This window comes from Polyodon spathula, chromosome 12 (genome assembly GCF_017654505.1).
Source record: "Polyodon spathula isolate WHYD16114869_AA chromosome 12, ASM1765450v1, whole genome shotgun sequence".
NCBI lineage: Eukaryota > Metazoa > Chordata > Actinopteri > Acipenseriformes > Polyodontidae > Polyodon > Polyodon spathula.
In genome coordinates, this window is record NC_054545.1 from 27,314,495 (window position 1) to 27,367,513 (window position 53,019).

At 37.2% G+C, this 53,019-nt stretch overlaps 1 protein-coding gene and 1 pseudogene across 2 annotated transcripts; both read left to right on the forward strand.

Moving 5' to 3' along the window:
• Positions 1-2,008: 2,008 nt before the first annotated feature.
• On the forward strand, positions 2,009-31,841 carry LOC121323967 (amyloid-beta A4 precursor protein-binding family B member 3-like). 2 transcript variants are annotated; one of them, XM_041265321.1, is made up of 13 exons: positions 2,009-2,301; positions 13,838-14,025; positions 14,458-14,513; positions 19,281-19,341; positions 19,774-19,920; positions 21,084-21,211; positions 22,644-22,649; positions 24,767-24,881; positions 25,922-26,009; positions 26,627-26,710; positions 27,784-27,899; positions 29,906-30,085; positions 30,506-31,841. In XM_041265321.1, exons 1-13 carry the CDS (start codon positions 2,253-2,255, stop codon positions 30,728-30,730), a joined length of 1,443 nt encoding a protein of 480 aa, XP_041121255.1. In that variant the 5' UTR covers positions 2,009-2,252; the 3' UTR covers positions 30,731-31,841. The 2 variants fall into 2 exon arrangements, with proteins under 2 accessions (XP_041121255.1, XP_041121256.1); XM_041265322.1 differs by lacking the exon at positions 22,644-22,649.
• Positions 31,842-44,043: 12,202 nt separating this feature from the next.
• Positions 44,044-48,199, forward strand: LOC121324853 (annotated as a pseudogene).
• The last annotated feature ends 4,820 nt before the right edge of the window (positions 48,200-53,019 follow it).

A 53,019-nucleotide genomic window follows, 5' to 3' on the forward strand; every position in this document is an offset into this window, starting at 1 on the left:
ACGCTGTCCAAAATGCACAAATAAGTACGGTAATGAATGATTACAATATTCAAAACTGTGATCACAGCCAAAGGATGTGTACCAGTGTGCAGTAAATGAAAACACGTTCCACTACAGTACAGTTGATTGGAATATGGAGACTATACATTTCCTGCCCCAGTTTCACATCAAATCCAACAAACAGGTCTTTTCTCAGGTCTCTCATCTGCTGGCTTCTGGGTCTAGTGCCACTGGCCACCCGTTAATGAGATGTCTCCCATACTTGTCACATTTATTTATTTATTTGTTTGTTTAAGCTTGAATGCTACCGCCCTTTCCCAGCTTCTGCTCCCTTCCACTACATCTTCCTCAAAAAGATGTAGTGGAATTTAACATTTAGATATACATGCTATTTATCCAATTCTAATTTATTTATTTATTATTTTAACTTTTTCCTCCCCAGGACACCTGTACTTTTTTTCATTACAAAAATACTGCAACTCCTGTTTCTAATTCCCACTTAACTTGTGTCTCGCACATGCGCTCCTTTGAGCCACGGTTTACTCGCAACGCCTGGATGAACACAGCAAATTCATGATTCAAAGCAGGGAGGCAAAAAAAGATGTGTGCCTTTGCCGTTATCATTATTAACCTGGCATGTTAATAGTGTGAGTTGTGTATTTTGATTGATTCAGCAAGTTGGTCACTTCAAAAAAATATTTATTATATTAAAAAAAAGTAGATACACTGGTGTTTCAATGTAAAAAAATTAGAAATGGAAGTTTAATGCAATCTTTATAATGCACTGTATACTATTCATGTCAGCAATTTATATTTATGGCAACAATAGTCTACTTATTTAAATTGTAATCTAATCAATTATGGAGAGTTAGCAGAATACAGCAGTGGTTGTGGTTTTATTTTGTGATTGTGGGTTCTGAAATTAATAGCATTTAAACTCAGAAGTTTAAAGTACCCATGTTTTCTCAGTATAGCTGCTGGAATCATGTCGAAAGTCTAAGTAGTAAGTACTGGTACTCCATGTCTTAGACACACTCATATTAGTTCACTATTGGAATGGTATTTAAGTACACACTACTACAAAAAAATAAGAAATAAGATTTGTTTTTAGCAGTTTTTAATCCATCAACACATAATTGTAATTCTTACTCTTTACGAAAATAAATGAAAATATCCTATTGAAAAAGTGCATTATTATCTCTAAATCTATTTAACAGGAATATATACACTGACAAACTCTTTGGAAGTGGCCCCAGTGCGGTGTTGCTGCATCCGTTTTCCAAGGGAGTTCTTATACAGAAGACAAGCTCTTTTATTATTAATTTCTCAGCGCTGTTCTGAGTAGAGAATGGTTTTACAGTTCTCATTAATCCACTCTCATCCATATCACCCCTGGTACAGACTGGATGTAGGCCCTTGGTTGCCATGGGAACAGATGTAGGTAAGGGATAGAGGCTGGCAGCTGCAGCCTGTGATCAGCAGATGACGGAATGTGAGAGACATCAATTGCCAGCCTCTTGTTAAGGAGGACCTGGAAGAAAGAGTGAAGAAAAGCAGTACATTTCACACAGGCTGCTGATAGCAATGCCTTATTTAGTGCAGCTTATTGGATGGCTCATAAGTGCTCATTAGAGTACAAAGCTGTTGTATGCTACAAAGTGGAAGATACCAATGTTAACTTAGTTGGATCAGGTAACCTTGACTTTGCTTTAAAAAAACAAAACAAAACAAAAAAAGCACTTTCCTGGGAAAGTAGGGCTAGAGTGCCTGTGGAAATCAGGGCTCATCAACAATGGTCTTTTAGGCTTGCAAATACTAGCCTGTGTTTCTCAAGGATGAACATGGCTTCATAACACCACAGTAATTCCCAAGGTAACCAATAAATGTTTTCAGCTGCATTGAACACGATTTGCAAGCAACCTTAAGGGGAGTATTGGGGGGAGGAGTAGATGTAACAATGCAGGAGCTGCAGGGATATTAAATACAGGCTACTTGAGGAGGAGTTGCAAGCAGCTTTCTCAAAACAGAGACAGCAGCATCAATCCAGCAGCAGTGTCGGAGAGAGGGAAGAAGGCATTGAAGTTCCATTAATTACTGCTGCCGTTGGTGCACACATTGTAACCCCCTTGGCATGCTAGATTGTTGCACAGCGGTCTGTCAGAGCAGTATTAGCAACAGCTGGGCTCTCAGAGTGAGATGTACTGTGGCTAAACGAGGCAAGACTGGAAAACTACTCAGCTCTGGGTTCCGACATGCTAGGGAAAGACTACATGCTGGCTATCATCCTAGTCAACTGTGATGGTAAGTAGTTTTTAAAACCTTAGCTGTTCACAGATTACAATCCTGTTTCATTGTCTCTCTAGAAGTGGCTTAAGTTTCAAGCTTCTAACTACAACTGACATGCAGTAATAAACGCATTGCAGCTTTGGAACACCTAGTACATTTACAGTTGCTTGACTGTATAAACTACATCGGTCTATTGCAATATGTCTAATGTGTACATATAGTATAAGATTAGGGCTTCCCTTGATGAAACAAGTTGTTTTATGAATAACAATTACAAATAATATTTAAGTAATTGGCATCTGTGGTTTAGCTTGTTATTTACTGTGTGATTGTGAAGCAATGTGCAGGTGTGTTATTGATGCGTTAGTATAGCTTGTGTTTGGCACCAGATAAAGGTGTTGGGTTGACAGAAACTTGTTGTTATTTGTTTGTGTGTATTTAAACCCCTACCAGGGATTGTTTATTTAGGAACTGACAATAGTGCAAATTTGCTGTGTATTCACAGACCTGTGGGCCTTTTTGCAGTGGGAATTACTTGTTGAAACCAATGTGATACCTAGAGAGGATCCCTTTACCTACACGTAGGCACCCATAATGTTTGGAGAAAGCAAAGCCCAGCCCATTTCTGAAGCACCTGTCATTTTAATTGATAATTTCAGCATATATATTTTCAAGTAAAAGTACAGTTGGTTGAGACAGATATTGTTCTCATTGACATTAAAACTGCAAGACAGCGCTATAAACGCCAGTGTGGGTAAACTCAGAATTATACAGTAATAAATACACATGTACTGTGCAGCTCAGAATCTAGGTTTAAACTGTATCTCAACTGTGTGTTTTATATCTTTGTTTGATATACAGCATTATTCAACTACAGGTGAAAGATTTGATACAGCATAGGAGCAACACAGCTTGTTGGTTCATATGGACAAGTCCAGACAGATACATACTTGTGTCCCAAGAGGTTAAGAGCTACTGCTTAATCTAGAAGGGGGCGCTTTTGAGTAAATGAAGCATCTCCCAGAAAATATATTCTTTCCCAGAATTGTCATATTAGGTATTTCCTGAAGGAAAAATCCATGGTTTTACCTAACACTATTAATATATGATCTCAACATGCCTGTTTTGATATTCTTGTTCTCTTCAGATGCAATGCTCATCTTTTATTTGCTGTATTGGGCTACTTTTCCTTACAAGCATACGTTTTATTTCTTTATGCCCTGTGTTTGCTTCTTTCTGTTGAGGTTGTTGTTTATAGCTAGACTAGATGTTATCAGAAAAAAACCCTGCTTGCTACTCAGCTGTTTGCCAGTATTAGGGACCACCAGTACAAACCCAGGAGGGCTCTTGAAGCTTATGGAGGCATGTCTGATATGCATCAGGACTGCTCATAAATGTTGTTGCATGAACTACAGTAGATGTGAAACCGGGCAGTGTCAGTCAGTATGAACACAGAAACCAATGATGAAAGAGAGATTGTGTTGAATCAAGCCCTTCAGTATTTTTTGAAATCTCTAATATTTACTGTCCCTGCTGTTTATTGATTAGCATGAAAGAACCACACTACACTTCATAATATTTTACAGCTGATTGTTCAAAATACACATGAGTCTAGATTCTGAAGGCTCTTTGCACCAAATGTATATGAAAAACAAGTTTATTTATTTATTTATTACATTTATGTATTGTTTTCATACCAAAGTTCCCAGACATATTATCTGCCATAAATAAAAACATATTCAAAGATTCAGATTTTTTTTTTAAAAAGTAGGAAATAAGTTACATTAAAACCCAAAAGATAAAAATGCCATTTTATAAAAGTATGTTTTCAGTCTCGACTTAAATATTGTAACTGGCCAAACGAAGGTCCATAGTTTAGGATCTCTAAAAGAAAAAGCCCTATCTCCCGTGTTAGGTTTTTGACCCTAGGAATAACCAGCAGCCACTCTTCCTGTGATCTAAAGATTTTCTGTCAGTAGCTCCTGCAAATAGCTAGGTGCTAATGCATTCAGGGCTTTATAGGGTAATAGCACAATCTTAAAATCAATTATATGTTGTACAGGGAACCAGTATAAGGAGGCTAGGACAGGGGTAATATTCATCTTTCCTAGTTTTAGTCAGAATTCTAGCGGCGGTATTCTGAGCGAGCTGTAGTCTGGACACCACATGTTTTGGGATACCAGATAGGAGTGCATTACAGTAGTCAATTCTTGATGAAACGAAGGCATGCATTAGTCTCTCAGCGTTGGATAAGGAAATCATTGGTCTAAGTTTGGCTATATGTCTCAAATGATGAAAAGATACTTTAGTAACTTCACTAATATGAGTCTCAAATGGTAGATCAGGATCAAAGATGACTGGCAATTTCTTCATTTCAAAATTAAGTTTTGATGAAAGACTGCTAGGGTCAAACTCATGCAATCCCACAAGCATAACCGTTTTATCCAAATTCAGTATTAAAAGGCAGGTACAGCTGGGTATCATCCGCATAGCAGTAGAAGTTCACTCATAAGAACATAAGAAAGTTTACAAACGAGAGGAGGCCATTCGGCCCATCTTGCTTGTTTGGTTGTTAGTAGCTTATTGATCCCAGAATCTCATCAAGCAGCTTCTTGAAGGATCCCAGGGTGTCAGCTTCAACAATATTACTGGGGAGTTGATTCCAGACCCTCACAATTCTCTGTGTAAAAAAGTGCCTCCTATTTTCTGTTCGAATGCCCCTTTGTCTAATCTTCATTTGTGACCCCTGGTCCTTGTTTCTTTTTTCAGGCTGAAAAAGTCCCTTGGGTCAACACTGTCAATACCTTTTAGAATTTTGAATGCTTGAATTAGGTCACCACTTAGTCTTCTTTGTTCAAGACTGAACAGATTCAATTCTTTTAGCCTGTCTGCATATGACATGCCTTTTAAGCCCGAAATAATTCTGGTCGCTCTTCTTTGCACTCTTTCTAGAGCAGCAATATGGAGGTGACCAGAACTGCACACAATATTCAAGATGAGGTCTTACTAGTGCATTGTACAGTTTTAACATTACTTCCCTTGATTTAAATTCAACACTTTTCACAATGTATCCGAGCATCTTGTTAGCCTTTTTTATAGCTTCCCCACATAGTCTAGATGAAGACATTTCTGAGTCAACAAAAACTCCTAGGTCTTTTTCATAGATTCCTTCTCCAATTTCAGTATCTCCCATATGATATTTATAATGTACATTTTTATTTCCTGCGTGCAGTACCTTACACTTTTCTCTATTAAATGTCATTGCCATATGTCTGCCCAGTTCTGAATCTTGACTAGATCATTTTGAATGACCTTTGCTGCTGCAACAGTGTTTGCCACTCCACCTATTTGTGTCGTCTGCAAATTTAACAAGTTTGCTTACTATACCAGAATCTAAATCATTAATGTAGATTAGGAATAGCAGAGGGCCTAATACTGATCCCTGTGGTACACCGCTGGTTACCACACTCCATTCTGAGGTTTTTCCTCTAATCAGTACTTTCTGTTTTCTACATGTTAACCACTCCCTAATCCATGTACATGTGTTTCCTTGAATCCCAACTGCGTTCAGTTTGAGAATTAATCTTTTGTGCGGGACTTTGTCAAAAGCTTTCTGGAAATCTAAATAAACCATGTCATATGCTTTGCAATTGACCATTATCGATGTTGCATCCTCAAAAAAATCAAGCAAGTTAGTTAGACACGATCTCCCTTTCCTAAAAACATGTTGACTGTCTCCCAGGACCCTGTTACCATATAGGTAATTTTCCATTTTGGATCTCCATGTCTATGGATAATGTCACCCAACGGTAGCATACATATGTTGAAAATAGCAAGGGTCCTAGAATAGAGCTCTGTCGAACACCACAGTTAATTTCAGTCAATGCTGATTTCTCCTCCCTAATTGAGACAAATTGATACCTGTTGGATAGATAAGATTGAAACCAGTCACCAAAACAGAACGCTTGTTTATGGACTTCTAAGGAGGTCTTAAGTTATCATTATTAGTTTTAGAATGGCAGTTGGTGTTGTTTCCTTTCAGTTGTGCGAATGACAATTTGGAGTAAAGATCTTTGAGAATCTAGCTGATGATTTCCTTGAGAGTCACATAATCACGTGACTTGTAGGAGACACAGTGGTTGGACGGGAATTCCAAAGGCAGCTGCGAGATAAAGTCTTTGCTAGATTAGCAGTTTTTGTTGCCGTGCCCCTTTCAAATTGAGCTTCTCTACAGCCCACGTACTGCCAACAAAACTAATGGCTAGCAACATGCGGTCTTAGAAACTGCATTGCTGCTCAAATCAATGCCATGTCGTATTTACACAAAATTATGATGTGTACTGTGTTGTCTAGTAGTTCCTAATACAGAGTCCATACACCTTGTACAACTACAAAAAGATAGTAAGGCTCTCTAGTACCTGATTCTGGGCTCTATTGATCCATGAGAGCAGCTGTTCACAGAGCCTTAAGCTCACACAATCATAGTAATGCTTTGATCCAATCTATCTTAAATGTTCTGGTGCAGAGGGTTTGACCTTGTATCAATCATACTGCCCCTCCACCAGGATTATATTATTGGATCGATTCAAAGATCCCTCCCACAGTGCCAGAGGAAAACGAAGAGGGAGGGCCGAGTGTGTAACTGGGATGGAGATAAATCAGCCATCCAGTCTGCTTTCTTTGCTTTGTCTGCCTTTGTATATTTGCTGTCGAAGATCTGGAAAAGGAACACAATTATCAGTGAAGTGCACTGAAATGCACTTTATGCTTATATTAAATTGTCAATTTATCAACATATCATGAACTTTTCATGGACATTTAGTAATGTATCATATTAGTAGCAGTCATAGTAGTAATATAGATGTATAACTTGACTTTTTTAAATCAAACACATCTTTATAGCTGCTCATAGTTAATTCTCATTAAAATGCAATTTAGACTGTAAATGAATTCCTGTGATATAGAAATCATAGAGGTTGGATTACTGAGGAAAAATTGCATTTAGAATGAAAGTCAATTTCTTTAGCAAATAGATTAATTTACAGAGCTTTGCAGCAAACTGACCATGTGAAAACCCACACAACCTTGTGCTACAGCTACTATTGTGGTTTTTTTTAACAGGACACGCTGTCACAAATTCCAGTAAGACTAAATGCTGCTTATATATATATATATATATATATATATATATATATATATATATATATATATATATATATATATATATATATAGTACTGTGCAAAAGTTAGGCAGGTGTGAAAAAATGCTGTAAAGTAAGAATGCTTTCAAAAATAGACATGTTAATAGATTATATTTATCAATTAACTAAATGCAAAGTGAGTGAACAGAGGAAAAAATCTACACCAAATCAATATTTGGTGTGACCACCCTTTGCCTTCAAAACAGTACTATGCAAAAGTTTTAGGCAGGTGTGAAAAAATGCTGTAAAGTAAGAATGCTTTCAAAAATAGACATGTTAATAGATTATATTTATCAATTAACTAAATACAAAGTGAGTGAACAGAAGAAAAATCTAAATCAAATCCATATTTGGTGTGACCACACTTTGCCTTCAAAACAGTATCAATTCTTCTAGGTATACTTGCACAAAGTCAGGGATTTTGTAGGCATATAGTCAGGTGTATGATTAAACAATTATACCAAACAGGTGCTAATGATCATCAATTCAATATGTAGGTTGAAACACAATCATTAACTGAAACAGAAACAGCTGTGTAGGAGGAATAAAACTGGGTGAGGAACAGCCAAACTCAGCTAACAAAGTGAGGTTGCTGAAGACAGTTTACTGTCAAAAGTCATACACCATGGCAAGACTGAGCACAGCAACAAGACACAAGGTAGTTATACTGCATCAGCAAGGTCTCTCCCAGGCAGAAATTTCAAGGCAGACAGGGGTTTCCAGATGTGTTGTCCAAGTTCTTTTGAAGAAGCACAAAGAAACGGGCAACACTGAGGACCGTAGACGCAGTGGTCAGTCAAGGAAACTTACTGCAGCAGATGAAAGACACATCATGCTTACTTCCCTTCGCAATTGGAAGATGTCCAGCAGTGCCATCAGCTTAGAATTGGCAGAAAACAGTGGGTCCCTGGTACACCCATCTACTGTCCGGAGAAGTTTGGTCAGAAGTGGCCCTCATGGAAGATTTGCAGCCAAAAAGCCATACCTCCGACGTGGAAACAAGGCCAAGCGACTCAACTATGCACAAAAACACAGGAACTGGGGTGCAGAAAAATGGCAGTAGGTGCTCTGGACTGATGAGTCAAAATTTGAAATATTTGGTTGTAGCAGAAAGCAGTTTGTTTGCCGAAGGGCTGGAGAATGGTACACAAATGAATGTCTGCAGGCAACAGTGAAGCAAGGTGGAGGTTCCTTGCAAGTTTGGGGCTGCATTTCTGCAAATGGAGTTGGGTATTTGGTCAGAATTAAAGGTCTCCTCAGTGCTGAGAAGTATAGGCAGATACTTATCCATCATGCAATACCATCAGGGAGGCATCTGACTGGCCCCAAATTTATTCTGTAGCATGACAACGACCCCAAACATACAACGAAAGTCATTAAGAACTATCTTCAGTGTAAAGAAGAACAAGGAGTTGTGGAAATGATGGTATGGACCCCACAGAGCCCTGATCTCACATCATCGAGTCTGTCTGGGATTACATGAAGAGAGAGAAGCAAATGAGGCTGCCTAAATCCACAGAAGAATTGTGGTTAGTTCTCTAAGATGTTTGGGCCAACCTACCTACAGAGTTCCTTCAAAAACTATTAACATGTCTATTTTTGAAAGCATTCTTACTTTACAGCATTTTTTCACACCTGCCTAAAACTTTTGCACAGTACTCTCTCTCTCTCTCTCTCTCTCTCTCTCTCTCTATATATCTCCCTTTTATTAGAGTGAGTCTGTGCTGGAGAAGTCCAGTTTGTCAGACAGTAAGACTTCCTGACCACTGAAACCATGGATACAGTAGAGTAATGAGGAACAAATCAGTTATCCCAGTGATGTTCAGGTCACCTGACAGACCTTGTATTGCAGGGAAAGGGTTTGGAGGTGCTGATGGTGCTTGGCTCACCGCTCACCAACGACCCCTGTCGTCTGGCTGGGTGCCTGCCGGCTTGCCTGTTAACTTCCCGGGAACTGAGGTGTCCTCCAACGCTGTAGCTCCTGGTTGGCTGCATTGTGAATCCGCAGTGTGTAAAGAAGTGGTCAGCTGACGGCACATGCTTCAGAGGACAACATGTGTTCATCTCCGCCACTCCCGGGTCAGCGCAGGGGTGGTAGCATTTCAAATTGGGAGAAAGTAACAAAAAATAATTGGCAAGGACTAAATTTATATTAAAAAAAAACAAAAAAACATTGCATCTTAAACTTATTTGGAAGTATTTATAATACTTCTAACAATTAATGTATAATTAAATTAGAATTCAGGTGGTCAGGAGTCAGTCCCTGTGTTTATATGCATGGTAATGTTATGTTATTATTATTACGAATACATATTCTTGTCCTGCACTGCATGATAGGAATGCGATGTGCAGAATTAATCTTACCAAAACATTTCACTTGTACAAAAGAGCCAAAAAAACAAAAGTAATAAGTCACTAAACAATTTACTTTATACAGAAAGTCAAGTTTCTAACACAAGCTGGAACAGCATAGAATACAGAAAGAATGTAATGAAGATGAAAGACATAAAAAATACATAATTCAAGCATGTTGACTGCAGCTTGAGGTGAAAGTTGTATTCGTGACATTCTTACTCGTGACTGCAAGAGTATTTTAATATGGGAGACTGTGATTAAGTGGTTAATAGTATGCAGGCTCAGGTGATCAAAGAACAGACAGACAATTGTAGTCCAGGTGAAAAAGGTTTGTTTATTTTTATTCCTTAAGTCCATTGCCTGACGGTGAAACAAACAACAAATAATAATGCTGGTAATTAATACAGTGGCGTGTATTACTTACATTTATAATCCCTGGGCTGGTCCCAAAATAATAGTCCCGTTATTGTATCCCCACATTAAACACAAAACACATACACAAGTCCATTTAGTGCATGAATTAGTGATAGTGATACAATACAGTTTACAGTGGTACAAGTGAAGTGCTGTCCCGGGTTTGTGCTGGCTTCTGGCAACAGCTTCGGAACGAGTTAGCCGTCTAGTGATTACAAACAACAATAGACAGAACAAAACAAACACTCACGAATATTCACCTCACAAATACACGTCCTTCCAAGTCACTTATTAATAACCAAAAACGAAGGAACAGATACATCGTTTCACCCCCTTTTTATACCGTCACTCAGGACCCCTTGGTAAATGATTGCAGCTGCTTTTTATGATCTGCAGCTGCCACATCATTTGCCCTCCAGGTCAATAAGTTTGTGTACCGAAGCTCCGTGTCTTTTCTACATGACCGACTTCCTTTTAACCCTTGGAACGAAGTGTCAGGTCATGTACTCAGAGTATTCTGTTCCCAATACTTCGCACCCTCGCAGGTTGAGTGGGAGATTTACCACCAAGAATCATTGTCTTTCTGTCACTTATCCTACCACCCAGAGTGGATCCGGAGGAACACTCAGCTGAATCTACCTTTCCCATTATTCCCCCCTCCCGGGAAATATAATCCACATTTTGGTGGTCTTTCCCAAGAATCATTGTCTTTCCGTCACAGAGACATACTTACACCCTCAAAATATTGACCACTTATATTGTGCTTTTTGTAAAACTGCCCAGCAATACACAGAGATCACTTTTATTTCCCTTAAAGAAAACATGATAAGCAAGCACTACTAACTGGACCAACAGAATTAAATATGCATTCTAGCTGTGATGCACCATATTGCCAAACAAGCTTTTTTTTTTTCCAAGTGCCTATTACAATGCTGTTTCTTTTCATGGAAGCTGTGTGAGGTATGGAAGGCAGCAGGTATGAAGCCTGCAGTCCAATCTGCTGTGAAACTGAGGAAAAGGCTGTTATTTTTAGAAACAGACATGAAATGCCACCTTGTCTCCTTAATGCAGACTGACACAGGGTTGTTCGCAGACATTTACGTATAGATTATCATATGCACCCTAGGAAGCAACGTGTTTTCATCTGTCAGGAAGCAAACGCAGCAGCCTGGTATTGCAGGTTTCATCGGGTTTTTTTAAACCGTTTTTTCTGAAGAATGTATTTATTATTTAGGACCTTTGTACATTTGAAAAAAAAAAATCATGTTTTTAGAGTTTTATTCAACAAACAAGTGATTGAAAAACACCTTGGTCATCAGTATACACAAGAACACCTTTTTTGATAAAGAAATACATTAATCAGTAGTTTCTGTACTAGACAGTGACATTTTAAAGTTGGCAATGATTTATTTTACGAAGAGAAACATGCAGTCAGTGATACGACGGTCCACAGTTTTGCCTTTTCAGTACTGTACTTTTTTACTCTTTGTTTCATAATTTGTCACTGCAACTCACATACCCAATCCGAAGTACTGTAGATCAGCAGACGTCCTCCTACCCCTTGTCTAGCCCACCTAAGCAGCGAACATTGCCAAGCTACTTCAGCAAACTCAATCAGCCTCCAGGCCTGCAGTTACCAGGCCCTTGATCAATAGGGATAGCTATGGTGCGGTGAGGAGAACCAACCCCAGCTCTTTCTCCTTCCCTAACCCATGGGAGAGAAATAGACCTAGTTTTTACTGAATCATTTCTATGTTGCTTTTGAAAGAAAGTCTGTTTAATCTGTGTCTGAAATAGCAATCGATCAAGTACTCTGGGAAATGCAGCAGATTTGCCAGAACACGTACTGAACTTACCCCCCGTGAGACTACATTCTCTGGCATTACATTAAAGAGACAATCCTAGGCTGGCTGGTGGTGGTGCCGTCAGACCCGGAAGAACACACAGTACTGTGAGCTGAAATGTAAATAAGAGTTGAACAAAACAAAACACTGTTACAAACAAAAAGGCACGTTGACCAAACAAATAAACAATAAACAGTAACCAAAACCAGCACATATAGCAATTGTTATCTTTCTCTTTCTTATTAAATAACCTCCTCTCCAGACCCATTCTCCACTCCCGCACACACAACCCCGAGTGAGTACTTTGTGCTTCTATATATACACAATTGTGCCAGGATTCAATTACTAGTTAATTATTCACTTGAATCCCAGCATGTGAACTAATCTGTGCACACCCCGTGCTCACATATTAATACACATTTTATCTGCACGTGAAATCTGTGCCTAAATGCAACTATATATTTTAAATCTCTCTTGCTCCGCAGCATCATTATATCCTGTGCACCAATAGATCTATACACCAACAATAGCACACTGCATACAACATAAAACAAAATCTACTCACAGGGGTGGGTCACCCGCCACAGGCCCCTACTTGTAGTTCTTTGGAGAATATATAATTTATAGCTGGCTTAGAGTTATGAGTTAGTTGTTTTCTTGCTGCTCTGAAACAGCCTGTGCCAGTGAAGTCTCGTGACCCAGTTGTTGCAACTGATAACGAACAGCATTCTTGTCCTATTGAATAAGAGCTACAGTCATCATAGTGTTATTTAAATTGGCCTAGTTTTCTTTCCCCTTAAGCATATCATTTTGATTTGAAAATATTACCAATTATGTGTAGCTTTAGGCTGTAGCTATATACTGTTACAGATATGACATTGTCTTGTGAACACATATGTGAATTCTTAACGTATAATTTATAACTTGTTACATAAATCTTAACTGGAAAATGGAAAACAACATACTCTGAACTAAGAAAAAATTATAGTAATCTTCTTGCTACAATCTTTCCAGTGACATCAGTAAAGAACAGCTAGGCTAAACTGAAAAGCAAGCTAAAGCTTTTACACAGTTTCATTGGTTTTTTAAAAATGTTTTCTTTACATACAGTACAGCATTCTTTGGTAGCAGCATAACTTTAATATTGTTATGCTCATAGGGTCACCTTTTATCCACCTCATAGTTACGACACGTATACAGATATATTTCAATAAACATAACTTTAGTTGCACTTAAGTTCAATTATTCAAGTAATTATGCACAAAATATAAGTTACCAAACTTTGGTGACACCCACTGTAACTTTACTTAAATTTATTTGGCCAATACTGAATATAAATATGATAACCTAGCCCATGAAAATATGATTTTAACTAAACATTATTCATACAGTTTAGATGGAAAAACACATTTGCTCATGATAGTAATTAGTATCAATTGAAAGTTAGTTATTAGTCAAATTTTAGGGGTGTACTTGTACTGACCAATAATACTGATTCACTGTAGTATCACAGACTTTTCTGTAGATCAAATGGAAATGCATGACAGGTAAGATTTGTGCAATCATTTCAAGTGTACAGTTGAAGGTTTACTATTTAAAAAGCACTTGAGATATGCACATTTTGTAGTTTGAATTCTTACTTCAACATTTGTTTGTCCTGTGGTTCTTTGGGCAGTGATGTTACACATATGATCTGGTTGTCTAAACAGAATGAATTGACTCTGTTGCTTATCCAAGATAACATTTGGAATGACCAGAACCTGGAGCCGGACTCTGATCTCCCGCCTGGATGGAGGACTATCAGTGACAGCACAGGGACATATTACTGGCACATACCCACAGGCACCACCCAGTGGCAGCACCCTGCTTACAGCTCTGATGGGGACCAAGCTGCAGTGAGTGGGATCACCACCACTGACCAAAAGGTAGGGCTATCAACGTGTCTTATCAGGCTGGCACGGTGGGTTAATAGAGTTTGACCTCTGAGGACCTCTGCAGGGTCTTCATGGTAGAATCTGTTCGAAAAAACTATAACTGGCACTGGGCACCTTAAAAGCCAAGGACTGGAAAGGTATGGCCTGCCTATGCAGAAGTGTTTTTTCCACACAGTTATAAAACTGGCAACCAAGGCATAATAAGAAACCGTATCACACCTTTATAACAACTGGAACCTTTCAATTATCATTTTTTTGTTTGTTTGCAAATTAAATTTAAAACAAATGGTTTATTAAGATAACAATTAGGCTTCATCATATTGTAATAAACTATTTAATACACATTTAACAGTGTGTTTATAAATGCTGATCAGTGGATCATGAAACGGAAGTGTTCACCTCCACTGTCCTCTCTCTCTACAGAGGTGGAGTTCCAGAGGCAGGCAGATTGAGAGTCCACTGACCTCAATAAGTGACAGGTAGGAAACAGTCTAAAACTACTCACATTGCTATATACTGTAGAAGCATATGTGGCTTATATTTAGACACTTTGCAGACTGAATGAAATTCAGTAACACAGTGTCAAGTGGGTCTGACTTTTTAATTTAAGTAATGTTATACAATCTATAAGCATGTCATTAGTTAAGCTATTATATTAATAATATAAATCTTTGTTTTTATATAATGCCTTTCATAGTGAACTACCATCACAAAGCACTTTACAGAGGTAGACTATTGTAATATGCAGAGTCAATTACAATAGAACATGGATTTAACATCAAATCCACAGGATGGAGCACAAGGAGGTTAAGTGACTTGCTCAGGGTCACACAGTGAGTCAGTCAGTGGTAGTGGTGGGATTTGAACTGGTGACCTTCTGGTTGCAAGCCCTGGATTTTAACTACTGGACTGCACTACCTCCTGCACTATATATATAGTAATCCGACTGTCACTTGCGGTTGTCCATTTGCCTCTATGATTGACACCCACGACATAGAAATTGATTTTTTAAATACACAAAAATAAACAAAAACAAAAATCAACATCTAAATACACATTTATGCATGTCTCTGACTCACTCACAGGACGGCTAAACTGTTTATCTGGCATAAAACAAAAAAAACACAGTACTCACAATCGTGATGCTCAGAAACAGAGTACACCTCTTCTTCTGCTTCCTTCTACTCAGCAGTCCCGTGCAGACTGACTGCACCTCTTAAATACCCTGCACCTGGTTCTAATTTACAATTACCTCCAGGTGCAGGGGATAATTAACAAAAAAATAAATTAAACAAAAACGTGCATACACACATTTTTTTAGGCAGGGAGGAATTTAACCCTCTCCCTGCTCACAATATATATATATATATATATATATATATATATATATATATATACACATACACACACACACACACACACACACACACACACACACACATACACTGAATTATAATATACTTTTGAAAATACTTTTTTTACATTTTATAAGAATGTGTACATGAATCCCATATTACAACCACTTACAATGTAACTAAAGCATAATTTCTCCTACCCTTCCTTGAAAATCTGGAGACCTGTTGTGTATCTCGACAGGGGCTTTTATGGCAATGTTCTTTACTTCAGTTGAGTCAGTTTTTAAAAGATGACATCAGGCAATGAACGTTTGCAGTTGACTAAAGTGATGACGTGAAACGATAACACTGTTTACCTCCATCATTTATAGGGTACAGTATTATAGTTCACCACATATTACTGTACTGCGGTCAGGATTTCATAAACACCCACCTCACTGTATGTTGAGAACTGAATGATTTGGAGGTGCTTCTTCGGAATGCTTCAACAGCTGCAGATGAATATTTCCCAACTAATTGTTTTCTTCAATCAATTCTGCTAAGAGCTGACTATATGCGAAGGCTGCAGAGTGCTCTCTCTCTCTTCTCTGTCTGTGCAGTACTAACTTGTAGGTGACCTTGTGAAACCATTAACTGCCTCCCCACAACAAAGAATAGGTTGCAGATTTTCTAGTTTGTGGTGCTTTGTGCAGTGGCCTGACAGCATCTACATTTGATATGGTCTGGTTGGCTATTGATAGTTTCTAGACCCTGCATCCATTTCATTCACAATACTGTAATCTGTAATTGATCTGTGATGCTGGTTCTGTGATAATGAAATGCAGTAATTCCAAATTCCTATTTTGTCACACAACAGAAACCTGTACACCCTTGTGGCAAAGTGGCTGGTGAAGGGGGGAACACGTGTAGTGGTGACGCGGTGCAGGAGTGACAGGCAGACAACTGTAATCCGGTGAAAAGTGCTTTTATTTATATTCCAGGTCTAGTGACCATAAAATAATAAATCCCCGGCAATACACAACAATGTGTAAGGCACGGGGATAACGAAATCGAACACACGGTCACCAGTCCTGGGTGAGTGCAGTCGTGCTGGTGGTGAGTGCAAACACAGGTATTTTCGTGACGGTAGTGCAGTGGTGATCCTGATTGTGCTGACCGTTGACGACAGCTCCGGATGTGCTTTAACTTTCTGGTGGTGCAAAAACACAGACAAAACACAACACAAAACACGTAACATGTCTTTTTCTTTTTAATTGAAAGCTCCTCTCTCAGTCCTTCTTTCCACCGAGCTTTACCCAAATGAAGGACAAGATCAGCGTTACCCTGGCCCCTATATGTAATCCCGCATGACATCTAGGTAAACGGTTGCAGCTGCCTTATTACTTTCAGGTCAATACAGTCTTACAACAGAGTCTCGCTTCTTTCCAGGCTGACCCACTTCCTCCCGTTCTTAAGCGCCCTCACAGGTCTGGAGGGAGATTTATCACCAGAACTCATTATCTTTCTGTCACAGCCCTATATGAAAATCCTCCCCAAACTATTCTTAATAAACACAAACCCCTTGATGAATCCTCTGTACAGTAGTCTATATCAGTGATTTTAGGCTTGCAGAATGTGCCTGATGTCTGATGAGAACCTCTTTCTGGGATGTCTTTCACTTGTGTGCCTGAGTTGCCACAGGATACAGTCACTTCAGCCACTTTGGCATACATAAACTCAACTCTAGCTCTGACAGTAGTGTTGAGAGATATTCCCGGGGGAAGACTCAGCATTGTTGGTAAATTGGGGATAGTCACGTATTTAGGGTAAAAATAACTCAATAGCTGGTACAGCGTCTCTTGAAAATAGGGAGAGAAGGCAAACCTAATGAGCACAGCTTAGAAATCTCAAAGATAGAGATGGGAGTGATGGAGTGCCCAGTGACCTCGCCTAGTAAAAGCACTACTGCGTGGGGTGAAGGGCGAGTCTGTTTGCTGGATCGAATCTGGGTCGTACCAAATTGCCGGTGTTGGTATTTTCAATCTTGTAGATTAGGGAACATCTGGGATAGTTCAGCTCAAATGTCTTCACTCGTTGAGTTTGGGCCCTTGTTAGAAGACTTCAAGATGTTTCGAAGCAGCACTAACATCGGCTCCAAACAAATATGATTCTCTGGTGAATTATTACAGCATTTGGGGTAAACAGAACAGTTTAAGTCCTTATATTTTTAGCTAGCTGGTGCAGTAAGATTCTTTTTACCCTTTGGTACAGATTTTTAGATCTTCCATTTTCAAGAAAAAAAAATGAGAGTAAACAAATTTGACTTTAGTAGGTGTTTAGAATGGGTTTTGGGAGTCCAGAGTCCTACAGTCAATTGTTGGACTGTAGTATATTTGGTCAAATATGACCTCCCAAAAAAAAAAAAAAACAGAAGACAGTACCGCTGTATAAAAAATCTGCTATATGATTCAATAGTTAGAGTTCCTGAGTTGACAAAAGGCTCTAGGTAAATCAATTTCAGACCTGTATTTTTGTTATTTACTTATATGGTAGTGATGGGACAAATATGCAAATGACTGGGCGAGTATTTATAATTGACTATATCAAGCAGATCTCAAGCACAGGAGACTAATGCAGTGACGTCCAAAATAAATAACTATCAGAAGAGTGTTTATCTCCTTTGTTTAAAAGCAAGTTTGATGGGTTCCAAGTACCAGGTTTATTTTACTGTAATATGGTACACATTATTTATATTTCCTCCTTATTCAAAATGAAAGACTATTTGAATATTTGTGTAAACATTCAAATAATATTTGAAAATGAAAAATCCAGGTCAGTTTTCTAAAAGCAATATCGTTACAACCTGATTTCCAAATTAACTTCAGCGTTGTAGTGACACGAATGAGAAACAGGCTCTTGAGATGCCTAAAATAACTACAAATAATGTAATAAATTATTCCCCTTTATTGCACTGCTTAATGACGTCATCGGCCACACAACTCTGCACAGCAGCCTACAGTTGCTGTCTTCTTGCACATGCTAGTGCATTTTCTAAAGAGCAGCAGTAAGGCTAATTTTCTACACATGAAACAGATGGATTTTAGACACATTCATGCTTTGACAGTGTCTCTTAGGACTCCTTGGGAAGGAGATGTAAGCTCAAGGCAAATTCATCATGTTTTTTTTTTTAATCTTATCCTACTTGAAAGAACAAGTGACAGTTTTGTAGTTGAAAAAGCCTTCTTTGTACCTTTGTAATATTGCTCCTGCCTAAATGCAATCCAATACACACCCACAGTCTCTTATCAAGTTTTCTTTCTTTTTGTATTATTTTCTTTGATTGTGTTAAGGTAATTCATTATTTATGGTCTATTAAGACAAAATCGTTACATATCAATCACAGTTGATTGCGGTAGAGGCAAAAACACACCTCTGTGTTATTTATTTCATATTTCATTTTTGCATTGGTTTCCTTTGCCTGATATGGTTTTGATCCAGTCAGTTGTACATTGTGTTACATGAACTAGTATGAACATGGTCATTTTAACACTGAATACAAGCAGTGTTTTTTGGGGGTATTTAAATATTTGTCTCAGCACTATCATGTATTTCATGAAGTAAGAAATATTTCTTGTTTGTTTGTTTGTTAGATTCATTTTCAGCTGGACATTCTGCACACTATCCCACACTTTATTGAAGCTTTGCTTACATTGTAAACAAAGTCGCCTCTGTAATGTACAAGCGGACCATAATGCTGCACTTGAATTATTAAATCTTTTTCAATAAGCGAAGGTGACCCACAGCATGTGGTTTATTTTAGAGTAATAACAGGAGGCTGGATAATGTGTCAGCAGCCTTGTTCGTTTTCAGTCGAATTATAGCTGGGCTAATGGGCGTGTCTTTGTGTTACAGGAGCTCACATCCCTGGCAGGAGGAGGATTATTTCGGGACCAACAGTGACCCCGACTCCAAGGTACCACCACATCCAATAACACAGTGGAGCACCTGTACGTCTAGACAATCTTTTATCCAACTGTGATTAAACTTTATAATAAGGACATAGAAACAATCTTGAAACGTATGGTGGCACATTCATCCAGTCTGTCCGTCTGTATGTACAGTATGGCACAATTAAAGTTTTTACACATAGCTAGACCGCTTATTCAATTAAAATCATGTGATAATTAATTGTACATGTGCTGTAATTTACGGCATTCAATATTTCAGGATTTTTTCAAATGTGTAAATGATGAAATAGATGGAGAGAACTGTAAAAGAACAGAAAGTTAAAAGAATTTGCCAGATGTTCGGTGAATGTTGCTCTTTTGCTGGATTCCCTGCACGTATATGCTTACATGTGCCTACTCCATATCTGATTGCATGTTGGCCCGTCTCCCTTTTGTAGTGTTTTGCGGTGCGCTCGCTGGGCTGGGTGGAGATCCCAGAGGAAGACCTGACTCCAGGGAAGAGCAGCCTCGCCGTCAATAACTGTATCCAGCAGCTGTCCCACAGCAAGTGTGAGGACCGGGACACCATGGGGGCCTGGGGAGAGGTACAGTGTGGGGAATTGGAGTGCAGGCTAGTCAGATCATCATACCTCTTGTAGTATTATCAGCATTACAACTGCTCCTACCTTTCTGGTGCTGAAAATCTTTTGGTTCTTTGCTTGTATTGTATACTGTAATTTGGGGTTTTCAAATCAAATCCAATTTTTTTCCAGGCATCTTATCATTTCCTTTGTGGTAGGTCACATGGCCTGATGGCAGGTAGTCCATTGGAGTGGAACTGAACCACAGAACAGGAAATGATTTGGTACCAGGAAGCTCCAAGACTTTTCACTGCTATAACGAGATCTTTCACATATCTGTATATTTCAAATTGATGCACAGAACGAAAAGCTTTACACAGAAACATGTGATCATGTTGCTAGCATTTATAAGAGGTAGTAAAATGGATGTTAAAACTTAATGAATGCAATAATGTTTACTCTGTCTCATGATTGTGTTTTTAAAGTTATTAATGGTTAGAGACATTGAATGGAACAGTGGAATGTTTGTAGATCCTGGGCATCTATTTGCCTTTCTCAAGAACAGATGATCTGATATGGATACAAATTTACACAAATCCACAGTTAGGTACAAACTTATTTCCAATTCATGTTCAAGGAAATCCATTAATCAGAAGCAGTAGATCATGACCCCATTGTTTATAGTTCAGATGATATAAAGCGGTTGCTGCAGATACCAGAATACATTCTGCTATTCCTGAATACTGAGTCTGATTTATCCATAAATCAATGATTTTTAAAAAGAAGTACTGTATGTTGAAAAGTTTGCCTTCTATACTTAAAAGTTTTACTATGTTTTCTTTGGTCCATATGACGTTAGTGTAGAGAAACCAGAGTTAAAAGGTCACTTCTCTTGAGGCTGACACCAGCTGTATTAAAGTATTACTCTTAACACTGAGCCGGCATCTTTTAGTGCAGCCAGTAGAGGCACATAAGATTGTTGGTTGACATCCCAGTCCCAGCTACATAAAAAATAAATATAAGTAGAGGACCAAAATACCAGAATCCCATCAGCCAGCTTTGAAATGTGGTTGCGCCTTTTGCGCTAAAGGATTAAGGAAGACAAACCACCTCATTGGTGAAAAATAAAACCGTTTAAACCAAATAAAGCATATTTAATTGAGGGAACGTGTCTCTGCCCCCCTCAGGGTCAGGACATGGTGATGATTCTCAAGAAGGACACCCTCAGCCTGGTCGACCCAGTGGACCACAGCCTCATCCACTGCCAGCCAATCATCCATATCCGAGTGTGGGGCGTGGGCTGCAACAATGGCAGGTCAGTGAAATCTGCTGAGGAGGAAAGCAGAACAAACAGGCAGTATCTACAAAGGGAGCCTGCCTCCAAATTTACGAAAAGTCCTTCCTCTGGGAGTCCACAGAAAACTGCTGCAAATTTTATTAAAATCTGCAAAGAGGAGTATTGATTTGCTGCAATAGACAACAGCTTTTCATTATTTATATGCAGATACGCTTTTAAAACCTTGCAGATCCTGAAAGCTTGACAGTGTGTTACTGCAGTTTATGTGATCTGCTGATTCACTTAAACACGACCATAGAACAGGCACGAAAAAGGAGGGAGAACTAAAGAGCTTAGTGGTTAGACACTGAGTTCTATTTCTGCTCATATTGGCACTCCTGAGGTTTTGCTGTTGTTCAGAAAAGTAATTACTGTAAGAATTGTGTAGGTAACCATAGACCTGTTACTTTCCTGCAGTATAAGTCTGTAGGAACTCTCACAATACTGCTTAGCACTGCAGTGTTGGAAGGCAGGGGAACAAGGAGAGAGAGAGAGAGGGAGAGGGAGAGATTGATTCATGGGACTCGTGTTTAATAAGTGAACTATCCCTCCCTCAGTCTCATACAATGACACATTAATAGTTAGTAAACTTCACTGATGTACTGTACTGGCTATTTTTTTAATGAAATTGATAACCAAAATGGTGCAGATTTAAAAAAAACAACAACAGACTACTGAGCACTGAATTGTCATTATGCTAGTGGATTTCTAACAGGCATGGAATTTCTTATCCATCACTACCATTAATGCCACTTTCTTAGACAAGACAACATGTGTTTACTTTGACTAATGGCTTTGATTTTAAAACAAGAACCATCTAGAACAACAAACTCAAATAATTTAACCGTTCCTACCTGCAATTCAGATGTTTCCTGTTAGTCTTATTATTTGTTCAGAAACATCAGGCCAGACTTTGCCCTTGTTTCAGATTTAGGCCCAAGCAGTCAAGTAAGCAATCAAGAGTCACATTTGGTTTGGTAGTGGGTGGAAATGAAAATTGTTGCAAACAGAACAAATGGCGCAACTGAGAAATGTAACTAGGGAATTAATGGAGGAACTGCAAGCCCCCCTGCGGAAGGCGGAAAGCTCTGGCATTCAATCATGCTAAGAATTCTGCTGGGGCTAGGAGCCTGAAGAGCACTCCTTCCTGAATATAACGCCACAGTAAGATGTTAAACGCGTGTGTTTAAAAATATATCTGAACTGGTGGTTGTGGCTTCTGGGGAACATAATGTTTTATTGCATTTTTCCTCAGACACTTAAATTCCCTATTATTTGACACAAGGGAATGCAATATAATTAGTAGACACCACAGGAGATGTTTACAATGAAAGAACATCAGTCATGGCTCATTTAAACAATGTGTTTTGTTTTTTCTTTCCTTTTTTTCTGCCTGCTTCCATTGCGACAGAGACAGGTAATACCTTTCTACATATCTTTCATGAAACTGTTTGAAAGTAAAGACTTTCTTGTTATGTTTTAGTCAAAAAGTAGTAATGAACTTGAGATCTATATTGAGGCCACAAAGATGCTTTAAACTTCTGAAATTTAAAACCAAGGTGTGATTACTGAAACAGAAAATAGTTTAAATGATCTACAAAGTGCTTTTAACAACAAGAAGAAAACACTAGTTAAGATAAGACCCTGTGACAGGGCCAGGAGCCCTGCACATGAAAAGGGGCGGGGCCAAGCGTTGCCATAAAATGTGGTGTTTTGTTTTTGTATTTATTTATTTTACAGCGGGGTACCCCTAGGCCCCTGTGTTTTTAGTGTGGATTATTTTTTATCTGTTTTGTTTTATTATATATATATATATATATATATATATATATATATATATATATATATATATATATATATATATATATATATATATATATATATATATGTGATGGCGAAAAGCCAAGTTTTGTTATGGTTTGCCAGTGTGGATGGGGAAGCCCCATCCAGATAACCTCGTGCAGAAGGTGACCATCTCCCGAGTTAATTATTTGTTGCTAATCAGGAGATGGTCACCAGTATAAAAACCCTGCCATTTTCCCTACTCGAGCTAGAGAGTAGGTGGGTGTTTGAGAGGAGGAACGGGAATGATAGAGAAAGCAAAAAGTAACAAAAGTAAGAAGGAAACTAAAAGTAGGATCAGTGAAGGCTGCTGCCCAGCCTGACCTGCTTATTAGACTTATATTTTGTGTTTGTGACTTGTTTATTATTTTATTTTGCTCTGTGAGCAGTGTTGTTTTTATTTAAATATTTGATTTCTTTGTGTTTAAATAAACGGTGCCGCAGCACCTTTTTGGCACCGCATTATCTGTGTCTCTGCAGTTCTTGCATTCTGGCCTGATGTCCCCACATCAGCCAACCCTGTCGCAGACCCATGGTTACTCTTTAAGACACACATGAAGAAAAGCACAGCATTCAAAGGAATATTTGCTATGGAATTAACTGATGAAGACTAACAATTCTGCGGTTGCAATGGGATTATAAATACTTAACTAGATTAGTGTTAAAGACATGCTGTCTGTTGAATACGTTGATGTGTTTAGATGAATGAAGCACTCAAATAAAACAGAGCCATCAAATTATTTTTCTCCCTTCAGTTTTAACCAGATTTGATATCAAATAATTTTATTCCGACCTTAAAGAATTCACAGATCCTTTAATGGAATGAATGGATTGAATAGATTTTGTGTGATAGTTCTCCTGCAATCAGCTTTATTGATTTAGTTGGCAAGGCAGCTAAATCCATTCTGATCGCATTTGCACTGCCAAGGTTTTGCAAGCACAGTATATAATGTAAATTGTTCAGAAATAAAAAATAACCGTAGAAAGGGTGTAGTTACCCATTCAATCTTGTACCTCTTTGTCACACTAATTTATCATTAGAAAACAGATATGTCTAACGAGAACATATTTCTGAATACAAGATAATTGAGTGTGTGTTTTGAAGTACATTGCAGTTACAGTGCTGGACTGTTTCCAGCAATGAATGGTGAAAGAAATTTAAATAGAAGATCTAAATGACTCATCATTGGCGCTCTACAAGCAACCGTCATACAGCATACTACAATACAAGTCTATAGAAACACTTAGTAACTCTGTGATGCTTGTGATCTGTGAACATGTTAGTATTTAATATGTAAATGGTAATGAAAGTTATCTAATAAAGTATTCCCTTTGATTTGTGCTTAATAATTGAATTTAATCAATAATAATCAAGATGTGTGCTGAGAATGATGTTATATTAAAAATAGATACATCTCTAGTAATTATTAATTTTCAAAGTTTAGGTTATAAACTCTTGTGTAGAAACCTTGATGCATATTATAAACTTCTCAATCACTGCAGCACATGCAGGATTCTATACTGTATGAATTGTACTTTTTCCAGCAACATCACTGGGTCTTAGATTTCAGAGAGACAAAATAAACTTTTTAATCAATGTATACGAATGACACTGTTCCAATCCCCATCTCCTCTACATGTTTGAATGCCCTTGCAAATGAAAACCTTTTTCTTGTTTGTCACTCTCTTCAGAGATTTTGCCTTCGTCGCTAGTGACAAAGACACCTGCATGCTGAAGTGCCATGTCTTCCACTGTGACGTCCCTGCAAAGGCCATCGCCACAGAGCTCCATGAGATGTGCTCAAAGGTAACCGCTCCTTTCAGGAGCCCAAGTTAGCTGTCTTTTAATATACTCTTCTGTGTGCAGACTGCGTGTAGATCTGTGAGACTTTACTGAATCAATTTTCTAGTTAAAGTAAATGAGGTCTAGGTGGCTCAATTTATTAGACTTTCATGTATACGAAGGTCTGGGTTCCATTCCAGGTCAGGTCCCAAGTGCTATGAAATCAGTGGTCTCATCTTAGCCCCCAGTGTAACCCCCCCATCAGAAACTGGGTTTGACAGAATACCAGGGCGTGTTAAAGAGTAAGTAGCAGGGTTCTGTAAGATATAACGTTACACGTCCCCAGGTGTTGCTATAACTGTTTAAATAACATACCTGTCATTTTTAATTTCATGGTCAACATCCTGCCAGCTTTTTACACTTATAACTTTGTAGTGTGTTTCAGCGCTCTTTTCAAAATGTCCACTCTAGTGCACTGGGGTTTGAGGTTTGTCCTCTAAATCACTACAGGAAGAGCGATTAAAAACAAACAAACATACAAGTGCTCTGACTTTTCTGTTTCGTACCATATAATGGATCATTATTGCTGTGTTACCTGTTTGACAATGTTAGCAATAACCCTTACACTATCAGTGCACTAGTGCACCCATTTTTAAAAGAGACTTTAACGTAAAAAGTTGTCGGGATGTTAAGAACGAAAAGAAAAATGACAGGTACGTTATTTAAACAGTTGTAGCAACACGTGGGTTGTAGCAACATGTGTAATGCTGTATTTTTTGGACCCCTGCTATTTACTCTTTAAGGTCAGTCTTTAGCTTTGCTTGCAGAGCTGTGAGGGGATGCTCTCATGGCGTCTGCTGGTACTGTGTCTGACTGTAACTAGTGTAATTGTTCCTCACATGTAAGTTCTGTTTAATTCATAGAAATGATTGTGAAGCATGTAGGCATCTATTCAGGCCCTGATTTATTCACAGTAAAGCCCTTTATAAATAGTCAGTTATCACAGAAGCAGATTCTAATAAAACATGCAGTAAGCCATGACTGCGGGTCTTCTTCTGATTTAGATAATGGCAGAACGAGCAACAATGCACTCCTCCATGCCCCGGTCTCTGACAATGGAGAGCATCTCACCTGAAGATTTACCTCTACAAGGTACCACCACAAAAGGCTTATAGGAGCTTGGTCAAGAATACAGCAGCGTCTGCATGATCTGCCTGTTCTATCCAACCTCCTGGCAGGCTGTTATGGGATTAGAGAGGGTTTGGCAAAAACTTTAACAGTAGCGTTCGGCTTTCACTTACATTTTTTATATGTGCATTTAGAAACAGGATGACAGTCTGCTTTAGTTTACAAATTCCAGTTGAATCAATATGATTCATACAGGTTAGTGTAAAGAAGTATACCTGGAGTGGAGATGGACACAAACTATTTACAAAGTAAACCAGGTCCTGGAACAAGATGACACAGACCATAATAAATAATATAAAATAACACAAAACCTTTATATTGTAAGGCATGAATGTCAATGTTGATACTTTGTAATAACTGGGTAATTACCAAATGATTCCCGCTCTTACATTGTACCTACTGTGTAATTACATAGAATTAGCCCTTGTGTTACAACATTATGTAATTACAGCACTGAGAGAGAGTTTTGTAAACATCCCACAGTTTAGCTTTGAAACATTATGGTTTAACCTAAGATCCAATGGTACATGCCATAGATGGTACAGAGTGTGAAATGATTCTGGCTCTGTGGTTTTCCACAGTCACTTTCCTGGATGCAGTGAGACAGAGCGTTCAGAAGTTTCAGGTGCTGTACATTGGACAACTACCTGTCCCCAGGGCTATGGGTAAGATAATACACACAAACATAAAAAAAGACCACTTTGTTGCATTTTTTGTTATATAAAAATTAAAGGGACGCTTACTATCATCTACATATTTTAATGTAGGTTTTTAGCTGTTAAATATCCTGTCATCTGTGTTCTCAATATAGACTCTAACTGCTAACTATTACTTTTACTAACTATTCTAGAAAAAAAAAGAAATATATACTTTCTGAAACTGATTTTATTTATTAATTTTTATTATTTTGCTACCTCAGAGATTTCACAATTACAATGCGATTCAGATAATAGTTTTCTCTTAATCCACATTATGAAATATATACAGTAGTCTGCTGAATACTGGTATAAGCCACTTGGGGACAGCTGGAAAGCAGGCCCCCTGCCCTCTCGTGGTGCCATGTCAATTTATATTGTATGGCACCCTATCTACTGTTCTAAATAGTTCAGCAACTTAAGGTAAGGACAAACTGTGTCAGAACTGCAGAAACATGACACTCAGTATTGTGGCCTGACTCCAGTTGGCAATAACAGCACCTTTATTGTTAATGAGGAACTGCTTCCAGCAGCCAGTGCCAGCTCTCACTGCAGTGCTTAATCTTAGAATGATTCTATTATAGCCAAAGGCTTTGCTACTGTCTGCCTTCAATTAGCATAATGCTGAGAGTCATGCGTAAGCAGTACAAAGACATTTATTTGTATTCAATTTGCATTCCGAAGCCAATCAAAATTGTTGTAAGAGTTATCAAGCATCCCACTGCTTGCGTTGAGCTTAATGGAGGTCTTCCAATCCCATTACTGTCCAGGCTAATCCTTACTTAGCTTCAAAGCCGCATGTGTCAGAACAAAACATAAACCCTAAGTGCAGGTTCAAGCATTATGCCAGGGATTATACAGGATGGAGTGTTCCCATGTATTAAACATGTGGGCACTTTATTTTGTAATGAAGGTGTCGAACACTGTAAATCACTGTTTTTCTTGATTTCTCCTGATACAGTAGGTATTTCACCACCACCACCCCCCCAACCCCCCCTACGCTCTATGATAGTTAGCTCTATTATTTTGAACTATTTTTGCAGGGATGGAAGTGCTGAACAGAGCAATTGAGAATATCATGAATTCAGGAGATAAAGGTGGATGGGAGCCCATGGCACTGCATGTGTCTGACACCATCTTGTCACTGTGGAAAGGGGAGGTAAATATGCATCCTTGAGTGGGAGCATTAATCACATCATGCCAAATAAAAGACAGTGAAGCATGTGAAGGTTTGACTTGATTTTATGTCTATTAGCTTCATGGGTCTCCTATGTGCAGTTTTGAAAGAAACACAGATTACAGCAAGTATGTATTTTTTGTATTTTAAAACACTATAACTGATGGAGGAGCTGGACAGGTAAGAGGTATGGAATTAGTTTGGTCGCAACAATCGTTTTAAGGTGTGTGTGTGTGTGTGTGTGTGTGTGTGTGTGTGTGTGTGTGTGTGTGTGTGTGTTGTCGTGTCACCTTGTAAGCTACCCACTATTCTAAAACTGAGATATAAATCTCTTAAATTAGATTCTAGAAAACTTTATATATATTTATATATATATATATATATATATATATATATATATATATATATATATATATATATATATATATATATATATATATATATATACAGCTCTGGAAAAAATTAAGAGACCACTGCAAAATTATCAGTTTCTCTGGTTTTACTATTTATAGGTATGTGTTTGGGTAAAATGAACATTTTCGTTTTATTCTATGAACTACTGACAACATTTCTCCCAAATTCCAAACAAAAATATTGTCATTTAGAGCATTTATTTGCAGAAAATGACAACTGGTCAAAATAACAAAAAAGATGCAGTGTTGTCAGACCTCGAATAATGCAAAGAAAATAAGTTCAGATTCATTTTTAAACAACACAATACTAATGTTTTAACTTAGGAAGAGTTCAGAAATCAATATTTGGTGGAATAACCTTGATTTTGCATCTTGGCATGCTCTCCCCCAGTTTTTCACATTGATGTTGGGTGACTTTATACCACTCCTGGTGCAAAAATTTAAGCAGCTCGGCTTTGTTTGATGGCTTGTGACCATCCGTCTTCCTCTTGATCACATTCCAGAGGTTTTCAATGAGGTTCAGGTCTGGAGATTGGGCCGGCCATTACAGGGTCTTGATCTGGTGGTCCTCCATCCACACCTTGATTGACCTGGCTGTGTGAAGAACCCCCAGATGAGTCCAATTTTCAGCTTTGCCCAACACCTCGTTGTCTAATGGTTAGACGGAGACCTCGAGAGGCCTACAAGCCACAATGTCTCGCACCCACTGTGAAATGTGGTGGAGGATCGGTAATGATCTGGGGGTGCTTCAGCAAGTCTGGAATCGGGCAGATTTGTCTTTGTGAAGGATGCATGAATCAAGCCAAGTACAAGGTTGTCCTGGAAGAAAACTTGCTTCCTTCTGCTCTGACAATGTTCCCCAACTCTGAGGATTGGTTTTTCCAGCAGGACAATGCTCCATGCCACTCAGCCAGGTCAATCAAGGTGTGGATGGAGTACCACCAGATCAAGACCCTGTCATGGCCAGCCCAATCTCCAGACCTGAACCACATTGAAAACCTCTGGAATGTGATCAAGAGGAAGATGGATGGTCACAAGCCATCAAACAAAGCCGAGCTGCTTGAATTTTTGCACCAGGAGTGGCATAAAGTCACCCAACATCAATGTGAAAAACTGGTGGAGAGCATGCCAAGATGCAAAATCAGGGTTATTCCACCAAATATTGATTTCTGAACTCTTCCTAAGTTAAAACATTAGTATTGTGTTGTTTAAAAATGAATCTGAACTTATTTTCTTTGCTTTATTCGAGGTCTGACAACACTGCATCTTTTTTGTTATTTTGACCAGTTGTCATTTTCTGCAAATAAATACTCTAAATGACAATATTTTTATTTGGAATTTGGGAGAAATGGTGTCAGAAGTTTATAGAATAAAACGAAAATGTTCATTTTACCCAAACACATACCTATAAATAGTAAAACCAGAGAAACTGATAATTTTTCAGTTGTCTCTTAATTTTTTCCAGAGCTGTATATATAATGTAATATCCTGTCAGAAAAAACAGATACTAAGTAAACCTGACACAAAACCTTCCCATCTATCTCTAGCATGAACAGTGTTTGCTCTCTCTATCAGGATGGGGACGACCCATTTTGGGAATGCCAGGTGTGCTACCTGACCTTCCTGGGGGTGGGGCAGGACACTCACACATTTGCTGTGATTGTGGACATGGGGCGACAGCGATTCGAGTGCTGCGTGTTCTGGTGTGAGCCTGACGCTGGCCACATCTCAGAGGCTGTGCAGGCTGCTTGCATGGTAAGGAAGTCCTGAACTGAATCCAGATTATAACCTTAGAGACCTAATTTAATTTCATAAAACAGCAAACAAACAATTCCTTAGTTTAATTGCATGTCTATTAATCATCACCAGAGGGATTTATTCAGGTGGCAAAACCCAGGTTATCAAACCAGAAATATACGACTCAGACATTACATTTAGGGGGCTTGAGAGTAGACTGAAGTTTAATATATATATGCTGTGCTGATGATGAGTACATAGCTTTGACACTCTAGCCCTATGATTCCCTTTTTAAAAGAAAAACAGATTGGAGTAACAGCAATGAGAAAACATTCCTATAAGCAACTATGCTTCTAATTTTGTTGGAAGTTCCCAAGTCTTTCATTGTGCTCTAGTTTAAATAATCTGTATATGTATATTTCTTCTCTTTTGTTACAGGTGCAGTACCAGAAATGTTTGGTGGCCCAGACCCCTCCGTTGCGGTCCAAGATTTCTCGCTCCGGGGCCAAAATTAAGCGAGCCGCCTCCATGGACACCTCCGCCTTTAATCCCAGTCGTCGGGGTAACTCCCTTCCCAAATTCGGGTCGTCCAGCATGAAGAAAGGGTTGCTGGCCTTCTTTGAGACCTTCAGAAACAAACAGCCAGCAGTGCAGATGCCCTAGAGAGCTCAGGGTTATTAAATGAGGGGAGAAGAACACAGGCTCCCTTTTTAGTTTTTTAAAAGTCCCAAAGTGGATGGGTAGTTTTAAACAGACATGAAATAATTAACCTGGAATAGATTTTCCCTATTTTAAGGGATTTGTGATATCAGCAATTATCACAATTATTACAGATGGTAACAGGCTTTATATCACTACACATGAGGTGCAATTCTTAACCCTAAGCTACCTTTTCATACTGTAGAACTTTCTTGCAGCATCTCTGCAATACCAGGCCTTGGAAAACAATGTTTCTAAAGTCAGCATTTCAGTCGCCAACAATGTGTTTTAACATGTTTTTACGGAAATCGGTAAAGCTGTACAGGAGGTGGCAGTTAACATGAATTAGTTCATTGGAATTCAATATGAAAAAAAAAAAATCATTCAAATGCAGTTGAAAACCCTACTACTTATTGTAAACTGTTATTGAAAAGTAATTTGTGATTTCAATAATGAATTGCTTGTCTGGCTTAATATAGAAAAGTCATTTATAGGTAAGAAAATTGGTGCTGGTTTTTGAAAATTAGCAATTCATGTAGTATTGATGTAATGCTTATTTACAGGTTTGTCCAGCCTATACAAATATATTAAGTTGAGTTATGTATTTTATTTATGTATTTATTTTTTACTTTTGTATAATTCTATCATGTATCGTAACAGACATTTTTAATAGGACAGTTATAATTTTCACAGTTTTAGCACCAACTCCAAGAAGTGCTTGAGAGCACAATTTTGCATTCATTCTATAATTGTATCATTTCTCTATGGTTTAGGAAATAAAATGCACTGTCTGGTTTGTGAAGTCATATTCATCGCAATTTTTAACAAGGCCCTGACATTTGTTTTGTAATAACTGTTGAATGATTTATTACATAATATGACAACAGTCGTTTCAATTTGCGTCAACAATTACAAAGTGTGACGGGCTAGTTTTTGAAAATACAAATGAACAGAGCAAATGTAGAGAAATATTTATATCAATTATGTGTAAATAAAAACCATATATAGCCTTGGCAATTTGGCCCAGGTTTTTATTTCAGTAATTAAGAAAAAAAAAATATATATAAAAAAAAAATAACAAAATGAGATCATAAAGAAAGATAGTAATCCTTGGAAGAAATGCAATTTTGTTTTTGTTTGAAATTATTATTATTTATTATTATTATTATTATTATTATTATTATTATTATTATTATTATTATTTTTTTTTTTTTTTTTTTTTTGAGGTTACATGTTATAGTTTGGTATAGATTTTGGACATTAAAATTATACTGAAGCTTTCAGTACACAATACTCTGTCCATTTTCACTGGCTCACCATCCTGACCTTCAAAACCTATTGTTACATTTGCATTTAACAAATTCAATTTCCTACCACCAAATTATTGATGGACAAGGTTTTTGTTTGATAAAATATGTACATATTTAGTTCAAAGACAGACACCACCCTCCAACACAGTATGAAAACATTTTGACAAATAGTGTTGACTATGACTGTCGGAGAACAGTTTAAGAATTACTGGAAAAGTATGGGGATGTATTATTCATGAACATTAGGTTGCCATGGAGATTAGAAATCAGTGGCAGTTTCTGAAATAAATAACAACATACACATAAGAAGTCAGATAAGAATGAGAGGCTCATGAACATAATGGCAGACTTTTGGTTAACCAGAGTGTGTAAAATGTGTTACATGTTTTAAGTTAGTAGAAAATGTTTTGCTGTCATCTAGTGATTGGGAAAGGGGATGGGGGTGTTTGCTGTTTGTGTTAAATCTGCTTTTTATAGCATGATAAAATATGCTGATACAATTCAGTAAACGGTAACTGAAGTTTAAAACAAAACAAAGAAAATGATTGTCTAGCTTAGACAGTTTCCTTTTTTTTAATTATGTGGTAAAATTACCCCACTGCAGTGAGCAACAGGTGGAATGTTATAGCAATGTTTTCTGGATGTCTCACAGACTGTAGAATTCTACAAGTAGCATGCAACATGTTGCACGGTATTAGTCCTGTAATACTAAATGACTAATTCTTATTTCTCTAAAGAGATCCGTATTTGGGGTACTGTTATGAATCTATATCTGATTGGTCATCCCTAATAAATATATTATTAAATATTATATCAGACTTCCTGTATTTGGAAAGAAAATGTAAGATTGCTAATGACTGAATTATATAGCATGTGATAACAGGTTTATGAAATGTCTTGCCAATTAATTTGAAACGCGAGCATAGTGGTTCATGCTGTAGTTTGGTTTTACTATTTATACAAACAGTGAAAAGGATATTGCAGTAGAACAAAGGATATTAGAGTGTAATGTGTTTAAATCCAATTTTTATTATTGTAGTATTGTCTAGACAATGTGCTGGAGAACCCTTGCAAGGGTCTGTGTTGGTTTTAACAATAAACTACTTGGAAGTCTAATATTTCCATTATGCCTGTCCGTGGGTGAAATGGTGTCTTGTTGTGGTTAATTTTCTAAGTGAAACACCTCAGCAGCCTGGGTGGGCAGATTGCAGACAGCCTGAAGAAAAGGCAATCGGGAATGGGACACATGCAAGTGTGCATACAGCCAACACAGTACTCATTGAGAAAAAGCACATAGAGCAAATAGAAGTGCACAGAAATCAGTGATAAGAACAATTCAGTTGTCAAATGTACTTTTATTTGTCTGCCCATCTACATCAACTGGAATGCCAAAAACAATAATTCACTTGTGGCTCATGTGTAGCAACACATACTGAGTTGAGTAGACCTGGACAACAGATCTAATTATGTGACCATCATTCAGGTCTAGGCTGTTTCTAGAGAGGGCTTTGAGCTCATTTTGTAAAAGCACTTAAAATAGGTTGCCAATGGTAGTCATTTAATGTTTGTGTAAAGACAGCTTCCTGCTAGTTGTATAAAGGAATACTCTTCCACATTATATGCTGTAATGTTTACAAGGCTAGAAACTGGTCACAACAATGTAGGATCCAAATACTAAAGTGGAAGGTATAGAACTAGAAAACAGTCCACGAAGAGAAAGGTGTTATAACAGAGCCACCTCTGTCAGCGAGCAGACAACGTGGGAGAAGTAATTTAAAGACAAACGGACCTAAACAAAAGTGTAAGGCTCAAATCAAAAGAGGTTATGATAAGGTTTTAGAGTGCACTGGTAGGGCTGCTCTTTTCAGTTCCGTTCTTGGAGTCCTACAAAGAGCAACCAGACAAACCTCAAGCCGAACAGCCTCCTCTCGTTTGTAATGTTCTTAAGAGGCGGCTTCTCAATGCAGTGTGGAAATACCTCTGGGTAACTGACTTATAAATTAGAATGTATATATATATAGTCATTTCATAACCAAACACCATCGCTGTACTACAGGAAGTACGGGCCTGTATTTAATGACCTTTAAGATCATTATTAGTCTTTTCTCTGAAAACTAAACTTTTTTTTTTTTTTTTTTAAAGCAGGCAACTAGTTGTACATTAGTTGTTTTTACAACCTAATTTAAAATGTGTACAACTGGAAAATGTCTGCTTTTAAGCAAAATAAGCTACATACTAACTGCTGTTTTTAATTGTCCACAACTCGCACGGTTTTGTTGAAATATTATTTGTTCCCTTTAAGGAGTACTAGCAAGGTTTTACATTACCTGTTATTACCTATTACTGCCCTCACTTTTATTCTGTTGAAGAGTTTTTATTTGTATTTTATTTTTTATACTTGTGTTTGGAATGTACTGATATATGGGCCGGTGACTACAGGCATTGATGCCTTCAAGAATTTATTTTTAAACTTACTAGGCTTACCTAGTAGCACTGCTTAAACTCTCATCGTCCACTCTTTCATATGCTTCCTCATTTTCATCACCTACAAAACAAAAAGTAAGAGGTAGACTTGGGCCAGCATTTGCCATGATCACAGCCTTGACACGCCGTGGCATAGACTCCACAAGGTGCTGAAAGGTTTCTTAAAGGATGCTAATCCATTCAGTCATTAATAATTTCAAATCATTTTCAAGAGAGGTAGGCAGAGGGTGGTGATGATGAATACATCATTCAAATTCATTCCAAGCAGGGGTGAAATTCTGCTGGTACTCACCGGTAATCTGTACTGGGTCTTATTTTAATGCCGGTGCTGGGTACCGGGACTTATTTGATCTGCTTTTCATCCAATGGGCTTGCATTCCATTCATTCACACTAGTGCAGCATTTCTCAAATGTGCTTTCATTCAGCAGAGTTCATGATGCTTGCATTCTGTTTCCTAAAACTGCTATCTCTGTCTCTTAGCTGCTATTGGCCACCAGTATAATCACTCTGATTTCATTCTGATTATATTTCACTTTGGCATACATCACAAATCTTGCCCATTTTGCTCTGTGTCAGTGCTCATTGGTTGATCAACGAGAGAAGACTTTAGCAGTAAAATGTGAAAACAGTGGAGTTTCGATGGTAAAAATTCATGTTAGCGTCTGCCATAAATTACACAGTTGATAAATATTAGAAATAATTATCACAGCGTGCTTTGTCTTGCACCGATTTATAAAATGGAAAGTGATGTGTGGGACAGCAGGGATTAACATAAAAAAAAAACAGGATCAAAAAAGTGTAGCTTCAGATTTGACAAGTGAGTCAGAATCAGGATACAGATGCAGGTGCGCTTTTACACTTTCCAAACACTGGCCCAACTTGCAAGACAAATGTTAAGTACAGTGATCAAAGATTTGTTTTGTTGTGATCCTAGTATTTTCTGTTATGAGGACTATAAATGTACAATGCCCCCTTTTCTACACTTTATTTAAGTTACATTTGAGTTTGCATGTGTGTGAAAAGGCATACGTAAACCACAGTATTAATAATCTTTATTTTTATATAGTGCCTTTCATAGTGGACCACCATCACAAAGCACTTTACAAGATATGAGACTAGGGTGTGTGATCTATGCATCAGCAGCACTTACAACAATGTCTCACCCAAAAGACAGAGCACAAGGAGGTTAAGTGATTTGCTCAGGGTCACACACAGTGAGTCAGTGGCTAAGCTGGGATTTGATCTGAGGATTTGGTGGTTACAAGCCCATTTCTTCAACCACTGGACCACACAGCCTCCTAATGGTACTACTTTATGAAAATGTGTAATTTGTCACTTTGTTATTGTGTAGGCATCACAATGCCAAGGATTAAAAATAAAATAAAATAAAATAAAAACCTGATGTCTACTTTATATTGTTTCTGCCTGAAATATACTATTCTTTTTCTGGAATATATCATGGGTACATATTGTAGGATAAGTAATCTGTAAATAAATAAAAAAATAAATAAAATAACAGAGATATATGTTCTAATCCAAGTTTATCAAAATAGCATGGTCAGGTCCTGTTGCAGGTGAGCACCCAGGGTCTGGCAAGTATGGAGAGGATTTCAAAGAATACAATGGAGATTAAAATGGCCAAGTGATTTTTTGGTTGACCTGTGTTGATCTGCAGTAGTGGTCAGTACATTAAACAACAGAGGGGTATTTCAGCCTGTATTGTGCATTGTTTGACTTAGACCTTTTAGTATCATTTGCTCAAAGCACAGTTGTTTTCTATACACACTTTGTATAACATCCCCCCTTTTTTAGGATATCTTGAAAAAAACCCTCTCTACAGCAGTTACTACATAGTGTAATATTTCTTAATACTTATCATTTAAGGGTTAACTTAAGTGTTATATTACAGTACATGACTGAGTGATACATGCAGAGGGTACAAAGCTTTAAATATTTTCAGCTTCTTTGTTTGTGATGACTTGAATATATTTTATCAGCTATTTTTTAAGGCTTATTTTGTATTGATAAATGTATTGTTTACCAGTTGCACATATTACCTGCACTTTTTTGTTGAATTTCACCCCTGATCCCAAGCATATTCAATTGAATTGAGATCCTGGGATGTGGTAGCTGCTGTCATAAAACATCTGTGCATAATGAACTCATCTTTCTTTTTATTCTACATGCAATAGTAAATCAGATCAAATGAAAGAAATAAATGAGCAATATTTCCTCTGACCTGAAAGGCTGTTAGAGACGATATTTGTGTTGTTCCTCTCTATGATTTCTGTGTAGATGTGTTCTTCATTCCTCCTCGGCCTAAGATTGCTGTCTTGGATGTCATTATTGTTGCTGCTCAAACTTGTAATCCTTGCAAGAGGAAATGGAATGGTCATTTAAAGTATTCAGCTTTCCAATAGAATTCCAGCATTAAACTCAATTACGTGAATGGAGTGAACCATGAGATAACAGGAGTGGATAATATCTGAGATAGAGTTGAGGTACATTGCTAAAGGGTTAAGTAAGCATCTTTTATGATCAATCTTAGGACTGTGGTATAAAGTGAAGCACAAGCAGTCAGGGCAATGATATCACATAATTACTACAAAGAACAAGCCAATGAAGAGCCTATCTGGCCTTTTTTGGCCCATGGCTGGATTGAAAAAACTAATTTCTGGAAAACTCTAATTTAATAACATTTGAGAGCTGACAACATACTCTTAACATAGAAGAATCACGCTTCACCTTTGCAGGAGTAGTTTGTACCTGCAGTAAAGGAACAACAGGGGCCCCAGGAGGAGGAAGGTGACACACACACCAATGACAATCACTGTGAGCTGCAGCGATGGGGGACCCGTGACAAAGCACTTCTCCAGGGGTGTAGAGTTCTGGAGAGTAGTGGACTGCATGCTGAGGGTAGGCTCTGTGCTGGCTATGCTGCCTGTGCTGGCTATGCTGGCTGTGCTGGCAGGGCCTCCTTTCTCTTGTTTTCACAGTGTGAGATAAAAAAAAAAAAAAAAAAAAAAAAAAAAAAAAAAAAAAAAAAAAAACAGAGACACAATAGATTTAGTCACTCAGATATCTTTGTATACTGTTAATTGAGAGAGAAAGTGAGTAAACTGGCACAGTAATTTGGTATTTTAAAAGCCTTTCTCATATACTATAGAACTGTGTTTTACCATGTTTTTTTAAATTCCTTACCATATTTATCAGTGTTGTATCGTGGTTGCCTTTGCTTTACCATGCTTTCATGCTTTTTACAGTAGTACTTTAGCCAAAAGACTGTTGGTGCACAAATCACAGTAGCGGCCACGGCATATCACAGTCTCATAAGGTAGTATTTGATGTTAGTAAAGGTAATTGGAAGCGACGTGTGACCTGCACTTTACAGGGTCTGGGCTGTTCTTGCTAATACTGTTTTTCAAATATTTATTTTGTTTGTTTTTGTTTTCACACAAACCTCTATGCTTTACAGTCATATGCTTTTCTGCCTGCCCAAGAATGTGCCCATCTGATTCTTGGAAAGAGCTTTAGAACATTTTATAAATTGGCTAACCCTTTCCAAATAATTTTCACCAAGACCATGCCGTTTTAGCTGCCATAGTTAAACAACATTTACATACAGGTATTCTGACATACAGCATAATCCAATAAAATGGATAATGCAGTAATAGCATACCAGTGTCTGTACTAATGAGTACCAGCTAAGCACAGCTTTATTTGTCTTCCAAAAATGTCATTACTGCTAATATTGCTACTCAATCAGACTGCTGATAGTTCAGCAAAGATTCCTTCAGGGAATACACTACTAATATCCAAACAATCTTTCTACTGGGGAATTGTCTCAGCCTTCATTATTGTATAATAACAGGGCTTCTTAACATTTCTTGAAAGTAGAAAAAGCTTACCCCTGTGCACCTTGAGTTTGATGGTATAGATCATTTTGATGCTTTTTGAATCGTACAGTGTGCACTGGTAGGAGCCCTCGTCAGAAATCTGGACATCACTGATGGTAAGGGAGAAATTTGCAGTTTGAATCATGTTTGGCTGGGTTTTTATCCTCTCTTGATTCTCTGGATTTACCACCTCTCCCATGCCTGTTATGGTGACTAACAGCTTCTCGCATTTCTTTTGAAAGCAATGGTGCCACGAAACCTCTGCATTGGAGTCTGTTTTCCAAAAATCCTTTTCTTTGCACGGCAGAAGAATGGAAGATCCTCTGTGAATGGATTAGGGAATCACCTGTTCAAAAGTAACTTGAATGCATGAATACATGGGTTTAATCTGAACAATAAAAACAAAGAGTGTTTTAATCTTTTAAGATTAAATGCCCTAGTTTTAGGTTCAATTTGTAAATTAACTGTCAGTTCCAGGTCCTATAAAAATAATCATTGTGTCTTAGCTATAGTAACCCACACTATTTTAAATACATAGTATCATTAGTGTGCAAATGTAGTAGTAATGTAACACCCCATTGCTTCTGTTGTTTTGATTGGTTGTGCATATTAAATCAAACCATTTTATTTGAAAATCTTGGAAAAGTGACAAGAAAGGCAAATTAGTGATTGGCTAATTTAATTGATAACTTTAATAGGTCAAACATGCAATTAATTTAAAACAGAAATAGAAAAGGAACACATAGCCACACATGGTAAAATGCATGACTCTTTTTGAAGTTGTTTAAGATGCCTAATTAAAGCATAAAGTGGTCTAACATTTGCACACGATTACCTATTGTTTCTATATCACCGATTACTGATCAGAAATTTAAATTTTCACACTCAAGCAGGTAGGCATATAAATGATATAAATGGCAAAGGTGTTGCAATAAATTTGTACATACCTGTTTTATTAAATGGGTTACCTTACCTTTTAACCACACAAATAATGTACAAAATACCTGGGTTGTGAAACGGTTTTCCTGGTAGAAATGTTTGGTATTCACACACTTGCAAAAATTAACTAAAATCCTTACCTGAGGTGCCTAGAATGAAAAGAATTCTGCTGTCCATGTTCAAAGGCAGAAATGATGCTGTGGGAGTCAATTCTCAGCATTCGAGAGCAACAAAGATTGGGGAAAAAACCTTAACTTCCTGTCTCATAAATGTACCACCTTTGAGTAAAATCACAGTTATACAATAAAATCTTTTTTTTTTTTTTTTTCTCAAACAACCAATAAAACATAGCAATTATTTATTTTGTATTTTAAAACGGATCAAAATTGTTAAGACATGCCAAAAGTGTTTTGAATGCAATCACTTTTTCCTCTGGTTGAACAACAGTTGATTTGATTTTTCCAAAGGTCTGTTCTGTTTTTTCAGTTAAACAGAATGCAACAGCTGAAATATCATCCTTGGGGGATTTTTGTTATGCTTTGGCAGAGAAAAGCTTAAATAAATTCTGTGGCATATGATTGTTTGACATTCATTTGTATTGAACTGCAACTAAAGTATAAGCATTTGTATCAAATATAGGATAGCCCATATGGAGAACCCCCCTTGCTACCCATACACATATGGCATTTCATTATGAGTGGAATTGTAGTTTTCTGCTGTACTCTAAAATGCCTGTGTTTTTTATGTAGGACGGATGATAATGGGAAGACAAAATCACAGATCAGAATCTGTGCCTTATTGCTTAACTAATAGGTTTGTAAGTGACACATTATGTTTTGATTGAATACACGTTGTAAATGTTAGAAAAATGTAACTACAGCAAGTTACTTAGTACTGCAGTAATACTGTTGTAGGTTCTGCTTATGGCCATTATAAAACATGTATACAACATGTTGTACCTGTTTATTGCCTGTCAACCTTTGTTTTTTTTTTAATATTAAATCTAATGTAAACAGTGGACTAAAACTGAATTAAACATTTTGGAATAGAGCATTTTTAATGTTTTAAAACTCAAAATAAACAGCTGATTTTTTTTTTTTTTTTTTTTTACAGGACTGCTATGTAAATCATATTTGTTTCTTACTGGTTTTGGAAAATGAATTATTCCACTTCCAGAAAACTACATCAAACTGTGCACTGGAGGCAAATCTTTTTTAGCTCATAAAAAAAACAAAAAAAAAAACAGCATAATCTTCAACCGAAGGAAAAGTGTGCACAGAAAATATTGTAGTCTGATATCATCATGCATGAATTATTAAGTGTGTGCCAGCTTACCCTGCAGTTTCAGTCACTCTATACTGTACTTTCAGAGAGACCGGTTACTGCACAGTGTGCCAATTGCTCAGACCATCAGCATCAGATTAATGAAAGACAATTACAGAAGTTTAAAATTCAACTGAAAACTGGATATTATGTCTTAAGCAAGCATGGACTTCTGAATTATGAACATTATTTAACTAAATAAGAGCTGAAAGGCACATTTATGAATTGGTGTATTACAATTGCCCAAGCCTTACTGAGCATGTACTCCCCTTAAAAACGGTTGCTGACATGTGCTATATGCTGTACCCTCCTACAGAGGGGTCTCTGAGTCAAAGACAGCAGACCCTGGCAGCATACTGTCCAATGTTATTATTTGCTGTATGTGGCCCATGTGAAGGCTTCTTTCTATGGGTCTGGAAACACATGTTCTTTGTGATCAGTGAATATTTCATGTAGTTTAATGGTTGCTGATGTTGTATATTTAACACATCAACTGGCTTCTATGGTGTTAAATATTTATATCCTGTTTAGACCCAGCTATGTATTTTTTTTTTTTTTTTTATGTGGTTAAACTGTTAACTTCAGATCAGCCCTGATTTGACCACTACTATTGCTATTTCTAGGTCTTGATTAGACCACATTCTGGTTCAAGTTTTTATTTCAAGACCATGGTCATTATTATTCCTTAAGTCACTGCTATTGTTTCAATTATGGTACCAAAGTGTACAGAATGTGTGTGCTACATGATCACGAAATTGGCAATAAACACTTTTTATTATCAGTACTACTGGGATCTATATTTTTGTTTATTTGGTGCGTTTGAGACACCTAAATAAAATTCACAATCAGTTTCCCTTAAATGAACACAAAAGGGTGCCTGTTTGGTAGATTTCTTAATTTGTTTTGAAGATCTGAGAACTGAATGCCTTTGAGATCATGTTCAGTAGTTTTATATTTCTTTCTTATGTAAAATCCTGTATGAAAAATAAATATGAAATATGATATTCAATTACATTTTGGTTAGCCTTTTTTTCAGACCACATGTATTGATATTATTATTATTATTATTCCACTGGGTACATTCAAAATGGAACGAGGTAGGTCTGGCAACATTCCATAATAACAATATCAATGAAAATAGTGACGTCATCAGGAGTGACGTGGAAGGAATGGTTTGTTTTACAAAAACCAGGTAATGCCAAAACAAATTACAAAGAAAACACATTTCAATTAAAATGTGTTAAGTGAAAAAAGATTTATTGATGTAGACATATTAATATGTGTAAACTGTACTATTTTGATAAGTTGCTTGCTATTTTTTATTTATTTTTTGCTGTTGTTTCTCGTGCAGAATTTCTTTTAATCGGTTGACAGACCAACTATTTGTGTTTAGACTTTTTACTTTTACGTCGATTCAAACATAAGTTCCAGTTGTAAACCAACGCTTTCGATGTGTATAAAGTCTACCTCCATACAAACTTGTTAAATACTAACATGACATTGGTGAAATGTTAGGAGCTATCGCTGTAACGTATTTGATCGTATAAATAGTTTCTAGGGACCATCATTTATTGAGTACATTATAAAGTACAATCTAATGACATATTGTTAATTAAACACATACCGGTATGCAGTATACAATTTGCAAATGTAAACATATATAGACTTCTGTGTGGTATATATTGTGCTACTTGTTTTAAGTAAGACAATTCGAAAACTGTACAATATGTATAATCAAAGTTGTTTTTATCAGGCGCTTTATATACAGGTTATATATTCTATCCTGGACATTTAAATGTGCAGATAACAATCACCAGGCTATACAAACAGGAGTACAATGAAGTAGGTTTGACGAACAACTTTTTTTTTTTTTTCCTGTTTATCAAGATCACGTTCAAGATCCTGCATCATTTTGCAGTTAGAAAACGTGTGTTTTTAAAAACCTGTGATTCCCTGACCACAAGTTCTGTTTAAGAACAACAGTTACTTTCTTGCTGTTCTTACTACACGAGGGTCATGGAAAGGCTTTGTTTTAATTATGGAGAAATATTGAACATCATTGTTCTTTTTGTATTACTAGGTAATCAGGAAAAGGGCTGGAATGACCCTCCACAGTTTTCTTATGGCCTGCGGACACAAGCACAAGGGGTACAAAAGCGTAATTTCTTAAATAAATGAGTACCTCCACCTCAGCTGGATGGGTCCCAGGGTAAGTGCTGTTTTACTTACTGGCCTCTTTGTAGGGCTAGAAAATGAGACAGCTTTTAAAGTTTTTTTTTTTTTTTTTTTTTTTTTCTCGACACAGTGTATATTTCTCAATTTTTCCAAAAAACACCCAATAAAAAACCCCACACCACTACGAATCGAAAAATAACCAACCTTACGATATAAAAGACCTTAAATGTAATACCTAACTGGTTTATTTTTAGTTTTGTAACTGTAACGTGTGTTTTTCATATACTGAGCATCAAAATAAACTTTTATCACTATTATAACACATTTATTTTCGGAAAAAAGGTATATAAATAATGCACATTGACAAAATGTTTTTGGTTTCTTTTTTTCAATCGATCATTCATCCTTGACCATGAGACGCTCGAGTGACTATAACTGAAGCATATGTACTTAAACACCTACTTAGTGAGACAGTTGATTGGACACTGGATATGGAGTGATTTCAGCTGTTGAATTGCAAGCTTAAATAAAAGCAATAAAGAACATTACAGAAAAAAACACCAAAACGCCACGTCTGTCAAGAGAGCAGCGCCTTTGTGCAATCAGCATGTTGGAGGCTGGACTAGGGCAGCGTACTGTGGCTCGCCGTCTTGGGTGCTCACAGCCAGCAGGACGTGTGTCTTCTAGAGCTCGGAGACCACTGAACAGGCAGATGCTTATCCAGGCACTTTAGAGAGTAAAATGTCAATTGTTGATCTTCACAATGAAAAGTCACTGCACCTGCTCTAAAACAGAGTTTGTTATTTTTCGATCACATCTAGTGAATTTTATCCAAATATAAGTGGTAAGTTTCTTTTGATGCTCAAATTTAAGTGGCAAGTTTCTTTTGCTGCTCAGTATATATTGTTTTCCTTTTACTTAAGCAGTAATAAAAATAAAAAAAAAAACTTTGGATTAATCTTGGTAGTTTCTATTTAGCTAAAGAAATACAACAATCAAGAGTAAGAGAGGCAAGATGGTCGTTGTAATGCAGCTTTTTTTTTCAAAGTGAAATAGAACCCTACAATGCTTTTTTTTTTTTTTTTTAATTGAGCATGTGTATACTTCATGATTTTCATAGGTTTTTCATGGTTGCTGTATCTGCTCATTTTTAGTTTCTTTGATGAGTGGAACTCCACTGCCTGCTAAACCTTTGTCTCCTACTTTGCCACTGGCTCCACCTCCATCCACAGTGGTCCTGCCTGCCTGCAGGCTATCTGCAGTGGACTGCACAGCCCTGTCGACCTCGACTCATACAGAGTGTGAGGCCAGTATAGAGGATGTGATGGGGTTACTGTACTGGGCACTGACAGCCTGCAGGACGACAGTCAAGGTAACCATGAAGGGAGCTCCTCTTATCTTCCCTTTTGTATGCTTAAAACACTAGGACACATTCTCTTTCTAATTTTGTATTTAATACAGGTGACAGCTTGGGCCCTATTTTAATGCATTAAAAACATGTTCAATAAAAATAAGGGCTGTCAAGCAATTATATTTAATTGATACAATTACTGCATTCATCTCATTCAAGATTGTTTTATTTATTTATTTATTTATTTATTTTTTTAAAGTTCTTATTACCTTTAAGGCCTAATGTGGTATTGGACCTTCTTATTGTCATGATCTGCTGAGCCCATATGTCCCTGGTCGTTCCCTGAGATCGGAAAATGCTAATCTTCTGACAGTCCCTAAAATTAGTTTGGACTCTGTCGGAGCCAGGGCATTTAGTTATAGTGCCTCTCATCTTTGGAACTTGCTCTGGATTCATATCAGAAATGCTAGCACAATTTAATCTTTTAAATACTGTTTGAAAACATATTTATTTATGTGTGTTTATTGGTAACTAGATTATATATTAGTGTGACAGTATTGAAAGGAGTTCCTGTCGTAATTTGCCCTCCCGACCACCGGCAGCGCTGCGTAGGGTTGACCGTGATTGGTTCAGCAGGCTGAACTCTGACCATGCAGGAAGTTCCGAGTCAGGCGGCCACCTTGGCCCAAGGTAGAACCATGCGGCCGTCGGGTCCCATCATTGCAATCAGTTGTGCTGTTCTTGTTGATTGGCTGATGTGGGGCAGCGTGCTGATTGCAGGGGTGGGACTTGGCAGTATTTAAGCAGTATGGTTTTGCCATTCGGTCTCCATGGGCTGAACTGAAAACACCTGCTGTGCTTGTTGTGTTGCTTTTATTCACTGCTGTTATTCACAGAAGCTTGAAAACCTTGGACACTGTGTTGGATTACCGGAGTGAGGAACCGAGGACTGGCCATTAATCTGTGAAAGAGAGCTAAGAGGCGGTGAGAGGAAACCCACCGCAGTACCACAAAGAAACCCAGTGCTTCCTTTGTTGTTATTTGTAACCGTGACATTTTTTTGTTTACTCTTTTTATTTCAAACCTGAGTTTACCATTGCTGGTATTCCAGGTGGTTTTCTTGTTTATTTTTTGCAATACTGGACTGTTCTATTTTTATTATTTTTGTAAAATAAAACCCTGCCCTGATACCATTGATGGTACAGGGCTCTAAGGACTAAACTCCATTTCCGGCTCCTGTGTGCTGTCATTTCTGGTCCTTCCCAAAAGCTCCGGCACTGGTGATGGGAGTGTGTAATCTATAGATACAGACTTTTTTATATTTCTTTTGTAAAGCGCCCTGGAATGTTTCCATGAAGAGCGCTATATCTACACTTTAAACATAAAATAATATATTATAATTATAATAAATTATTAATATAATAATATAATATATAATATAATAATAATAATATAATAATATAATAAATTTTTATCCAAAAGTCGTATTTCACATACAGCATAAAGTGTATTTTGAGAAAGGTGTGTTTAGCATGCAGGTGGTGCTTCAGATTGGATGTAGCCTACATTTGTGATACTGAAAGTTTCAATTTGCCAGTAGCTATGTCAAAGTTTTTTTTTTTTTTTTTTTAAATAAACTTCCCATTCACTTTTAGTATTTTGCTCCAGAATACAGTTATATGACTTTCTATGCAAACAGTGACTGCACTCATTACTCTGCATGCGCTTGAGTATATTACAATGGTGACGCAGGGAATGAGTTACGGTATGCTAAGGGGTTAAGACAGAGGAGTGTGATTAACGCGTGTTAAAAAAAAATAAAAATATCCAAAATAATTAATGGGCTAATCGCAGAAGTTAACTGCAATGAATCGACAGCCCTAGTAAAAATAGAAGATAGCAGGTTCCAGTATGCTTGATTTCTGAATTTCACAAGTGTCTTTGTTATACATGTACCATGTTTGTTTCTCTCTCTCTCTCTCTCTCTCTCTCTCTCTCTCTCTCTCTCTCTCTCTCTCTCTCTCTCTCTCTCTCTATCTATATATATATATATATATATATATATATATATATATATAGCAAACAACACTTCGAAACCTTTGACACGGTCTTCTTGTGTAAATGAACATCAGACCACAGATAGTTTGCAAAAACAGGTCAGTGTCTGTATATTTATTCAGTACAACACAGAGTTGCTGAACTAAACTTTTAAATAAGTTGTTAACTATAACCAGACAGCTAAGCCGTTTGCCAACACACACCTTTTCGTAAGGTCTCCGTTTGACCAGACCCTCCATTTGCTGCCCTGCTTATATACATCTGCCTACTAATTACAGGCAGGTGTAGCTAATTAAATTAGTGCCAGGTGTTTCTGATCCTGGCTCAATAAAAATATTAAACTATGTGATTGTGTAAAAACAGCCACAAAACACCCATTGTCCTTGCAGACCATTAAAACTTTAAATGTGATTTTTTAAAATTTTTTTATCATTGGACATTTCAACAATAAATGTACAAAGCCAATTTTTAGCTCATTTCCAGGAGTTATGCTTTAAAGAGGAAAGGGATCATATTTATTGTGCCATTCCTTGTACTCAGTAATTGGAGATCTGGCAAGCAACATGTAATGCATCATTGAATGTATTGCTATATTGTGATCAAGTTGATCCAATCAACCCCTTAGTGCATATGTTAAAGGCTTTTAAACCAGTCCACGCAGGAAGACAGGCTCTTTTTTAATGCACCTGTCATTTCGTTTTTCAGAGGCAGGTTTGTGATGAAGTTTGTAAACGGCTGACCCTGTTCTAAGAGATGTGGATCAGTGGAAATCTATCGTCTCCTGTAAGGAAGAGAATGTACTGTCTGGCACAAGATAAAAGGGGTGCATTTCATAACCACTACATTTTATGAACCTCCTTTGCTGGAATACTTAAATCCAGTAGTGATGCTGGGTTTTAGCTTTGTCTGCATGTTGCGGGGCACCGATACATATTCCCGCAATTTAGAGTCTTGAATAGATCTAGAAACCCCCTTAATTCTATTATGATAAAACTTGCCTTAGGAAAAGTTACCTTTGCATTGTTATATAGGACACAATTATATTTTACATCCCTCTAGAGAACTGTTTAACCAAGAGCTGTCCGACAGTTTTAGACTTTTTGGTTTTATAGGTTAAGTATGCTTTAGACTGTTAATGTCTTTGAGAGAGGCTACAGATGAAATGCAACATAATTGAATTTGCATTAAATGTTAAATAAGTAGTCACTTGGTTCAGTCTTCACATACAGTGAATGTCACACGTACATGTGCATACAGTGCATGTCATGGTGATATACTTCTTCATACCTTAATACTACTTTCAGATGAGTCAGTGAAGAACCTCTGAAAATTCTGTTGCCAAACTGATTTCTCTTAAAATAACAAGTCAAATACTCAAGCCGTGAGAGCAAAGCTGTACAGCATATTTAGGGGATCTGATTTTAGTTTTTGTTCACTTAAAAGCTGACTAAATTGTAGCAACTACACTAAGACAACGCTTCAGTAGTTTTTTGCTATTTAAAACTGCAAACAACATTAATATGCTGTGACTGCACTTGCTTTGTCCTTACACTCCATTAAAACCTTAAATGTGATTCTTCAATACAGCCATAATGTTGAGCTCACTGAGACATTTGTCTCGAGATCCATCCATTAGACAGTCAAAACCCAGCACCCCCAAAGTTAGGGGACACTATTTGTTGTGTTTTGTGTTTTACAGAATTGAAAAAACAGAACTGGGACTCTGCTGATGAGACTCATCGCTCCCTGATAGTGGACTATGTCAGTGAAGTCAGCCAATGGATGGTGGGGGTGAAAAGGCTAATTGCAGAGACCAGAAACCTCCCTACTGAAGTCTTCAACGCTGAGGTAGAAGGACCAAGCCCAAAAGAAGACATAACCCAAAACACCCAATAGAACTAATGGAAAAAAGTAGAAGACACACTCTCTCTCTCTCTCTCTCTCTCTCTCTCTCTCTCTCTCTCTCTCTCTCTCTCTATCTATATATATATATATATATGTTGATTGACGTGGATTTGATTTAGATTTTTCTTCTGTTCACTCACTTTGCATTTAGTTAATTGATAAATATAAACTATTAACATGTCTATTTTTGAAAGCATTCTTACTTTATAGCATTTTTTCACACCTGCCTAAAACTTTTGCACAGTACTGTGTATATATATATGCATATATATATATATATATATATATATATATATATATATATATATATATATTCATATATATATATTAATCATCTATACTATATATTGATAATACGGAAGTGCCTTGCAAAAGTATTCAGACCCCTGACCAATTTTCTCATATTACTGAATTACAAATGGTACATTGAAATTTAGTTCTGTTCGATATTTTATTTTAAAACACTTAAATTAAAATAATACAGCCACCAAACATAACCATCTCCAAACCAAATTATCCATTCAATAAAGTATAATAATGTTAACTGTTTAGTTCATATATATATATATATATATATATATATATATATATATATATATATATATATATATATATATATATATATATATATATATATATATATATATATATATATATATATATATATATATATATACACATTAGTGCCTTGCAAAAGTATTCAGACCCCTGACCAATTCTCTCATATTACCGAATTACAAATGGTACATTGAAATTTCATTCTGTTCGATATTTTATTTTAAAACACTTTGAAACTCAAAATCAATTATTGTAAGGTGACATTGGTTTTGTGTTGGGAAATATTTTTAAGAAAAATAAAAAACTGAAATATCTTGCTTGCATAAGTATTCAACCCCCACACATTAATATTTGGTAGAGCCACATTTTGCTGCAATAACAGCTTTAAGTCTTTTGGGGTAAGTATGTACCAGCTTTGCACACAGTGTCGGAGTGATTTTGGCCCATTCTTCTTGGCAGATTTGCTCCAGGTTGTTCAGGTTGGTTGGACGACGCTTGTGGACCGCAATTTTCAAATAGTGCCACAGATTCTCAATGGGATTGAGATCAGGACTTTGACTGGGCCACTGTAGGACATTCACCTTTTTGTTCTTGAGCCACTCCAATGTTGCTTTGGCCTTGTGCTTGGGATCATTGTCCTGCTGAAAGGTGAATTTCCTCCCAAGCTTCAGTTTTTTAGCGGACTGAAGCAGATTCTCTTGCAGTATTTTCCTGTATTTTGCTCCATCCATTCTTCCTTCAATTGTAACAAGATGCCCAGTCCCTGCTGATGAGAAGCATCCCCACAGCATGATGCTGCCACCACCATACTTCACTGTAGGGATGGTGTGTCTTGAGGCATGGGCAGTGTTAGGTTTGCGCCACACATAGCGCTTTGAGTTTTGGCCAAAAAGCTCTATCTTGGTCTCATCTGACCACAAAACCTTTTCCCACATTGCAGCTGGGTCACTCTCATGCTTTCTGGCAAACTCCAGACATGCTTTCAGATGGTACTTTTTGAGTAACAGCTTCTTTCTTGCCACCCTCCCATACAGGCCAGTGTTATGCAGAGCTCTTGATATGGTTGACTGGTGCACCATTACTCCACTCCCAGCCACTGAACTCTGTAGCTCCTTCAAAGTGATTGTTGGCCTCTCTGTGGCTTCTCTCACAAGTCTCCTTCTTGTTTGAGCGCTGAGTTTTGAGGGACGGCCTTTTCTTGGCAGTGCCTGGGTGGTGTGATGCAGCTTCCACTTCCTGATTATTGATCCAACTGTGCTCACTGGGATATCCAAACACTTGGATATTATTTTGTACCCTTTCCCTAATCTATGCATTTGTATTACTTTATCTCTAACTTCTGTAGAATGCTCTTTGGTCTTCATTTTCCTTCAGATTCACAGCCTTACCAATGATCCTTCAACAGTGGGGTTTTTATCCAGAAAATGTGACAGCAACTTTAATGGTTCACAGGTGGAGGCCAATGGTAAGGTAATTGTGTCCTCGTTAGGGCAATTTCTTTCATTGGTGCAAACTGGGAGCTTCCACAGCACAGGGGTTGAATACTTATGCAAGCAAGATATTTCAGTTTTTTATTTTTCTTAAAAATATTTCCCAACATAAAACCAATGTCACCTTACAATAATTGATTCTGAGTTTCAGTGTTTAAAAATAAAATATCAAACAGAACGAAATTTCAATGTACCATTTGTAATTCAGTAATATGAGAGAATTGGTCAGGGGTCTGAATACTTTTGCAAGGCACTGTATATATATATATATATATATATATATATATATATATATATATATATATATATATATATATATATATATATATATATGAACATAATACTGTTAAACAGTTAACATTATTATACTTTATTGAATGGATAATTTGGTTTGGAGATGGTTATGTTTGGTGGCTGTATTATTTTAAATTGATACCAATAATGTTGACATGTTTTCATAAAAGTGGTGACAGGTATGGGGCTCCATTTCCAGCTGTTTTTGGTAAGGTTTATACAAAAAATGTATAGGTAAGCTAACAGTTATTCCCCTACATCAGTGATCAAATGTGATCATGCAGTTATTGGAATAACTGCCTGATTTATTATATTTCTGTTTCTGAATTATTTTTGTACATTTTTACTTGATTGTAAGGTTTTGAAGAACAGGAACAAGTTGTAGTGCTGGCTGGTACAACCCATTAAAGTTAAAATTGCTCTAAATCTATAACATCGTTATTGACTCTATTCAGAATACAACTTGAACCTTTAGTACCTGTATTATTTAAGGTGCAAACTGGTTTGCTTTTTTTGTGCATTAGTGGTTCCATGTACACAAAAGTAGACTATGCCTACATACTGTTTTTCAAAATTGGAAGACCAAGTTTTTACAGTTTTGTTTTGAAATGTTTTTAACAGCAATATGGACATGTGCAAACTGTTCAGTTGTCTAGAATGATGTGTGTGTGGTGAAAATGTGTGTGGTGAAACGATCACCAGTGTCAATAATTAGTGGCTTCACCAAGACAGGGGTAGGTACCCTTGTCTCTTCCTTTTCACTCCATTCCATTCCATTGCAGAACTATTTTTTTCCAACCCTGTTGAAGAAGTCACGTAATTAAGGACCTGATTAGGTCAACTAATTTAGCTGATTTCCCTTGATGCTGGTCCAGTAGTGTAGCGCCTTCATCAAGCCGTATAGATAGGGCTTGAAGTTTTTGGGTTTTATTTTTTAACACATGACATCCTTTTAAACTTATTTTAAGCCGATTCTGTTTCCTAGTTATATTCAGAAAAAGCTGTTCATTACAAAACAGTATAATTTGTTTTTACCTTCATGTCTTGACTAAGCCTGATTCTGTTAATTTTTATTTCAAACAAGTTATGTTAATTGCTCATTGCTAATCCTAGTTGCATTTATTTGTGCAGTTGCCTAGTTTATTGTTGTGCTTTTGTTATTTTCACTAATTTAACAGAGTTGCCCTGACAGATTTTCTTTTCAGCATAAAATACCCAGTACAGAGTCTACACTGATAGCAAGTCCATCATTTAAAACCCCCTTGATTTGTAGCAAAAAAAGTCTTTAATTAGTAGTTTTCTCTTTATTAGGATGCACAGGTTAACAACTACTAATTAACATTTAAAGGGAGGTAGAGATTTGGAAAAAAACCTGAACAGTTCAAACCCTGTATATACTACATGTGGTTCTTCTTGGAACAACTTTACAATTAACAAAATATGATCATGGCTAATAGTCTTGCACTATTAAATCAGTTTTGGAGCTTGGGGTAGCATTAATATGTACAATTCTTTAAAGCATTAAGCTATGATAAATTAAATAGAGCATTGTTTTCCAAGCATGATTTCTGCAGACCTGTTATGTCCTAACATCATTCACATACCAGTTTTAAGACATGGCACAGGAAAGAGTGCCTTTAAAGGAAAAATGTAGAGCTCAAAATAAACAGGGAATGTGAAACATTACACAGGAGATTTTCCTCAAAGTTTCAATGGGAGCAGCTACATTTCTTATCAATGGTTTTAATTTGAAGTGGAAAAGCCAGGCACAAAGTAAAATTAAATCACATTAGAAGGTTTGTGTCACAAAGGTATTAGATGATGAGATGAATAGAGATATAACGCAAATTATTCAGCTAGCACTTTAATAATGTCCCATGGATGTAGGTTTATCTTCTTTAATACTTACTTTTACATTGGGGAAAGGTTAATTAAGCAATTGCACAGCAGTCTTCTAGGGCAGTGTTTCCCAACCCTGTTCCTGTTGGCACACCATGTCTACTGGTTTTTGTTCCAACACAGAGCTTAATTGAACCATTCGTTGAGCTAATAAAGTGTTTAGCTGGGCATTTTCCTGTTATTTTCAAGCTCTTTGTTTGTTGATATGGTTTAGTTAAGTAATTGAGCGCTGCATTGGAACGAAAACCAGCAGACACGGTGTGCCGCCAGGAACAGGGTTGGGAAACACTGTTCTAGGGCAGTTTCATGAAAATCAAACCTTATTCTATTTATAAAAACCTGTTTTGAAAAAGCATGTCCTCAGTAAGTAATGAGTTTAAGATGAGTGTAGTGTAAGGCTCACTGCTTTTGTTTTGAACACAGTAGGACTTCTCTGTTAAGTCGGAATGCAGTCATCAGAGTGCATCAATGTGTTGTTACCATTTAAGTATGTTATTCAGTCTATCTTGTAAATAGTGAGTTTGCATGCAAATTATTATAAGTTCCCAGTTATATGCTTTACCAAAGCCA

Coding starts and splice junctions, on each gene's coding strand:
- LOC121323967 (XM_041265321.1), top strand. CDS start 2,253: ATGCTAGGGAAAGACTACATGCTGGCTATCATCCTAGTCAACTGTGAT. Junction 14,026..14,457: donor TCACCACCACTGACCAAAAG/GTAGGGCTATCA, acceptor CTCTCTCTACAG/AGGTGGAGTTCCAGAGGCAG. Junction 19,342..19,773: donor ACAGTGACCCCGACTCCAAG/GTACCACCACAT, acceptor TCCCTTTTGTAG/TGTTTTGCGGTGCGCTCGCT.